The following is a 60,948-nucleotide window of genomic DNA, read 5'->3' on the forward strand; positions in this document are numbered from 1 at the left end:
ACTGCCTTTTTGTACAAAATATTCCCATTAGAAGAAATAGTTCTGACTAACCCTTTAAAATATGAACAAAACAACATCTATTCTAGAATTCTGGCTGCTCTTTGAATAATAAATCTTCCTACAGTTCAAAATGAATAATTAAGGTCTGTTTTAGAGACTTGATTTCAGAGAAAGGAAGCTCAGTAATTAAAGAAAAAAATGAAAATGGAAACTGGTCAGAAGTGAATAACAATTTTTCATTTCCATTTTTAAATGGAATCTCTTAAGCACTAAGTTTTATTCAAATTACCCAGGAGGCTACTCTATTTATTTTTTTCCAAGTAATCCCTGAGTTTGAGTAAAGGAAATGTAAGCTATGCAATTTTGGTTCTATAAGATAAATACAAATGAAAAGCAATTCAAAAGTTCATGTTGCAGCAGGGGTTGTGAAAGAAGGAATAATAGTAAGGATGGGTTAATCTGAGGCAACTGGCCGAGCCCCTCTACCCCCTCCTCACAGTGGCTTCTTCCTGGGGGATCCTGGCTAGGGAAGATCACTATATGATGCAGATTTATGACTGCTATGCCTTCAAAGCTCATCTATCCCTCAACCTCTCCAAGCCAACAAGGAACTGCTGGTCATTAAAGAGCTGCTGCAACTCTCCAGGATAGGCCAAGGACCTCAGATATAACTAACCTCAACCAAGGCCCTCTAACCATTCTTATCATGTGGCAGGCAGATGCATTCAAAATCATGGTGGCTTTCAGCTCAGCCTCATCAGCAAGAGAGATGCATAGAACACCACAGATCCAGGAGAGAACCCAAAAGACCCCAACCCTCCTCTCCGGCAAAATCTCAGCATTTCATGGAAACCCACAGGAGAGGACCACAAGAGGAAAATAAATTTCACTTCTCTTTTCTAGACTAATAATCTTTACTTTCTAATTACAATTTATGGCATACAAAATGATTAATTATCTCATTTGTCACCTTCATAAAATTTTAAGTTGTACTCAAGATGACTAAAAAACAGCTTAGCAAAGATCAAACAAACCAAAACCACTAATTGCTTATTATTGGTTGAAAGAGCTTCATTTTTAACGTAGCATCTATTGCCAAAACTCTGTTTAATGAAGAAACTAAAGTATTAAAGACATTGATCTTCATAGGCAAGGCTTCAAACCTGATGAAAAGTTTAGAGATCATTAAGAAAGCCTATCATTCAAGGTTATATGTGGGACAGTAACAGGGGTTTTGTCGGTGGTGTGCATTACAGTAGGTTCCAAATAGCATTTGGCTAGATATCTTTGAAAGTGTTTATTCTGTTTGTTGATCTTAGATGCCCTGTCTTTATTAACCACTGTATTTATATTAACATTCTTGTTTATTTTTTTTCAGATAGCTTTGTGTCATGTGCTGAAGTATGGCTATCTTTCCAAATTATTTATGTGTAATGTAATAGAAAGTTTGTACCAAAATGTTAGTTTACTTTTATTCCACTATTTTCACCAAATACGCCCAAACTCAATTGGATTAACATACTTGAAACTTTTCAAAATAATAACTCATTCAAGGTGTACTTTTTAATGTTTTAGTATTGCATATTATTGAATGAGATAGTGTGATAAGTAGAAGGCACAATTTTTTACCTGGAGAAAGTTTCATTGGGATAGACAACCAATCTTAAGCAAAGCAAACAATTAGGAATTATATACTTTTTGTTGTTGTTGTTGTTATTGTTGTTGTTTGAGACAGAGTCTTGCTCTGTTGCCTAGGCTGGAGTGCAGTGGTGCAATCTCAGCTCATTGCAACCTCCACCTCTCGAGTTCAAGCAATTCTTATGCCTCAGCCTCCCAGGTAGCTGGGATTATAGGTGTGCACCACCATACCAGGTTAACTTTTGTATTTTTAATAGAGACAGGATTTCACCATGTGGGCCAGGCTGGCCTCAAGTGATTCACCCACCAAGGCCTCCCAAAATGCTGGGATTACAGGCATAAGCCACCACACCCAGCTGGGAATTACGTAAGATTTAATACAAGCAAATACATTATGACTTAGTATGAATTAAGTCATGGCCATGTTTTGTTTGATTTTTTTTCTAATTCTCAATATTTTGTTGCTATTTTAACATGTTTAACAACATTTTCTACATATTTGTTGTGTACAGAATGGGATTGATTTTTATATTAAATGTGTTCATTATATATATGTATCTAGTACATTTGCTGATTTCTTTCAAAAATTATAATAATGTCCTTATTTTCTTTTTTTTAAATTTTTATTTTAGGTTCAAGGGTACATATGCAGGTTTTTTATATAGTTAAACTCATGTCATGGGGGCTTGCTATACAGATTATTTCATTATCCAGGTACTAAGCATAGTACCAAACAGTTCTTCTTTCTGCTTTTCTCCCTCCACCCACTCTCCTCCCTCGGGTAGGCCCCAGTGTCTGTTGTTCCCCTCTGTATCCGTGTGTTCTCGTCATTTAGCTCCCACTTTTAAGTGAGAACCTGCAGTATTTGGTTTTCTGTTCCTGCATTAGTTTGTTAGGGATAATGGCCTCCAGCTTCATCCATGTTCCTGCAAAGGACATGATCTCACTCTTTTTTTTTTTAAATATATATTTTATTGCATTTTAGGTTTGGGGGTACATAGCTTCTGCATTTCTATATTTCAGTTGTATCAGATGAAGAAAATAAACTGGGTTTCTTTTTATCTAATTTAACACTCTTTCTTTGAGAGTGGCAAGTTTGGTTCATTTACATCTATTTTTATTGCTGATATACTTGAAAATATTTCTATTATACCATTTTGTGTTTTCTATTTGTCCTATTCCTTTATGCTTTTCTCTTCCTTTCTGTCTTTTGATTGATTCTATTTTCTAAACTTTTAATTTCAAAATTTTGAAAGTTATTCATTCTGTTCTTCAGGAATAACTGTTAGTAAGCTAATATTCATATATAACTAAAAATTAATCAACATCTCTAAGAAAGAAAAGCTCTACCCAAGAAATAAAATATCTCTATCTAAGAAATAAAGGTTCTTAGAAAGCTTTACCTAAAATCGCCTAGCTCACAGAGATTTTCACCACATTTCTAATACTAATTTCATTTTTTCACCTGCAAAAGTAAATACTAAATAGGCTCAACATTTTAGATTTACTCACATATTAACCTTTGCTCATCAATCCTTGTTGAATATGACACGTTCTTTGTTTATTTCTTCTTCTTCCTAAAGTAAGTCCTTTAGAAGTTCCTTTCTGAGAATATGTTTGTAATAAACCCTTAATACTTACTTGTCCAAAAATATATTATTTTACTCTCCTTCTTAAATGCAATTTTAGCCAAGTATAGTTTACCAATTAGATAATTATTTTCTTTCAGCATTTCGAAAATATTATTTTCCATCTTAGGGCCTCTATTGCTGATGTTGAGAAATCTGCTCTTACACTCATTGAGTGCCACTCTAAAGTGTGGCCCATGGAGTTGGTTAGCAATGTAGCTCTTAGACCTCACCCTAGATCAACCAAATCAGAATCTTTAAGTGGTAGGACCCAGGAATCTACACGTTTGTTTACTCGCTTTCTGGATAGTTTACTACAAGTTGAGAACCTTAGAGTATGTGTAGGCAACTTGCTTTTATCTTTTCCTTAAGATCTTTAAGACACTATGATGTTGTAGATGTAGATTTGTTTTATTTATTGTGCTTTGGGATTATGATTATTCTTATATCTGAGGATTCATACTTTTTAATAATTCTGGGAAATCATCAGGCATTATTTCATCAAATATTGCCTTTCTTACATTTTTCTCCACCTTAACCCCAATAACATGTATTTAAAACATTTTCATTTTTTTCTGTTTTTTAATGTAGATCCCTATGCACTAAGGTCCCTAATGCTGTTTTTAATAGGAAGAAAAGATTTTGAGTAGGAATATCTGTAAGGGAATATACCTGCAGAAAATTAATTCAATTTAAGAATGTATCCAACAGATACTCAGTGACCCACACACATTACTAATCCCAGAAATGGGACAGAACTTTTCACAAAAATAGTACAACATTTTTACTGTTACTATAATGCTTTTAAGTCTTACTATAAGAGCATCACCAGAGATATGCTGTAACATGGAATGACTCAGACTCTCTCAGTCTATTTGTTAAGTAAAATTTCTTGGACAATGTTCAAGACAAGTTTATATTCTCTAGATTTTCAGATTGCAATGTGTTTTTCTATAGAAAGGTTCACACGTGTCATGTTTCTGTCGATGTGCAATGCTTTATGTTTTTAAATGCTTGTCAGTAAACAAGTAACCCATGCTGGAAAAAAATCCAAAAATGTTCCCCTTGACTTTAAAGTATATCCACAGACACCCACAGAAACCCACAGAAAACCTATTACCTGATATTTGGGGAGCCTTTCATCAAATTTGGTGATTCAGTTATCTTCATAGAAAAGAACATCAAAAGTTTTAGAATGCTGACAGAGTAGCTTCATAGGACTCCTTCAGTGCCTCGTTTCCTGGAAAATATGAAATGGACAAAGGGCTTGAGCAGAAATAAAGTTAGACCCAGAACCTAATGAGGGGAGGGGGCATATTTCTTAACATGCTGATGGATGAATGGGAAATTTAAAACTTGAGTGTTGTAAAAACTAAAGCTTTTAAGGCTAATTATCCATAATGACAATATGTCTGTGTGCTATGTAAATAAGAACTCAAAATGAGACACATCTGTCATAATGAAACATGACACGGGAGACCAGACTAAAGTCTTTCTTATAGTGAGTTTTTGGATAAACTTTCTCTTTGATTAATAAAATGTTCAATTGTTTGAAATGCTTGCACTGAAACTTGGATGGAAATAAGATCAGACTTTTGCAGAAATTTTTATGGATGAGTTATGCAGATTCAACCTGACTAGTTCATTGATCCTCAGCAGAGGCAACAGATGATCCACTGGAGTCAGCCATTGCCACGATTTGTGTAGAGGCACAAGACCATCTGGGAGCTGAAGACTAGTACCTAACATTCATGCACTGGTTTATTTTCATCAAGAAGGCAATTTAGAAGAGATTCTTTTTTTTTCTTCTCTCTCTCCATCTAAAAACCCTCACAAAAAGACAGAAATTATCTTGACCCAAGCCTTACCTTCACGTCACTCTCTTCTCTCTCCTGTAGCTTCAGCCTCTCCCTTTTTGCTGGCTCTTGTCCGTTAGCCTGTAACATGTACAGGTCTCTACCATCTTTAAAAAGTAATTAGCAGAAAACAAAGAAAGCCCTTTTTGAATTCTGCCTATCCATTGGCGACAAGTTTCTCAGTTTCTCACTCTCTTCCTTCACGCTCAACTCACAGAAAAAGTAGTGCCTTCCCACGGCTGTCTTCACTTTTATACTTCACTTTCATTCTCCAACCCATTATAATCTGGCTTCTGCTCCAATTTGCCTCTGATATTCCTCGTGCTAAGATCACTAACAGCTACATAGTGGCTTTACTTAAGCTTTTACCTTGTTTGACCTCTTTGTTGCACCCAACACCACTGATAACTCCCTCTCTTCTTGAAGTTCTTTATTCCCTTGGTCTCTACACCTCAGTTCTCCTGCCGCATCTCAGAACCAGTCTCTTCCTCTATCTCCCCTTGCTCTGTTCTCCTTAAACATTGGTGAGCCCCAGACTTCCAGCATGAGGCAGCTCCACTTCATGCCCTGCCTGGATGATTTCATCCTTAATCACAATTCCAAAATCTATATCTGGTCTTTAAACTGTCTCCTCAGCTTTAGAACCGCACATCCTACAGCTCACACGGAAGTTCCAATGATACCTCAAATTCATATGCTTATTGTCTCTTGCCTGACATTTATTTCCTAAAAAGTCTCCCTGTCGTATTTTCTCCCTCCCAGTTCATTTATTTTACTTCTGCCAGCATCATCTGACTGAAGTTGTAAGTGTCAATCTGTCATTGAATCCTCTCCATATTGAGCATTTCATACGCACCTCCTCACACTCTTTCAGCCTCTGTCTCCTAGGCCTCTGCCACTTGCTCTGTCTCAGCCATTAGCACTTCAAACATCCCGATGCACACCTGTAGAGACCTGCCAGAAGCCAAGGCCTGGAGCTTCTGGCTCCTGTCCACCACTTCCAGACTCAAATGAACCACCATGTCTAGGCCCTCGGAGAAGCAAATGCCAAGGTGAAATTGGACATGCCAGACCGTGATGCAGATCTGACCCCGATTAAAGGAAAAAGAGAAAAAGAAAGAAGGGAGGGTGAGTGGAAGCATCTTAGACTGTGGTGTAGTTCTAAGGGAAGTTTGGTGGGGCCACTGGAAAGTTCTCAAGTTAAAGTCTCCCATCTCTTAGGAACAGACCTGCCTTAGTATCTCTGCTCTGTGCAGTCACTGAGAGCAGAAGAAGGAAGTGTGGTCTCTATAATGTTGAATGTTTTCAGATCACCAAGTCAGACTGTTACCCAGACATGGCAGCAATCCACCAGATGACACCCTTAAAAGAACTGGAACTGGCACCCTTAAAAGGGAGCTAGACCAGGTCCAAAATTATGAGTAAATTACCATTAACTGCTGACTCAGACTCATGCAACTACTTCTACGGCATCAGTGCCTCACCTTCAACCCATGGGTCTGTTAACAATGACAGAGGAAGAAAAGATAAGCCTGGCTCACAGATACAGAGTGCTCTGCTGGTGTGCTAAAACTTGACAGTTGTTGTATTACAGCCCCAATTGTAGGAGGCCCTGAAAGATGGTCTGATGAGATGACCCTGAATGGTCTCCTTAGCCAGCCCAGTGCTTGCGCAGTGGGCCCATGAGCAGAGTGGCCAAGATGGAAGGAATGAAGACCAGGTCTGGGCCTAATAACAAGGGCTTCTTGTCATTATGGCCAATCTAGCTGTGGCCACTGCTAAGTGGCCAGTGTGCCCACAGCAGAGACTGAAGCTGTGCCCTCAACCTCACACTATTCTTTGAAGTATCTGCCAACTACCTACCTAGTTGCAAGTCAATTATATCAGGCCACTTACACACTGGAAGGAACAGTGAGTGTTAATTCATACTGAAATTGATACATACTCTGAATGTGGGATTGCCTTTCCTAGCTGCAGTGTCTCTGTTAACAGCCCCAGCTAACGGATAAATCATAAAATGCTTTATCATTCAACACGTTTTCCACACAATGTTCCCTTCAACAGTGCAATTTTCCACAGCAAAAGTGGTGCAAAAATGGACTTCAGACCAAGGAACTCCCTGAAAATACCATGTATGCCATCATCTGGAAGCAGCCAGCCCATAAAATGATGAACAGCCTATTGAAGGCTCAGCTGTGGGTCTGACACCTTGCAGGGTTTGATTGCTGTCTTTGAGGGGTGACATATGGACTAAATCAACAGCTGATATATAGTACTTTACCTCCAATACTGAGTATTGTGACCAGGAAGCAAGGGAAGTAGAAGTGACCCCATCTCACCATCAAGCACAAGAGCCCAGTTATAGCAATTATGTTTCACCTCCCTACAATCTAAGATCCTGCCCAGTTAGAGGTCCTAGTTCTCAGGGAAAGAACATGTCTGCCAGTGTATCTAAGAGTTGCATTGAACTTAAAGTCGTGACTACCACCTGATCACTTTGGGCTTTCATGATAATAGTTCAACTGGCAAGGAAATAATTTACTGTTTCCCTGAAATAATTAAGGAGTTGGTGTTGCCACCACAGAATGGGGTCGTGATGCCTGAAACCACATAGGGGAATCATCAGGTCTCTCTCAGTACTTCCTTGCTCCCTGATAATGATGAATAGAAAAATGCAGCAACCACAACCTAAAATATACAGGGCAAATAAAGCATCAGACCACTTGAAGTTCTGAATCACTGCACCAGGAAAGCAAGTTAGACCACCTGAGAATTGTTTGATGAGGGAAATATAGAATGGGTGATAGAGGAGAGAAGTTATAAATGCCAAGTAGAGTTTCAGGACCAGCCCCAGTGCAGAAATTGTAGCTTACTTCACTATCTTACCTTAAGTGTTTTAGGAAATCACAACTAGTAACTATCTTGAGGGGACTCTGACCAACTGACTTGTACATCCCCTCTTTGAGAAGCAATGAGACTGATGTGATCTTTACAAATTATATGAATGCATAAAATTATTATAAGTACCCCCAAAACTATGTACTCTACTATGCATCAATTTAAAAAATATAGTAGGCTCTCTCTCTTTTTTTTTTTTTAAGATGGACTCTGGCCATGTTGCCCAGGCTGGAGTGCAGTGGCGGGATCTCTGCTCACTGCAACCTCTACCTCCCAGGTTCAATCAATTGTTCTGCCTCAGCCTCCCAAGTAGCTGGGATTACAGGCGCACACCACTACATGCAGCTAATTTTTGTATTTTTAGTAGAGATGGGGTTTCACCATGCTGGCCAGGCTGGTCTCAAACGCTGGACCTCAGGTGATCAGCCCATCTCAACCTGCCAAAGTGCTGAGATTACAGGCATAAGCCACCACACTCAGCCAAAAAAATACAGTAGACTCTTTTATGATACTTTGAAACAGCATAGAGAATAACCATGGTAATCTTTTGAATGACATAGGTCTTTTTTGGCTATTTTTGGCAATATATGTTGAATATTTGCTTAGTATAAAGGCATTATACGTATTTATTGTATAAAACACCATGCTCAAATTTGCTGTCTTTGTCTGTGATGACAGTATTTGGAAGATATTTTTAAATACATAAACACCCTTAATCACTTCCTTCAGGGTAAAGCCACCATTTTAATAATAAATAAGAAAATAACTACTTCTTGGAAGAAACAAACTATGGGAGAGTATTTTGAAAACTGGATGTGTGAAATTATTTCCATCGTTATATGATCATACAACTGAAAATAAGGTATGCCACCTGTAACAATCCTCCTATGTAATCACTTCTTAAAAGTTAAAAATAAATGTTTCAACCCAATTTTTAAATCTTCCACATGTAGATTTCAGTGAGTCTGGACCCATTTGTAAAAATATATCAAATGCTGGTCCTTTTGATGACTTTGTACAAACAACTGATGGATATCAGGGAAGATGAACACCAGCCAGATATTCTGCTAGACCCTGGAGATTTTTCTTAACATCTATCCTGTTCTTCTCAAGCTTTCCTAATTCTGTCCTAATTCTGTCTTCTCTGTAGAATAGATAGCAATATAATGGACAGTCTACACTCTTCTTATAAGCACAAGTAATTTTAGTACAAATTCCAGAGGACAGAAATGAAGAGATTAGTCTAAGTTTAAACTCTGCTACTAATTAACCATGTGCCAAGCAAGTCATTCTGGTGAGAGGGGGTTTGAGTTCTGTCACAAAACAATTGTGACATTGTATGACTTCACAGCAGCTGCCAAATTTGCAAATGCTAGATGGGACTCCTGCCAACTGGATAAGCCTGCTTCAGAGACGGCAGTAGGAGAACCCATGCCACCTTTCCTAAGAATACAAAAGGAGCTACAGTTACATGAGCCTTCCTTGACATTTGAGGGTAGAAGAAAAGGTGTGTCATATCACTCAGGAGTGACAGTCAGGCTCAAGGAAGTATCTTTGGATTTGCTGACAATCCAAAGCCTAATTATGTTGAATTACGATAATCAAACTCTTTTGTGCCTGTTTGATTCTCTTCCCCAAGTCTCTATGTTTAGGATCTTATTTTAATTGAAATCTTTGGAATTAAATGTTATGAATAGTGATACATACAATATGGGATAGTACGTGTAAAATATAATAAAATATAAAACCTTGTCATGCTTTCAGCTTAAACTATTATTCTATGCCAGGGCAAATGTCAAAGACAATTATCTCCTTTATTAAGCATTATCTGGAAGATGGATAATATTTAATATGTATGATGATATATCTACAAAGAAAAAGAAACATCAAAAGGCTGCTGTCAGAATCTGTGATGCTCCACTGTTTAAACACACAGTTATCTGTGATATCACAATGTTTCAACAAAATAAAATGCCACTTCATATGTAAAGCAAGAATGCTAATCTCCAGATATAGAAGTTATAGGAATTCTTCCTTAAGAAGAAAAAAGGAAGATATTCCAAGAGTAAATTCTTATATTACTACTAATCCATTTTCTTTTAAAAAATCAATGTCAGCAGCTGTGCTTGCTAGGATACAAAATTTAAAACCACAGGGAGGAGATAAAATGTAATGAGAACAAGTGGGAAAACCCTTGTTTTGCCAATATTTTAAAATCTCCTCTCTAGAAAGTAACTTCTTGGAGATAGGAACTATACTGTTTTTACTCATGTTTGTATCCTCAGAATTTTTCAACCATGCCTGGGACATAATAGATATTTTATAAGTACTTATTCAATGAATAAATAAATGAACAAAGTTAGGCAGCCATTAAATTTATTTCAAAGGGAAATTACCAAAATCAGGCCACACAATTGTTTAGTGACAGAGCTTAAACTCCACTTCAATGGAATGACTTGCTTGGCATATAACTAGTTAGTAGCAGAGTTTAAATTTTGACTAATCTCTTCGTTTCAGTCCTCTGGAATTTGTACTAAAATTACCTGAGCTGGCCAGGTACAGCGGCTCATGCCTGTAATCTCAGCACTTTGGTAGGCCAAGGCAGATGGATCACTTGAGGTCAGGAGTTCATGACCAGCCTGTCCAACATGGCAAAACCCCATCTCTACTAAAAATAAAAATAAAAAAATTAGCTGGACGTAGTGGTACATGCCTGTAATCCCAGCTACGTGGGAGGCTGAGGCATGAGAATTGCTTGAAACTGGGAGGCAGAGGTTGCAGTGAGCCAAGATCATGCCAGCGCATTCCAGCCTGGGCAACAGAGCCAGATTGTCTCAAAACAAAAACAAACAAATAAACAAACAAAATTACCAGAGCTTACAAGTGCAGAGACCGTCCTTATATTGCTATGATGAGCTCTTCTCTAGCTACTTCCCAACAGCTGCAATAGGAAATAGGAAGCCAAGGTTGAACACCCCAGGCTTCTTCAGCCCATCAGGAAGAAAGGAGGAAGGCAAAGCTTAAATGGAAGAGGGAGATCTTGGAAGAGGAAGGAGGAAGAGGAGAGGGGTCCAAGAACAATCATCCTAATGTGATGAGAGGATTGGACACAAGTCTCACAGTTTGCTTCATTTCCGTTGAATTAATGTTCTCTGGGACCCTTCTCAGTACTAACTTTCAATACCAAAGAACTAAATAAAATCCTAAATGTCAACAAAAACCTAATTTTTTTTCTACAGAAAATGTCTATCGTATGATTGAGCCTAAAAGAGATGCACAGCTTAAATACCAAGCTGAAAATAACATCCCACATTAATTAGGTTGTTTTTTCCCCCCAACTACATACTTCTTGGCTAACAGATATAGTATATTCCACCACTTACTGAGAAGACTAGATGATTTTTATTTTACTGGAAAAAAAAATAACATTTCCATTTTTATTCAAAAGCGTGTGAGGGGAGAAGGAAAACCAATCGTAAAACACAGATAATATTTAAATCCTAAAGAATATTGGAACATTTTGTTTTTCAATAAATTATAAAAAGAGATGATTTAATGAGAAAGCAGTTGTTAGTACACATGGTAGAAAAGCAATGCCCTCTCCAACTTTAGTAGAGCTAATGATGTGATTGTCATTATCAGATTACCCCAACCCAGAGCTATAGGATTTCCTAGTTCAGTCATGAAAATAAGCAGGGTTCAGGCATCAAAGCAGAATGTAGGAGCATTGCCCTTTTATGTCACAGTTCTTTATTCTTCATAGTAATAGTTTTGGGTTGGGGGAGGTGGAAGGGCTGTAAGTTGTTGACAAAAAAGCCAAACTCTGTAAAATATGTAGAGAGATTTATTCTGAGCCAAATGTGAGCACTACGACCCATGATACAGCCTCAGGAGGTCCTGAAAACATGTGCCCAAGGTGATTGGCTTATAGCTTGGTTTTATGTGTTTTAGGGAGACATAGGGCATCAGTCAATGCATGTTCAGTCCAAGAAAGGCAGGACAGCTCAAAGTGGGGGCTTCCACGTCACAGGTGTTTCAAAGATTTTCTGATTAGCAATTGGTTGAAAGAGTTCAGTTATTGTCTAAAGACGTAATCAATAGAAAGAAGGGTCTGGTTTAAGATAAGGGATCGTGGAGACCAAAGTTCTTTTTAGGTAGATGAAATCTCATAGGTGGCCACCCTTAGAGGCAACAGACGGCAAATGTTTTCTATTCAGACCCTTAAAAGGTATTAGACTGTCAGCTACTCTCTTCAGGATCAGAAAAAGACCTATAAAGAAAAAAGGATTCTCTACAGAATGTAAATTCCCCACAAGAGACAGATTTGAAGGACCATTTCAAAATATGGCAAAGAATTATATTAGGGATAAAATATTTTGATTTCTTTTGGAGGCTGCTATCCGTCCTGTGATGCTATACTAGAATCAGGTTGGAATTTGGTATCTTATTGCTACAAAGACTCTGGTCAGTTTTAAGATCTTTTTTTTTTTTTTTCTTCTTGAGACGGAGTCTTGCTCTATTGCCCAGCCTAGAGTGCAGTGGCCAGTCTCGCCCCACTGAAACCTCCGCCTTCCATGTTCAAGTGATTCTCCTGCCTCAGCCTCCCGAGTAGCTAGGATTACAGGCACACGCCACCATGGCCAGCTAATTTTTTGTATTTTTAATAGAAATGGTTTCACCAAGCTGGCCAGGCTGGTATCCAACTCCTGACCCACCTCAGCCTCCCAAAGTGCTTGGATTACAGACAGCCTCTGCAGCCGGCCAAGATCTCTATTTTTATGTTCATGCTGGTCAGTTGTGCCTGAATTCCAAAGGGAGGAGGGCCTAGTGAGGCAAGTCCAACCTCATCTTTCTCTCATGGCCTGAACTAGATTTTCAGGTTTCTTTGGAATCCCCTTCGCCATAGTGAAGCAGCTTTGTTGTTTGGGGTAAATACCTGGGGTTCCTCGTTTCATGACAAGAAAATTTATGGCATGGACACACACACAAGAAGTTTAGCAGCAGAGTTGTAATAGGCAGAAGAAAGAGAAAGGAGAACAGCTCTCCCTCTAATGAGTGAGAGGCGCTTCGGGGAGGAAAGGTGGCGAGCTGGGGAGTTCACCTGATGTTATAGGCAGGCTTGAGGAGGCGGTGTCTGATTTACATAGGGCCTACACCTTGGTTCAATCAGGTGTGACATTTACATAGTACGTGGGGAAGGCTGGCCACTCCACCCTAATCTTATTATCCAAATGGGCTTTCCCCTGGCCAGTGCCATCTTGTCTGCAGGTTACTGTACACGTGGCTGACAAAGAGAAGGGAAGATGGAGCTGCCATTTTGAACATGATTGGCACAACTGCCAGCATCTGGGTCTGCAGCTCAATTTCACAGACTGCTCTTTGTTAGAAAGAAAAATGATTTGAGGCTGCTTTTCATTAAAAGGAAAACCTTACTGAGGACTTACCTACCCTCACTATCTGCCTAAGTAATTTCTTTTTAACTCCTATATCAATAGGAGGGGTCCATTCAGTTGGTTGGAGAACTTAGAATTTGTTTTTGGTTTATAAAGTGAAAATGAGAGTTACTTCCAGGGAAATGGCTTGTTGCATCCTCAACAGAAAATGCAGTGTCCCTCTTTCAACATCTATGCAACAATGCTTATTGGTGTTTTCCCCACCTGGGGTAGATGACTCTCTTTTTTTTTTTCTTTTAGAGACAGAGTCTCGCTCTGTCACCCAGGCTGGAGTGCAGTGGTGTGATCTCGGCTCACTGCAACCTCTCCCTCCTGAGTTCAAGTGATTCTCCTGCCTCGGTCTCCTGCCCAAGTAGCTGGGACTACAGGCGTGCACAGCACACCTAGCTAATTTTTGTAGTTTGAGTAGAGACAGAGTTTCACCATGTTGGCCAGAATGGACTCAAACTCCTGACCTCAGATGATCTGCCTGCCTCAGCCTCCCAAACTGCTGGGATTACAGATGTAATCTTACTCTCTTTTTACAGCAAAGACTGTTACACTGACCAATCATTTCCAAGTTCTATCCCTTCAGAATTACAAAGGATGTTAATAGATGCAACTAGAAAAACAAAACTTGTTATTAAAGAGCTTGAGAGTCTTATAAAGAAAAATGTAAAACACGTTAGGGTATTTGAAGGTTAGAACATGAAATCCTGATTTGGGTTTATAATCTGGCTGCTCCTTGAATCTGTAGCCTGTCCCTGAATTCCTCCCATGCAAACCTCCAGAACCTGTCAGCTCTCAGCACCGCTGAATGGTACCTCCCTGTGTGCTGGCCTGGTTGCTGTCACTCTGCCAAATCCCACCCAGGTTCCGCACGTTTGTGCTTCCACCATAGCGCAGTTCTCCTGACTCTTCACTTCTGTCCTTCACATGCCTCATGCTACTACTATAGAAATGTTTGTTGAAGAAATGGATGACTCGATGAAGCCTTTCAAGTAACAGAAGGATGGGGATGAGGAAGGCAGGGGCTTAATAGCAATGGAATTTTAAAGAAAAACTCTTTATGCCCTTCAGCTCTTGGTTTTTCATGTGATACATTATGCATCCTGATTAAATCACTAAGGAACAGGCCCAAACCCTACCTGCTTATGGTAAAGAGAAAATTCCACTTTTATTTTTAACGCTATTAGACATGTAAATAACCTACAGCATAAAATCTATACAAATATATTCTTCCTCCCACCCGTGACTCATTCTTCTATGAATCAACTTTTCCATTAGTACTAGATTCTCTTTCTTGACACATCAGCGCTCTAATTAATGAGAAGCTGATTTTTTTTTAGGTACCATAGAAATTTATTTTTTAAGGGTAAGGGGAAAAATATGATTCCAGCAAAATGTCAGCCCATGGTAGAGTGGAAGGCATATGCCTGCAAAGCAGGACATACAGGTCCAAATGGCTATTCTGCATTCAGGATTTAGGAAGTGGGAAACTGCTCTAGGCAAATGAACCCATATCACTAATAATCTGTGTCTCCATGCCTGCATAACGCTTTCAAATCCTCACAGGCTCCGTCACTTCACTTTATCCTGTACCACAATCCCACAGGGCTGCCATCACCAATACCAAACTGCTAATGAATTTTTCCTGCTCCTCTGCTCAAGTACAACTGAAAGACTGTGTGCTGAAATTTCTAATTAGTAGGAGGTGAGAAAAAAGGACTGCAATAATTTTCTGAAATCACACACTAGGAGGTCTACTTTTCACTTGTTCATCCAATTGCTTTTGTGTCCCCCTTGAGTTTAATATAATCCCAACTTTAAAGTTAAGACATGTCCTGACTTACTAGTTATATGAATTATACTCATGAGAATCAAGGCTGTGCATATGCACGGAGAATGTAACCATCTATCTTGTATGGCCACCTATATTTTGTGCTGTCCTTCTCAAAAAGATTACCACTCTCATCTAACCCAAAAAGTTGAGAAATAGAATCTAAGACTTGTCTTCTTGGAAAGTTCTATTGGGTTTTGACTTGTGCAATGTAATGCCTTTATATTAAAATTACATTTGACATAACTCCCCTATATGTACACAGAGTCACATATGTATGAAGCCACTAGGCATCTAAACAGTCGAATTATTTTGTAAGAAGAAGAAGAACGTGCTTTGCTCAAAACTTCATTTGGTTAGTGATAGAACTGCTTTGAATAATACAGATGTAAAATTTAGCCTTGAAATTATCTTGACTTAATGAAGTTCCAATCAATCAATACTAAAGAAATGTCTGAAGCCATTCATATTCATTTCTTGTGGCTGCTGTAACAAATTTCCACAAACTTGTTGGCTTAAAACAACAGAAATTTATTCTCTCACCATTCTGGAGGCCAGAGGTCTGAAGTCAAAACTTCACTAGGGCCGTGCTCCCTCTGCAGGCTCTTAGGAAGAATTCTCACTTGCCTCCTCTAGCTTTTAGTTGCAGTTGGCATTCCTTGGCTCATGGCTACATTCCTCCCAATCTCTGCCTGCATCTTCACATCATCGTCTCCTCCTGTGTCAGTCCGTAATCTCCATCTGCCGCGCTCTTACTAAGACACACGTGATTGCATTTAGGGCCCAATTGGATAATCCAGGATAACCTCCTCAACTTCAGATCATTCAATTAATCACACCTCCAAAGACCCTTTCTCCAAATAAGGTAACATTCACAGGTTCTGGAGATCAGGACATGAACATTTTGGGGAAGAGGGGGCATTTTTCAGCCTACTGTAACATCTTTCAGTGTTTCCTTAAGAATCATGAGTGATATTTTCAGTGAGGAATACTTCGTTTTGCCCCAGGTTTGACAATATAGAAAGAGAGAATTAGGGTTTAATCAACGCATACAAGGCAAAGATTATACCTAATTCAATATTCAGCTCAGTGACTAGTATGGAGATATGGTGTCTGACAAACCAGCCCCGAGCACTGTCTTTATGTTCAAAGCAAAATCAAATTCAATTTCTTTCAGTGCAATTTGTCTGCATTAACCCAGGATCAGGAATTACTCACTTTGTTACCCTCAGGTTATCTTCCTAAGACACAATCAACATTTTTGACACATTTAATTCCAATTAGTTCTACCTATTTTGCAGAAGAATATTTGATATAATATTTTAAAAAACATTGAGCTGTTTTTCACCAAACTTGTCATATAGTAACCCCAAAATTTCCTCCAGTTTACCTTCAGTGCCATATTATCATGCTCTGTGTGTACCATAAGATTTTTTTAAAAGATTGAGAAGTGCTGATATACAGAGATAAGTAGGCTGAAAATAGGTCCTTATGGAATATCTACCTTGCAAGAGAGGGGTTGATGAAGAAGAGACAGAGAGAGCAGCTATCTGGCATTTGGTAGACAGACTCCTCTTCGTAAGGTGGAAAATTCCCTGAAGGAAGCAATTTAGAGCTGAGCTGCCAAAATAGATGTCAACTGTCCACAATAGATCAACAATGTAAAATGCCACTGAAAAATGAAGTAAAGGCTGAAAAATATTCACTGAATTTGGTAATTAGAAAGCACCACAGGTCAAGTATGCTGGCACATGTCTATAAATCCAGCATTTTGAGAGGCCAAGGCCGGAGGATTGCTTGAGCCCAGGAGTTTAAGACCAGTCTGGGCGACATAGGGAGATCCTAGCTCTACAATAAATTTTAAAAAATTAGCTGGACATGGTGATGCATGCCTGTGGTCCCAGGTACTCAGGAGGCTGAGGTTGTAGGATTGCTTGAGTCCAGGAGGTCAAGACTGTAGTGAGTTATGATTACACCACTGCACTCCAGCCTGGGAAACTGAGAGACTCTGACAAAAAAAAAGAAAAAAAAAAAAAACCAACCAGCAAGATCAGTACCAGTGGACTGACAAGAATAGGCCACGAAGCAGGGAGTTGAGACTTACGTGGGGGGAGGGAAGGTGTACACAGAAAGATTATTTCTTTCAGAAGAAAGAAGTTTCTGTTCTTTTAGAAGATTATTGTTGACATTGATGAGAGGAAATAATGGAAGGCAAGAGGAGGCTTTTTGTGAGGTGTCAGACTTGTGTTTCTACCTTGAAGGTAAATAGCCATGTCCAGAAGGAGAGTTTAAAGATGCAGATACTGCTAAAGGCGGACAAAGGCATACACTAAATAAAGCTTTTAAAGAACCTAGAAGAAGAGAGATTGTGCTCAGGGAAAAGGGTTGGTCTTGGGCACATGTCCTCTGGCTAAAGAGAAAGCATGTAAAGATGTGACAAATAGGCCGGGTGCGGTGGCTCACGCCTGTAATTCCAGCATTTTGGGAGGCCGAGGCGGGTGGATCACAAGGTCAAGAGATCGAGACCATCCTGGTCAACATGGTGAAACCTCGTCTCTATTAAAAATACAAAAAATTAGCTGGGCATGGTGGTGCACGCCTGTAATCCCAGCTACTCAGGAGGCTGAGGCAGGAGAATTGCCTGAACCCAGGAGGCAGAGGTTGCGGTGAGCCAAGATCGCGCCATTTCACTCCAGCCTGGGTAACAAGAGCGAAACTCCGTCAAAAAAAAAAAAAGATGTGACAAGTAATTTTACCAATCAGAATTCAGAAAGTTAAATGTGGCTCTGCCTGGGATACCTCTTTTCTTTGTTTCCCAGGAATATAAACTGAGGAATATTAGAAATGAGAAAAGTTCACCAGATTTGGCAATTGGAAGGCCATTTGTGACCTTTGCAATGGCAGCTTTAGTGCTTCCTTCAGCCAACAAATATTTATCATCCTGGTGAATGGAGCACTAGACAAGACCTTGTTACAGGACCAACAGGCTCATATGTCTGCTGCACAGCAACATACCAATATATCAAGACAGCAGAGTTTGCAGCAGAGAAAGAGGTTAATGATTGCAGGGCAGCTGAATGAGGAGATGCGAGGAGACTCCTCCAAATCATCTCCTGAGAAGTTCTGGGTTGGAGTTTTTAAGGGGATTGCAAGGGACAACGGGCTGAAAAAATGGGGTCGTTGGTTTGTCAGGGTAAGAGGGATGAAATCGTCAGGATGTGGAAACTACATCCTTTAGTGAGTCAGTTTCTCACAGGGTCCTTCAGACCAGCTGGTGTCAATAGTTTCACTGGTAGGCAGGACCAGATAGAATATCTCAAAGGGAAAACTTCACATTTTACAACGTTCACGTTATCTATAGAGCAGTTAAGGGAGACTAGAATCTTGTAATAGGATCTACTGATTCTGGGGCAATAGGTAAACAACTATGAGGAAGCAGGTCAGAGAGCAAGCTGACCTAATGATAAATGCTGAATGCCTTGCAGCTTGGTTTATTTTAATTTCTGTCCCTCCCTTCTTCCTTGATTAATTTTATAAAGTTTATAGGGACGGTTTCAACCTCCCAAGACAGGAGACTTGAAGTCCAGATTTAACTCTTTACCAAATTAGCTCTTCATAACGAAGGCACCATTTAGGGCACTTATTCCCCCAAAATAAAGAAGTTGGATGAAATGACAGCTAAGGTCATGTCCAACATTTACACTATGTATCTATTATAATACTATGTTCAAGACATAAGGCTTGTCATGGTATGAAATTTAAAGATCCAATGAGAGGGAGGCATCTGGACTTTCAAGACATCAGAGACTCTAAAAACAAATAATTCCTAATAAAAAGTCATCCTGCAGTGTTCCTTCCTGAGTTAAAGCCTGCTGTCAGGGAGAAAACACTGAAATTTCTATTTCAGGAGAAAAAAATGTGACCAATTTCTAATATGATTTTTAAAAATTCCTCAGTGCCAAACAGCCTGAAAATGGCAAGACCTTTTGCAACCTGATAAAGTTATTTCTCAATATGAGATATATGAGAAAAGAATTAGCCATAAATTTAGGAGTTTTGCCCAGTGGGCAAATTTGGTGTTAATTTGAATATATTGCTTGGGCCCCTTGGGATGTTGAGCACAACACACTAGATGGAAAGTTGTGATTGCACATTACATATTTTGAGACAAAACACTTCTGCCAATTCTTGAGCTAAAGGAACAGAAATTATAAGCACACATAATGAAGACTGTAGAAATTTGATATTAAAAGACGTATTATGTTGTCTGATACATCTTCCTGTCAACATGTTCATTATAATGTGTTCTTTTATTCTGTCCTATTCAGAATTTCTAGTTGTCTGTACATTGATTTTACACCTCCCACCAAAAAGCTTAGAAACATTGACAAGCATCATCATATACTCTAAAACGATGCAGTATGAGGGGGAGGACATTTCTATTGCTTTGATCTTCATAAAAACGCTGCCAGGGTTAATTTGTTCAGCTCCAAGTCTTTAGTATCTTGTCACTCCTTTTGAATACTCCAAAGGAATGCTTAGCTCTGATTAGATTGAAGGTGCTCCCACAGCAACAGAGGTATGTTACAATGTGGATTATTCCAGAGGTGTGTCAATACCACTCCAATCCATTGTTACCAAAACCAAACCACCCACCATCAGTAACTAGTTGTCCACGGTGGTAAATTCGTAGGTGGCCATTTGTTTTCTTTCCTCCTAGAAGTCCCTACTTTTCCTCTAACAACTCGGAGCTGCCCCCCAAGAGGATAGAGTCACTTCCTTCTTTCATTTCCCACACATGATTGTGTTGTAGGAGAGGCAGTTGGGTAGCCAATGAACTGTGGGATCTAAGGTTCAGGAGACCTGGCTGCAAGTCCTTCTCTTTCCATCTATTGCTGTGTGATGTTTAGCTATTACCTCATCAGAAGTCAAATGTACTCCTCTGTAAAAGTTAATGAAACCTGAGTGATCATTGTATAATGTTGGGTTGCTGTGAAGAAGGAAAAGAAAGAGTTGACGGGAGAGCACTTTGCAAACCACTCGATGACATGCTGTGAGAGAGAAGACAAAGCTGAGCAACTTCAGTGCTGTCCTCTCAAAACAAACTTTTCCTATTTAATTCCCTAAAATAAATGATATTCCTACTGATTTTATTTCTCTGATCATATCCTGACTGGTACTGGAACTATCAAAGTAGACACTTTAATATGCCAAAAAAAAAAACAGTCAATTTAGAAAAATGTTTTATTATATTCCAAGCAAATTCTGAATTAATATAAATAGTATTCATACTAGGCATACCTTGTCAAAAATTAAAATTTCAAGTATAGGTATAAATTTCTGCAAATATCCAAATGGAGGGAAGAAAAACAACTTTCCTTAAAAAGGGCTAAAATTTTTTTTTTTTTTTAGAGACAGGGTCTTAATCTGTCACCCAGGTTGGAGTGCAGTGGTGCAATCACAGATCACTCCAGCCTTGACCTCCTGTGTTCAACCAATCCTCCCATCTCAGCCTTCCAAGTAGCTGGGACTACAGGCATGCACCATCACACCTGGCTGATTTTTCTCATAATTTGTAGAGACAGGGCCTTGCTATGTCGCCCAGGCTGGCCTCGAACTCCTGGGCTCAAGCAATCCTTCTGTCTCAGCCTCCCAAAGTGCTCCAATTTTAGGTGGGAGCCACCACACTTGGCCTGCTTCCTCTGACTTCTTTGCAACACTGAATTCCTAAAGATAATGAAAAATTTGTAAAGATTTTGAGAGGGGAAACATAATCAAGAATTTTATTTCCAGTCAAAGTGGTATTCATGTGTGAAGGCAAAGACTAAGAAAGGAAACTCCTCATGGATATTCAAAGTAAAGAAGTAAAGAGTAGGAAAACCAGAATAAATTAAGTATAGAAACTTACATATAAATAACTGCTATAAATACAATCACAAAACTCAATATAAAAACAAAACTATTGAACACAAGGGAATATAGGGTAAAGAAAATGAATAACTATATGTAAGCAACATGGGTCCACTCCTCTGTTTAACCACAGGAAGCCTGGGAAGTCAGGGAAGAAATTAATAGAAGTCAAAGCAGAAATCTGCCTCCTGCACAAGGTGGCATAAAAATTATATGTAAGCTAAGGCCTGAAAGAATAGTCAGAGTTGGCCAGGAGAATGGGAGATATTCCAGTGGCAACAGCAGAATCCCACTCTGGCTGAGGAAAATAGAAATCAGTTTATGGGAAAAATGTCAGAAGTTCACAGATGCAGTTAAAGGTCAGGAAGGTTGGATTCAGAACAAGACAGACACAGTGACACAGGAGATGTAATAAGCTTGTCAGAACACTGCCACCGAGATAATGATCCCTAACCATGTTTCTGACTGTGCGTCATTCCTCCTAAGACTCAAAGTCCCTGAAGAGAGAGCCAGATTGAACGAGCTCAGGCCTGTTACTGGCCAGAGGAAGGCAGGACTATCCGTGATGGCCCCACAGAGACAGCTCACAGTCCACAGGAGCCACAGGTAGGAAACTGACCTGCTGTTACAGGCAAATCCAAAAAAGTGAATGTTCACTCCAGGGGGACTGAGGCTGGGGAGGGCAGCAGAAACCTATCACAAAGAGCCTTTAAGTCATGCTAAGAAATGTGGATGTTTTTCCAAATGAAAATGGAGAATAAATGAAAGGTTTGGAGGAGAAAAGTAATAGATTTGATTTCCATTTTAGAACGATGACTCTGGCAGCAATGTGAGGAGGAAACGGGAGGGGGACTAACTAGAGAACGTGCAGTAATCCAGGTAGAACAGGATGTGGCCCAACTTATTAACTGTAGGCTGCAGAGAAACACGAGCAGTCTGTCTAGAGAAAGTAAAGCAACATAGAACGAATAGATTTTGGTAACCAAGTTACCAATCTTATTATGATTAGATTATTCATCATCATCATCATCATAAGCAGTAATAATGTAACGACAGTAAACAACAATTAAGAAACAATTTGATAATGGAAAATTTTGTTCCCCCCTCCAAATAATTGATGTGCTATGTGCAATCCATTAATGAGAACTACGTAACCCATCATTTGGCTCAGAACCAAATTTGCATCTGATTCACATCAGCAGTGTGAACTCTTGTCTTCTGGGATCTTCTTTTCCTTGATCCTGACTTTTTCCATCTGTATTTGTTCTACTGTTACACCATGTCCGTATCCTTTTTTGGCAAAATGCCCTAAAAGACCCCAAAATTACCAAACAAACAAAAACTCATGCCCATATCCTCAATCAAAACCATTTTCCAGTCTTCGTTAACTTGCTAATGGTTCCACCATTTCCCCTATACCCGGAGCTTGGAAACTTCATCAAGTATCAGAACCACTCTGTCTTGCCTGTCCTCCATTGCCCACATTCAGATCATCTGTACATGAAAAAGGTTTTTTTTATCCCTCCTTGCTTCGAGTGAAATCTTCCTTTTCCTCTTGCTTAAACCTTCCATCAGCTTCCTAACAGTCTCTCCTTGCCCTGTGACTAAGCACCACTGCCAAGTTAAATTCCAATTATATTACTTTTCTGCTTTAAAACTCTGATGATTCACCAGTGCTAATAAATTAGGCATTGGCTGGTGACTCACACCTGTAATCCCAGTACTTTGGGAGGCCAAGGTGGGTGGATCACCTGGGGTCAGGAGTTCGAGATCAGCCTGGCCAACATGGCAAAATCCTGTCTCTACTAAAAATACAAAAATTAGCTGGGTGTGGTGGTGTGCACCTGTAATCCCAGCTACTTAAGAAGCTGAGGCAGGAGAATCTTGAACCTGGGAGGCAGAGGTTGCAGTGAGCCAAGATTGTGCCACTGCACTCCAGCCGGGGTGACAAGAGTGAAATTCCATCTCTAAATAAATAAATAAATAAATAAGGCATAAACCCTTCCTTCTGTTCTTAAAGATTCCCTCTTAGAAGATTATAACATGAAAAAGCTAGGAACCCTTTTAGAATCCTCTAAATTGAGTACACATATCGGGTCTACTTTTCTTTGCTTCATAGTTTTTTCCAGGTCCCAGATACATCCCTGGGTGTCTCAGTCCATTTTCTGCTCCTTCACAAACTGGGGGAGTTATGAACAAAAGAAGTTTGTTTGGCTCACAGTTCTGGAGACTGAAAAGTCCACAATCTAGGGGCTACATCTGGCGAGGGCCTTCTTGCAGCATCATAACACTGGAAGGGCAAGAGAGTGCATGCAACAGAGAGAGCAAGAAAGTGAATGTGCCTTTATAACTAACCTACTGCTGTGACAGTGGCATTAATCCACCCATGAGGATAGAGCCCCTGTGACCTAATCACTTTTTAAAGCCCCCACCCCCTCACCACTGCTGCACTGGGGATTAAGTTTCCAACACATACACTTTGAAGGGCTTATTCAAGCCGTGACCCTTGCTTCTCATTCATAGAGGAAGAGGAGTGAGATATCCAAGTGGCAGACTTGGGAGCTCTAGCCCATCCTATTCCCGTCCTCTTCTTTTTAGGGGTCAGCCTGCCTGCTTTGCACTGTAAGCCTGTCTTAGCCTTGCTGTTGGCTTAGTGCGGAAGCTCTGTTTCTGGGAGGAAAGAGGGTCAGGGGAGTGCTGGGCTTATTCCTGATGGACAAACTTATCTAGTTCTGGGGTTTACTATCAGGAATTCCATTGTTGCCACATACCTGAGTGAATTTGGGAACCAAAACTAGAACATATAGAGATTAGGCTTCTGGAAGCTAGAGGAATTGATTGATGTAATATAAGCTTGAGGGGACCTATACCAAGCTCAGGCCATGCAGGAATTTTAAACATTGAGTTTTTCTGCAGCCAATATTGCACCTTGTGCTTGACTTTTGTGAAGTTGGCTTTAGCTGCTTCAGCCTGGACAAGTGAGTTTAAGTCTCAGGCTCCTGAAAGAGACTGACCTGGTGGCTGAATACACAAACAAGAGGCTCTTTCTATATTGCCTGGGCTACAGGCACTGATCACTTCAATGATCTCAGTGGCATTAGCAAAACTAGCCACAAAGGCTTTAGCAAACAAGCTTGGATTTAAATAGAAAAATAATTTAGTCTGTGGGCAGCTGCAGATGACCTTGAATAACACATGCATAAATAGGCCTGTGATTGCAGCCAGGACTAACAGACGGAATAAACAAATCTGGAGAGCACCTTTAGAGTCCCATTGAGGTTTTGCCGTGAAAGAGGCAGAGTGTTAGCATATTGTTTGGCTTTTACTGGGATTTTCACCCAGGTCTGTAAAGAAATTGGGTTCCACATGAGTCACAGAGCAATAGCATGTGAATTTCTAGCTTTAAATTATTAGTGTTAGGTTCAAATAGGTAATACATGATCTCATTTTAAGTAGACTCAAATTCTAGTCTACATTTAGAGTCAAGGAGGAAACTTTAGAGGAATAAATCTTCAATTGATGTGACTGATAAACAGTCTTGAGTCACCCTCAACCATATAAACTCAAGTTGGCCCTGAATTTGTTAATTTCATGAATTCAAAACAAGGCTTTGGATTTCAGACTAAAATTATGCATTTAATCTAAAAGGGAAGTACATTTTATTAATAAAACAGTAAGAACAAAGGGGCACCCTCATTGAAAAATATGCTATCTTCTTAGATAACACTAGAGAAATAACTGAAAGAGATTATTGCTGTCCCAATAAAAAGACAGATACTTTTTAAATACTGTCTCTGAGGAACATTACTGCTTAAAAATGTCACAGAAAAACTGGAGTCATATGAAAAACATGTCAGTCTTAATATCAGAACATAAGCAGAGGAAAATTGAAAATAAAGAGACAGATTAAGTTAGAGGAAAGTTTCCTTAGGAATAAGGTTGAAATATTAGAGAACATATTAAAGAGAAATTAAGCTAAAATGAGATCTCAAAAGTCAATATATATAAAAGGGAAAGGAAAATGCACCATGGTCTAACTTGTATGAAGGAGAGTGTTAGGTGCAGGGAAGGTGTGTAGTTATTACTAGAACAGAAACAGTGATTCCTAAAGTTTCAGAGGTTTTTTTTTTTTAAAGGAGAGTAAAAACAAGAGTACACTAAAATGGCATTCAAGAGGGCTAAGCACCTGGACACTATTAAATGGTAGATTCTTAAAATTATTACTGGAAAGTCTATAGTAAAAGCAACTGATTTTCTTGCCTTCCATCCTGCAGCCTGGTGATCCACTCATTTCTAAGAAGCAAACCTGATCATGTCAGTCCCTTGCCATAAACTACACATGCACACTCACACACACAGACACACACACACACACACACACACACACAGAGCGCATGCACCTTTGCACCTTAGCATAGAAGACAATCTTCCCCTGACCTGGATTCTGTGTACCTCCCTGGATTGTTTCCTGATAAACTCTACCTCTGCATTCTAGATTCCAGTTGTACCGAACGATTTGCAAGTCTTGAGTATTATAAACTTTATAACGTATTCATTCTGCCTGCCATGTCTTTTTATCCTAGTACACATGCATTTTACAAGACTCAGCTTACATATCACCTCTCCTAGGAGCCTGTCTACAGAATTACCAGTGAATTCTGAGCACTTATAATGTTTCATTTTTCTTGTATATTTGTTGACTCTTTTTCAACTCTAAGTCAGTGGTTCTCAAAAGAGGTGATATAGCTCCCAGGAGGCATTTTGAAAATATAAGGGGCATTTTTAATTGTCATAAGTTTAGGGGTTGGGAGAACACAGCAGATATTCAGTGGACAAGGCAGGGAGCTAAATACCTTCCAATGTGCATACAGTTCAGTAGAAAAAAGAACTATATGCATCACATTCAACTTTTAAATGTTCCAGTGGACTTTCTTAGGTGAAAAACTTGTATATAATTATCTTAGTTAAGATTAAAACTCTGGGACAGGTGTGGTGGCTCAGGCCTGTAATCCCAGCACTTTGGGAGGCTGAGGCAGGCAGATCACCTGAGGTCAGGAGTTTGAGACCAGCCTGGCCAACATGGTGAAACCCTGTCTCTACTAAAAATACAAAAAAAAAAAATTAGCCAGGCGTGGTGGCACATGTCTGTAATCCCACCTACTCAGGCAGCTGAGGCAAGAGTATTGCTTGAACCCAGGAGTTGGAGCTTGCAGTGAGCCAAGATCACGCCACTGCACTCCAGCCTGGGCAACAAGAGCGAAAACTCTGTCTCAAAAAAAAAAAAAAAAAAAGATTCAAACTTTTTTTTTTTTGCATAGTGTTATATATTGAATTTCACAGGAATATAACTACCATAAACTGAGGAAAGAATGTACTTGGTTCATGTTCAGAACTTTATCAGGAGTTGTTTCTCATTTCAAAAATCACATCACTATGGGTACCACTGAGAGTGGTATTTGAGTCACCAACACAACACTCATGTATCCATCTGCATTTGTCGATGAGGCATTCATAGTGACTGTTAAGTAGATGTACAAGTTTCCTCATTTAGCTCTTATTTCAAAATGTCAAATATAAATTTTAAATGTGGGCAAATATTCAGTCAAATATATTAAATTGGGTTTTACAGCTTTTATGCACAAATGAACAGTCACCAATGTGTCTATTCCACCAACACACTTTTTTCTAATTAAGCCAATGAACCTATGAAGAGTAAGTGAACATTTTACAAAGGAACATGTTGATCACACTGGCAAAGATATGTATATATATTTCTGATATTTAAGGAAAACTGAAAATTGCAATACTGTCACTGGAATATTCAAGAACATTCTCTGCAAAAGGAAGTGGATCTCATTGGTTCTTACAGAACAACATAAAATATCATACAATATGGTACATCATACAATATTCTAAGAAAATTCATCTTACAAGCTATATAAAAGATTAGTACAAAGAGGCTAAAACGAAATCCAAACCAAATAATTTCTCTATCCTATCGTAATACTGCTTTAAGAAGATGGTAACAGTTACTGAAATCAATTGCATAATGCAAATATTCTTGATTATGACTGGGCAAAAGTAACCAGCATAAATATAAGACTTTAATATTTTCATCTATAAAGTGTGCAAGAACAGAAAAATTCTGTAGAAAAGATTAATTTCAAAATTACTAACAATGAATACAAAAACTGTCAATATTTGAAACCCTAAAATTAATTAAAGGGAAAAAATTTCCTTTTCCAGCATCATTGCTTATTTAACAGATAGAGCACCAATAATGTAAGTTTGGAGCCAACTTTAAAAGAGGTACCGGGTGTTTTAACAAGTCATTTTATTGTTCATCAACAACTTAATTACCAAGTTTCAGAGAAGGAGATAATCATCAATGAATGTTTAAAAATAATCCCTTCACTAACAGATTATTCATAATCTTGCAAATGTCAATGAAGTGTTTGAATGTCATGTCCAAAGAAGATGGTTCACCAAGCAAGTATTTTTAAAAGGTTTGGCTCATATTACGGACCTTTATGGATCTTTAACATGATCAATAAAAAACATATATATAATTGGAAATACTGCAAATTGATTAAGTATAGCTTTAAAGCATATTTGAAAAGGTCTTCTTTATTCAAATTATAATTTTTTAATTTATATTTTGTATATCAGTATATTTATTTTCAAATATAGAGAAAAATTGAAAAACTAGGGCAAGCTTGTCCAACCGACAATCCATGGGCCACATGTGGACCAGGATGGCTTTGAATACGGCCCAACACAAATTCATAAACTTTCTTAAAATATTATGAGTTTTTTTGTGATTTTCTTTTTAGCTTATCAGCTATAGTTAATGTTAGTGTATTTTGTGTGTGGTCCAAGGCAGTTCTTCCAAAGTGGCCCAGGGAAGTCAAAAGATTGGACACCCTTGGATTAGGGCAAGGAACACCCATATGCCTGCCACCTATATTCAGCAATTGCAAGTATTTTGCTGTAATTGCTTCCTACATGTTTGTATATTTAGCTAAAACATTTCAAAGTAAAATACAGTGACCATGCTATTTCACCTCTGAGTTCTTAATCATGAATCTCCTAAATATAACGATATTCTCTTGCATAACCACAATGTTATTACTATACCTTAAAAAATTCAGGAGTGGGCTGCATCCTGGGCAACAAGGCCTCCCCCAGCTGTCCTCTGTGCCTTAGATACCGTAGGGACCCAAAGGGCCAGCTCACTTGGGTAGGTGCGGTGGCATCAACCATGGACACCTTAGAAGAAAGCTTCACGGTGCCCTTCTCTGACTCTGATGCACATTTTGATGCTGTGGTTGGATATTTAGAAGACATTATCATGGATGAAGACTTCTAGTTATTACAGAGAAATTTCATGGACAACTACTACCAGGATTTTGAGGATACTGAAAAGATAAACTCGCCTACACACCTATTTTTAATGAATATATTTCTTTGGCAGAAAAGTATATAGAAGAACAGTTGCAAGAGCAAATTCTTAGCTTTAACATGGCAGCTTTCACAACATTACAGCATCACAAAGATGAAGTGATTGGTGACATTCTCCAAACGCTGCTCATATTTACAGATTTTCTGGCTTTTAAAGAAATGTTTCTGGGCTACAGAGCAGAAAAAGAAGGCCAGGGACTGGACTTAAGCTGTGGTTTAGTGGAGACTTCATTGTGCAAATCATCTTCTATGTCAGCTTCCCAGAATAATCTGTGGTACTAGGTCCTACCTCCAGACAATGAATAGGATCATTCTCAATGTCACTGGTTCAGTAGGCCAATAAGCTCAGCTCATGATGACAGGAAAATGTATCCCGGAAAAACTGATTCTGTTCTGCAACCCTTCATTCACGTTAAGTATTGATGGGTAAAAACCAAAATGACCAAACCCTCCTGGACCTATTTATCCTGAAACATCTTTTTTTTTTTTTTTTTTTTTTTTTTTTTTTGAGACAAAGTCTCACTCAGTCGCCCAGGCTGGACTGTAGTGGTCCAATCTTGGCTCACTGCAACCTGCGCCTCCCCGGTTCAAGTGATTCTCCTGCCTTAGCCTCCCAAGTAGCTGGGATTACAGGCACCCACCGCCACACCCAGCTAATTTTTTGGTAGTTTTAGTAGAGATGGGGTTTCACCATGTTGGCCAGGCTGGTTTTGAACTCCTGACCTCAAGTGAGCCTCCTTCTCTGGCCTCACAAAGTGCTAGGATTACAAGTGTGAGCCACCGCTCCTAGCCAAAACGCCTTCTTGTATTCATTAACCCTAATACTCCTCTCCTCCCCAAGTAGGTACCTCTCTCAGGTGCTTCTGACTCAGACACCTTAGGAGCAAGCCCATGTCAAGCATTCCACCCTTCCTCACCCCAGTATTCATGTTTGTGTATCAAAACTCACCATCATGATCTCTATCCCAGCAGGCTTTGTATACATTTTTTGTGCATTTGCATCACTTTTTTGACATGGGTCAGAGTTTCAGTTCTTTAGCCTTACTGGGTTTTTCAATATTTATCTGGGGTGTTACTCCAGCCTGCTGTCCATCTTGAGATTTTTGAATCTCCTGTGATCACAGCTTGTCCTGGCTGGAGGAGTCAACTGAAAGAGATGTCCTGTACCTAAAAGCTACATGTGAAAAACAACTCCTGGTCTTAACATTTGCAGTCCTTGTATGACTATGTCTTCTGCCAGTCCTGATGTAGTCCCACTATTTTCAGAAGTCTCTTTGAAGTGTTATTTTTGACAAATATTTGTATAGATGAATTCTCAGGCTAACCTAGTGGATACGATTTTGGAACTTCCATGATTACCTTCCATGATTACCCACTTAAAGATTAAAGTATTATATGCCATGCGCTTTTTAGTCAATGTCATGAAGGCAAAAATGCTTCCTACATTGGCATTCATTCCTATTTTACTGGGCACCTATGAATACATGCCGTATACTAGAAATACACTAAAAGGTATCCTGTACTTATAGCATGTTGGTGTGTTTGCATGTTTACTGAAAATCCTTTCTGTATAAACAAGTTTCCTGGGTTCTCAGGGTTAGGTAGGGACTCTGCTATTTCTTCCTGTCAAAATCTCTCCTATGGAGACCATGTTCCACTGCCAATCTAGCTCAGCAGGAGGAGGAGATGTAAACATTCTTACTAGTCATCTGTCTGCTTTGGTTTAGTGCAAGTGTGTGGTAGAATATTACTTATCAGAGAACATGTATGTCATCTCTGGAAAAAAGAAAACCATAGCAGCTCAGTTCTCAACGTGTTCCTTTGATTTTTTTAAATAAAAATAAGAATCTGTACTGACTTTTCACTTGGCTATCTTGCTTTTAAAAGACAAGCTACAAGTGATGTGTTTTTCTATACTGATGTGTCATTTATTAAATGCTTTTGTACCATGAGTAAAACAAAATTCAGAATCACTAATGTCATCTAATAGTTCATTTTCAAATGTCTCCAACTGTCCCCAAAATACCTTTTATTACTTTTGTGCATCATGACTCTGTTTTAAGCTAGAAAATTTCTTGACTCTATTTTTTTAATGTAATTTTTTAAAAATTGACCTTTTTCTACTAAGCCAGTTGTCCTTTAGAATTCCCACATTCTAGATTTTTCTGACTGTCTCTTCATGGTGCCATTTAACTTATTCCTCCCTCTCTTCCCTATAAATACGAAATGAGCTCTATAGACTTTATTAGGTTCACATCAAAAATTTTTGGCAAGAATCACATGTGATGCTTATACTTTATATTTGCTCACATAAGGAGGTAGCAGATGTTAGGTTTTCTCCCACAATTAATGCTAAGGAGGGCACAGTCCTGTCTCTCCAGTGCAAAGGAGATACAGTGCAAATGAAGTCCTTCTTACATTTTAAGGAAAGGACCTCAATCTCATTATAGTATAGGGAATTCTCGTGACTTAATCAACAGATATAATATTTTTAAAATAACCCTGCCAGATTAGTCTTTTCAGGCTACTAGAACAGAATACCACAGACTAGGCAACTCATAAAAACAACAATATTTATTTCTCACTGTTCTAGAGAGTAGGAAGTCCAAGATCAAGAGGCCAGCAGATTCTGTGTCTGGTGAGGGCCCTATTCCAGATTCATAGATAGTCGCCTTTTTGCTGTGTCCCCTCATGGCAGAAGGGGTGAAGAATCTCCCTGGAGTCTCTTTTATAAGGGCACTGATCACATTCATGAGGGCTCTGCCCTCATGGTCTAATCACTCCCAAAGGACCCACCTCCTAATACTATCACCAGGGGTGTTAAGATTTTAACCTTTAAATTTTAGGGGCACATAAACATTCAATCCATTACACTTGCTCAATGAGAATTTTTATAGTTTTCAGCTTTGCCACATAATCTATTTAACATAAGGGTAGGTTAAAAGATACTGACTCAGAAATGTATTGCTCTCATTTGGATGCTGTGATGATTAGGTTTAAAGATCCATTAACATTTTACAATACCAGATTGGGTGGTTTTAAACAGACGTGTAATATCTTTGCCAGCATTTTCAAGAAAAGTTAATTGATTTCAGTATGGTGCCTCTCATATAAACAGAAAAAAAAAACTTAATTGGACTTTGAGGACAATGTATGATTTAATCAGTTGTAATAAAAAGATCTGGGATCCACCTAAGACTTTCTCACCCACTTGTTTGAAAATAATCTAAATTATGGTAGCATTCCTACTACACATATAGCTGAGGATGGTTTCAAAATGCTTACTGCAAATGTCTTAAAAATCAATTGCAAACCAGTAACAGGAGATTTGACGCTAACTTTCATAGACTCTGCACAATATTGAAGCATAGACCTAGGAAACAGACATCTCGTTAAATTTTAATACGAGATATTGTTTTCATATATTTCATATTATTAGCATAGATTTGTTTAAGTTGAAAGTACTACAATAAGATATATATGCTATAATAATTTTGAAACTGTTATTAGTCTGTTCTTGTGCTACTAATAAAGATATACCTGAGACTGGGTAATTTCTAAAGGAAAGAGGTTTAATGGACTCACAGTTCCACGTGGCTGGGGAGGCCTCACAATCATGGCGGAAGGTGAAAGTCACATCTTACATGGCAGCAGAAAAGAGAAAATGAGAGCCAAGCAAAAGGGGAAACCCTTATAAAATCATCAGATCTCATGAGACTTATTCACCACCAAGAGGACAGTATCTGGGAAACTGCCTCCATGATTCAATTATTTACTTACAATAAAGTAAGTTATTAAGAGAATCACAATGAATAAAAAATTTATTTACTATTTGTTAAGCAGATCTTCATAAAGGTTTTCATCCTTCTTGTCTCCACATTCAGTAGGCTGAAGAGAGTAAAGAGAAGAGGTTGGTCTTGCTATCTCAGGAGTGGCAGAATCAGAAGAAAATCCATGTGTAAGTGGACCTGCATAGTTCAAACCCCTGTTTTTCAAGGATCAGCTGTAGTTAATAAAAAAGCAGTGATAAGTATACATAAAAGAGAGGGTATCCTATTTTTTACCTCGTTTGAAAAATCACATCAAGGCCAGGCATATTGGCTCATGCCTGTAATCCTAGCACTTTGGGAGGCTGAGGTGGGTGGATCATCTGAGGTCAGGAGTCCAAGACGAGGCACCACTGCACTCCAGCCTGGGTGACAGAGCAAGAGTCCATTTCAAAAAAATTTACATATATACAAAAAATTAGCTGGGCATGATGGCATGTTCTTGTGGTCCCAGCTACTTGGAAGGCTGAGGTAGAGGATCACTTGAGCTAGAGGTCAAGGCTGCAGTTAGCAGAGATTACGCCACTGCACTCCAGCCTGGGCAACAGAGCTAGACCCTGTCTCAAAAAAAAAAGAAAATTATTCTAGTCATTGAATGTGTAAAATTGCAAGTACAAGATTTGTTTCTCATCAATGCTTACTCAAAAAGAAGTCCTCTCCTGTTAGGAATATAGGACATACAATAAAAATACATAAATATATAATGTACCATGTATTTCTTTCCTCTTTTGATGGAAATTGTGCAAAATAGAATTTACCAGCATATTTATGCTTTTAAACACAAATATAGCAGTACTACAAGCAGGAAGCACATCTGTAGGTAAACTGCATGTTTTATGTTTCATGTGGTTATGCATCTTTCCCTGGCGCCCTGTTCTATATCTTTGCCCTTTGAAATCTTCTCAGATTCCCTTGATGAAGGTATAATGGTAAGACTGGTCTAAAATATAGTTAGGTCACAGGTCTCCCAGATTGGGATGGCCCAGAACAAATACTACTTTATATATTGGGCTATCAAAGTTATCATCTTTACTCTTTCACTAGAGGCCTTTTTTGCCTAACTAGAATGGACCTTTGGTAAAGTAACCTACTCACATTTCTGTTAATCTCCCATGTTTGGAAAAATTAATGTTGCTATAAACTGATGGAGTTTAATGCCTCATTACAATTAATCTTAATCAAAACAAGAGCATCTTACTAAATAAGCAACTTATTTAAACCAACAATTTAACAAGTTTTATAAAAAAAAAAAAAATGCTATCCCCCACCATCTCTACATATAGCAAGAAGGATGAGAGGAAGGATGAGAGGGTCACCTGTTTCTCAGCCAGACCCAGACTTTTGCTGCCACGGCAAATGGATCAAGTTTCCAGCTCTATGTTTATACGTGAATCAAGGACTGCTTCTCATTGCCCTTCCAGTCACACTATTTGTTTGGGACAAGACTTATCTAGATTACTAAAAAATAGTTTTTAAAATAAATTTCCCTACTCATGTTCAAATGAGGAGTCAGCTTGGTGTGTGAGTATCTGATAACATCACAACTATTAGGAACATATGCCATATTGCTATGGCTTGGAGATGGTTTGTCCCCATCAAGACTCGTGGAAATTTGAGCCCCAGTGTGGCAATGTTGGATGATGGGGATTAGTGGGAAGTGTTTGGGTCATGGGAGCAGATCCTTCATGAATGGCTCGGTGCCATTCTCAAGGCAGTAAGTTTTGCTCTGTCAAGACTGGAATAGTTCTCTTAGGAATAGATTAGTTCCCATGAAAGTTGGCTGTTGTAACGTGAGGTTCCTCCTCCTGTTTGGTTCTCTCTTTATATGTGACCACTTTCCCTGTGACCTTCTCCACTATATTTTGACCTCCACCATGTCTGGCCTTCGCCTGAAGCCAAGCAGATGCTGGTGGCATGCTTCTTGGGAGCTAAATAAATCTCTTTTCTTTATAAATCAGCCAGCCTCAGGTATTCTATTATAGCATCACAAAACAGACTAACACACATGTGTTGATAAAAGAACTATTCTTGGAAAGGAACTGAAGAAGGTCATGCTTGGGGATATTTCTCTGCTATCCTATGTTGTATTAACATATGGGCGATACATCTTGTGACATCTGTGTTAGGCCAGATTCAAGGATGATTTGGGATATAAAATACCAAAAAATAGGCACTCAGCCGCTGACTGAAGTGAACATATGAGGCATGACTATCTAGGAATATGTAAGCCCCTAAAATTACTTCACTCTTACAGGATCAAATAAATATAAAAGTGTTATATAACCAACAATTCTTTGGAATCTTCTTTCAAAGGAGGTCATCTCCTGGCTGTTCTAAACAAAATCAGAACAGTATTTCTGAAAATCTGAGCACAGTCTCTTTTTTGTTCATGCATTATCTATGAACTGAAGAATGCAAGAAATATAAATAGAGGCTCAAAAATGTTCATTTTTATTTTGCTAATATTCTCAATTTTCTGGAAGCAAAAGATGAGTTGGGTTTTTTTTTTTTATTGCATTTTAGGTTTTGGGGTACATGTGAAAAACATGCAAGGTTGTTGCAAGGTACATACGTGGCAGTGTGATTTGCTGCCTTCCTCCCCTTCACCTATATCTGGCATTTCTCCCCATGCTATCCCTCTCCAACTCCCCACCCCCCCGCTGTCCCCCCCCACTCCTCCCCAACAGACCCCAGTGTATAGTGCTCCTCTCCCTGTGTCCATGTGTTCTCATTGTTCAACACCCGCCTATGAGTGAGAACATGTGGTGTTTGATTTTGTGTTCTTGTGTCAGTTTGCTGAGAACGATGGTTTCCAGATTCATCCACGTCCCTACAAAGGACGCAAACTCATTGTTTTTGATGGCTGCATAATATTCCATGGTGTATATGTGCCACATTTTTCCTGTCCAGTCTATCATCGATGGGCATTTGGGTTGGTTCCACGTCTTTGCTATTGTAAACTGTGCTGCAATGAACATTCGTGTGCATGTGTCCTTATAGTAGAACGATTTATAATCCTTTGGATATATACCCACTAATGGGATTGCTGGGTCAAATGGAATTTCTATTTCTAGGTCCTTGAGGAATCACCACACTGTCTTCCACAATGGTTGAACTAATTTACACTCCCACCAACAGTGTAAAAGTGTTCCTATTTCTCCACATCCTCTCCAGCATCTGTTTTCTCCAGATTTTTTAATGATCGCCATTCTAACTGGCGTGAGATGGTATCTCAATGTAGTTTTGATTTGCATTTCTCTAATGACCAGTGATGATGAGCATTTTTTCATATGTTTGTTGGCCTCATGTATGTCTTCTTTTGTAAAGTATCTGTTCATATCCTTCGCCCATTTTTGAATGGGCTTGTTTGTTTTTTTCTTGTAAATCTTTTTTAGTTCATTGTAAATTCTGGATATCAGCCCTTTGTCAGGCGGGTAGGCTGCAAAGATTTTTTCCCATTCTGTTGGTTGCCAATTCACTCTATTGACTGTTTCTTTCGCCGTGCAGAAGCTGTGGAGTTTGATTAGGTCCCATTTGTCTATTTTGGCTTTTGTTGCCAATGCTTTTGGTGTTTTGGTCATAAAGTCCTTGTCTACGCCTATGTCCTGAATGGTTTTGCCTAGGTTTTCTTCTAGTGTTTTTATGGTGTTAGGTCTTATGTTTAAGTCTTTAATCCATCTGGAGTCAATTTTAGTGTAAGGTGTCAGGAAGGGGTCCAGTTTCTGCTTTCTGCATATGGCTAGCCAGTTTTCCCAACACCACTTATTGAACATGGATTCCTTTCCCCATTGCTTGTTTTTGTCAGGTTTGTCAAAGATCGGGTGGTTGTAGATATGTTGTATCACCTCCAACGCCTCTGTTCTGTTCCATTGGTCTGTATCTCTGTTTTGGTATCAGTACCATGCTGTTTTGATTACTGTAGCCTTGTAGTATAGTTTGATGTCTGGTACTGTGATGCCTCCCACTTTGTTCTTTTTTCTTAGAATTGACTTGGCTATGCGGGCTCTCTTTTGGTTCCAGAGTTGGGTTTTTTAAAATAAATTTTAATTAAATAAAATATGAATATATGATATAATGTGTAATACAGATTGTCATAAACAAATTTCTTATATCAGAATTCTTCATTGTGATTCCTATGCTGTAATCACAATGGTAAAGTTCTGTTTTGGTGAGAATTGTTACTCTGTGGACACTAAGTTTCATAAGTGATTGGAAAAGGATTGAAAAAAAGGTGATTGGCAAAAGAAAATTAGAATGAATGGTTACTTTCCTCAGCCCCCAACTCACAGCATAAATTATCTCTCAGGAAAGCGTAACGCTGTTTTATGAAGACAAAAACAAAACAAAACAAAATAAGCTAGAAAAGGGAAAATGGAGTATAGAGTTGGAAATAGAAAAGATATAGCCCTTTGGTTCTAGAAAATAATTCTTAACTTTAATTAACATTAAATAAAAATTCACCATATATCATTTTCTTTACCAAAGGCAGAAGCTCAAGTCAGCGTTAAATTACATGAATGTTGAAAAAGCAGAATTAAAACAGTAGATTGAAATTGATTGGTCCCTACCAGACTGCCTCGCCCTTTAAGGTGAAACTGGACTGCTGCAACCCCTGTAGCAACCATGTTCTATACAAAAGGTTTCCTCCTCCAACCACTGACTGAATCAAAAATGGGCACCTTACCCAGGTGTAGACCATCCATAGCTTTCCCATGAGCTCCAACCAACCCAGCAATAAGAAGAACAAGTGAGGCAAAACAAAGTCTCAATATCTGGAATCTGAAATGGAAACCATGGAGAAATGGCACCAGTGAGCAGTGAGAATTAAGAAGGAAAGGTCCTAAGGAACTGAAGAACATGAATCCCATTGATGGCCACTATATTTTAAAGTCCCAGGAGGAAACAGAAGACACAGATGGTTCAAAGAAAGAGACTTTAACCAAGACTATTTGCAGAACTGTAAGCAGGGTTAAGAGAACACACAAAGGATGGTAAAGCCATCTAGAAAGTAGCAGCAGCAAGAAGCCATTACTACCTGGGCGTGAAGGAACAGGGGCAGAAATAGGGTTATTGGAGCTCAGTGAGATCTAGAAATGTGGAATAGGGCCCCACAGCAGGAGCTGCAGCCTTAGAGGGATATAGAGACTGCCAGAGAGGCAAATGGAGCAGAGAAGCAGAGGGAAGGAAATATCCTAATCTCTCTTTCCCCTTGCTCTAGTGGCCCACTCATTAGTCAAACCCAATCGGCATCCAGAGACCATGGGAGTTCTGGTATGGTTCAGTCCTGCCTGCCTCAACTCCTAGCACAGAAAAGAACAGGGGAAGGCAAGCAAAGTTCATCTGCAGATCAAACAGGGACCAACCAGAAAGCCACATACAAGCCCAAGTTATGAAGGATCTGAAGAAAGCTGGTAGACAGAGGAAAATTGTTCAGAAAAAAGTAGGTGATTTGAGAGAAAGAGAGCTAGGGAGACCAGCTGGTCCCTAGACCTGCCTCGTTTCTGATGCCATTCTGTCCACTCACTGCAATGCCCCATCCTGACACATAGAGCTTAAAGCCCCTTTAATAGGTCTTGCTTACTTGTCATGAAAAAAGCCCAAATAAGTCAGATTATCAAAAGAGAATATGCACTTTTTCATCTCACTGTTTTCCACTTGAGACTACTCTTGGCCAGGCACGGTGGCTCATGTCTGTAATCCCAACACTTTGGGAGGCCAAAGCAGGTGGATCACCAGGTCAAGAGATCAAGACCATCCTGGCCAACATGGTGAAACCCCATCTCTACTAAAAATTAAAAATTAGCTGGGTATAGTGGTGCATGCCTGTAGTCCCAGCTACTCGGGAGGCTGAGGCGGGAGAATTGTTTGAACCCCGGAAGTGGAGTTTGCAGTGAGCCGAGATTGTCCCACTGCACGCCAGCCTGGCAACAGAGCAAGACTCTGTCTCAAAAAAAAAAAAAAAAAAAAAAAAAAAAAATACTACTTTGGTAATTGATAAGCATCATTTTCAAAAACAAAATAAGGAATGTGCATGGCTATAGGGAAATATGAGGATTAGTGAGAAGATGAGGAACCCCATTCAGAATTCACACAATGCCTGTCTTTAGTAGTAGGTCTTTAAATTTGGTTTTGACAATAATCTGAGTTTCTACTACTTAAAATACACTATATGTGCAAAATCTTACTGGTTGGTGACAAATACACTATGTTTATGAATCCCTGAGCTAGGATATCTGTTTGTACATCTAAGTCTACTAGATTACTTCTTAGTATATTATAGATAATTCAGTGATTCTCAACTCTGGTTGCATATTAGAATTACCTGGAGAGCTTTTTAATAATATGGATGCCTTGGCCCCACACCAGACCAATTAAATCAAAATCCCAAGTGACAGGCACATAAAAAGTCATTAAAATATATTACATTCTAAACTTAGGAAAGAGCTTACAGATCCTTCAGACCAACTTCATCATTAAGGAGGTTCAGGAAAGGCCACCCCATGTTACCTAGGTATACTGACTACTTTGAAATGAGGCTACTCAGGGGACATCGGGTATAGACAGAAGCATTCTCTGAGCCTCCCTTATCTCCCTAAGAGAGATCCACCAAAAGGAACTCACTTGTCACCAATCCCATCACTGGGAGGTTTATCAACTAGGGAAGATTAACTCTTATCACAGGAGGGGAAGACTAGAAGTCAGCACCATATCCAGACAACATTTGTCACAAACTGTTATCTATTCTTCTAAGAGCCCATTTTTTCCCCAGAAATTATTTACTCTCCCCTGAGTTACCTACATCCCCACTTCACTCTCCCCTGTGAAGAAGGTATATAAGCTTCTAGATCTCACTGAGTTTGGGGGTATTCACTTTTCTGTTATGCCCCTGTGCAAGTAACAGATGTGTATACCTTTCTCCTGTTTATCTGTGTGCAGTCAGCTTATTTCCTAGACTCCTTATCAAACCCTCAGAGGGTAGAGGGAAAGTCTTAAGCTCAGAGATTCCTGGTCCCTGCCTGATCAGTTTCACTGACACTTAGGATCAAAGCCAGGCTTAGAACCCAAAAGTCCTGCATTCACTCAAGCTCCTTCCCTTAACCTGACTCTTTATTTGTTAATAGATTCATTCAGAAAATACTTTTGAGGCCTATGATGTGCTAAGCACCAAATCTATTGCTATGATTTGTGATAGCCAAAAATCGTAAAACAATCCAAATGTCCATGGTCTGGTAGATGGATCAGCAATATAATGAAATAATAGTCAGCAATAGAAAGGAACAAACTACTGATATAAGAAACAAAGTAAATGAATTTCAGAAACATTTTGCTAAGTAAAAGAAGCCAGGTGCAAAAGACCATATATGATTACATTGATATAAAACTGTTACAATAGGTACTTAGTCAGACATGAACAGGGCAGGAGAGTGTTCCCCTTAAGAGGAATGTTAGGCAACCATCAGATCATGGTCAGGCAGTTGTTAAACTGCCTCTCTAAAATAGTAATTTGTCACAGCCAGCACCAGGGAAAAGAAGTCTCCCAGTAGACAGAAACACCTAAAACTGGTGATTATCAGCTTCCCAACAAGATCTCAGGAGTTGGGTGAGTGGCTCAAGCATGCACACTAAGAGGGAAAATGGCAGAGTTCAACTGGAATATGACCTTCCTCTAGAAACACTTAACTGGTAAGGGAAGAACACCTCAAGTGAACATGTGCACAATTTCGGTAAACACACTGCATATGCAGCCCCTTCCCAAGCGCTGGCAGGCCACTGTGTATGCGGACAGCCCACCCCAAGGGAAGAATCAGGGAAGAAGGGTCACAACTCTCTGGAAGCATGCCTGCAAATAAAACCCCAAGTCAAAGGTCAAACCACGCACTAGATCTCTCAAGTCACCGGTTGGGCCTTCTTCCAAGTGTTCTTCACTTCTTTTTGTTCCTGCTCTAAAGCTTTTAAATAAACTTTCACTCCTGCTCAAAAACTTTTCACTCTTGTCTCTCACTCTGCCTTAGGCTCCTCAGTCAAATTCTTTCTTGTGAGGAGGCAAGAACTGAGGCTGCTGTAGATCCGTATGGGTTCATTGCTCCCAACAAAATGTCTAGAAAAGGCAAATCTATAGAAACAAAGATTAGTGGATTCCTGGGGCTGGAAGTAGGAGCAGGGATTGACTGAGAATGGATAAGAAGTGTCTTTTGTGGAGAGATGGAAATGTTCTAAAACTTTTTTGTAAAAATGATTGCAACTCTACAAATTTACTAAAAATATTTAAATTGTATACTTGACATAGGTGGTATATACTTACAACAGAATACCACACACTGGGTAATTTACAAAGAACAGAAGTTTATGTGGCTCACAGCTCTGGTGGCTGTAAAATCCAAGAGCAGAGCCCTGGCATCTGATCAGGGTAATACCATAGTGGAAGGGCAGAGGGCAGAAGGCAGAAGCAAGCATAGAGAGAATAAAAGAGGCTGAATTTATCTGTTTAGCAGGAGCCCACTCCTGTGATAACTAAGCCATTCACTTGATAATGGCATTAATCCATTCATGAGGGCCAAGCACCTCTTAAAGGCCCCACTTCTTAATTACAATGGCAATGGCAACTGTAACAGTATTAAGAAGTGAGGACTTTAAGAGGTGCTTAGCCCTCATGAACTTTTGAGAGACATGTTCAAACCACAGCAAAATCATACCTCAAAAAAGATAGGTGTTTTTTTTTTAAGCTTACTGTCACTTATTGAACACCATAACAGAAGTTTGTATTAAGACTTAAATAATACTGCTCTGAGTAGTATGCTGGTTAAAATTTTTTTAACCAGTTAACTGATGGCTGGAAATAAAACTTTTCTTCTACCTGTTTAGGTTTCTTGCCTGGGAACCTGTAAATTGAACTTAAAAAGATAGATTAGGAAAATAAACGAGTTTATTTACAAGAACTACATGTAGTTCTCAGAGATGAGTTGCTCAAACAGATGGTTAGAATTTGAGGCTTATATACCTAAATTAGTAAGTAAAAGGAAGAGGCAGTAAAAGTTTCCATAGGATAAACAAATAGGTTCCTTTAGGAAAAACAAATGTGTTTTTAGGAGAACAAATGAGAAATAAGACATTTTGTCATAATATATGTTTATGTAGGTTTTCTGAATTCAGGTCATGAAATTCTCTTGGAGCGGGGTATTTACAGTAGAGATACTCTTGGTCTCTCTCCTGGGAGTAGAACCTTTCCTCAAGAGGGGATTTATGATAGTCTTCATTTATCAGAAGTTTCAGCTTTTAGTCAGATAAGGGAAGCTCTGAGAAGGCTTCTTTCTATATCAATTGAATCTCAATGTCTTTGGCTTAAAATAATCTTTATGCCAATTCTGGGGTTCTGTGTGTGTCTCTACCTGAGATAAAGAATGTTAGCACACAATTCACATGATTGATAAAATATACAATACTCAATATTGTAAATCTATACATCATAACTTCAATATGACTATTTCTTACAAAAATCACTATCAGTTTTCATGAATTCACCAAAAATAATGTCCCAAATTCAAAATAAGAATAAATGCAGCTGGGTGAGGTGGCTCACGCCTGCAATCCCAGCACTTTGGGAGGCTGAGGTGGGCAGATTGCTTGAAGTCAGGAGTTCAAGACCAGCCTGGCCAACATGGTGAAACCCTGTCTCTACTAAAAATTCAAAAATTAGCTGGGCGTGGTGGCAGACACCTGTAATCCCAGCTACTCAGGAGGTTGAGGCAAGAGAATCGCTTGAACCTGGGAGGCAGAGGTTGCAGTAAGCCAAGACCATGCAGCTCGGGTGGCTGCATTTCAGTCTGGGCAACAAGAGTGAAACTCCATCTCAAAAAAAAAAGGATAAATGCTTGACTATTCACAATAGCAAAGACATGGAATCAACCTAAATGCCCATTAATAATAGACTGGATAAAGAAAATATGATACATATACACCATGGAATACTATGCAGCCATAAAAAGGAATGATATCATGCCTTTGCAGTGACATGGATGAAGTTGGAAGCCATTATCCTCAGCCAGCTAACACAGAAACAGAAAAACAAATGCCCCATGTTCTCACTGATAAGTGGTAGCTGAATGATAAGAACACATGGACACAATGGGGAACAACACACACTAGGGCCTGTTGAAGGGGGTTATGTGAGAGGGAGAGCATCAGGAAGAATAGCTGATGAATGCTGGGCTTAATACTTAAGAGATGGGATGATCTGTGTAGTAAACTACTATGGCATACGTTTATCTATTATCAAACCTGCATATCTTGAACATGTATCCCTGAGCTTAAAATAAAAGTTGAAACAAAAACTAAACAGAGCTTAAAATAAAAGTTGAAACAAAAAACTATTATTTGTGAATAAAGTTATAACTTTTTCATTAAAAAAATGAATAAACGCTTGGTTTCTGTCCAATTCAGTAAAGAAGTAAAGTTATTTTTTGTTCTTTTTATTTTTTTTTGTTGACCACAGCAAGGACATAAAGTGCACTTATGGCATAACGTTGGCAGTTATTTTTGTTTATATTTAAAAAAAAACAAAAGTGAAACAATGAAGATGTATGTAGGATCTTTACTTGTTCAATGATATAGGCAACTTCTTTGCTGAATCATATGATAGTTTTTAGTTTTCAAATATTAAAATAATATTTCCCCAATGGGAGGGGGTTGGATATTCACAATGTGACAGTTGCAGATAGAATATATTTTAAATTTAATCTTTTTTTTTTTTTTTTTTAAATGGAGTCTTACTCTGTTGCCCAAGCTGGAGTGCAGTGGCACAGTCTCAGCTCACTTCAATATCTTCCTGCTGGGTTCGAGCGATTCTCATGCCTCAGCCTACTGATTAGCTGAGATTACAGGTCTGCCCACCACACCTGGATGATTTTGTATTTTTAGTAGAGACAGGGTTTCACCATGTTGGTCAGGCTGGTCTCAAAACTCCTGACCTCGTGATCCGCCCGCCTCAGCCTCCTAAACTGCTGGAATTACAGGGGTGAGCCACCAAGCACAGCCTTAAATTTAATCTTCATTAACATTTTCACTGTCACTTTCTTAAGTACAGACAATCAACAATAAGTGTAAACTTGCTTTGTCGCATTTGATAATTTCCCTGATGTAAATACTCTAATCGTGGCTGATTTCAAGCAATCAACATGACATAACTGAGGTCAGAGTTGGTAAAATCTGCAGTAAAACACCACTAAATAATATTTACACATACAGATACAATAGACATAAATAACCTTAAGAGCATAGATTATGGTAAAACATAATAAATTATAAAATGAAGAGTTTTGAGGTTTGTAACCTTTGTTTTTAATATAATCCTATCGTAAGTTTATGTAGTATGACTTTTAATAATAGCAGTGTTTAATTTTTCTGGTAATTATATTCCTGAAATTTTAGCAACCAGGTATCATCAGTTGGCCCTAGCACACCACCACTGACTGCCAGGTTTTACTAATGAGGAAACTGAGGCTGGAGAGGCTGTTACAAACTTGCTGTGGTCACACGGGACACAGCACTACCCAGGTTGCTCTAATTCCACGTGCCTCTCTTTAAAACATAACTGACCAGGCCAGGCGCGGTGGCTCACGCCCCTAATCCCAGCACTTCGGGAGGCTGAGGCAGGTGGATCATGAGGTCAAGAGATCGAGACTATCCTGGCCAACACGGTGAAACCCCGTCTATACTAAAAATAGAAAAATTAGCTGGGCGTGGTGGCACAAGCCTGTAATCCCAACTACTCAGGAGGCTGAGGCAGGAGAAACATTTGGACCTGGGAGGCAGAGGTTGCAGTGAACCGAGATCGCACCAGTGCACTCCAACTTGGCAACAGAGACTCCTCTCAAAAAAAAACAAAAACATCTTACTGTGAATGGATTTATAGTTTGTTTAATAAAGTCACTGCTTTCCAGTAGGTGGGATGGGAAATCTGACCAGGCAAAAGACTAAAATGAAGGGAAAAAGAACATCTACTTAACAGTTCAGGGTACCGCAGGATATTTTCTCTCCTGGGATTTGGGCAAGCCGAGATTTAACAACCAGCTATTGCCCAGCAACTGGTAGAACTGATAGAACATTCACTGTTTTTTTAAACGTTTGCTGTTCAATATTCCTTTTCACACATTTTCACTGTGTTTAAGGAAAACGTTAACTTATCTCAGCGCCCACAGCAAAGAGCAAGTATTAAAAATCAAATGAGTTTCCAAAAGAAAAAAACAAAGTTATCCCTCAATACAAATAAAACTTGGCAAAGGTGTGGCCCACCCCTCTCTGCTCCACTATTTTCTTTCTTTTTTTTTTTTTGAGACGGAGTTTCGCTCTTGTTACCCAGGCTGGAGTGCAATGGCGCGATCTCGGCTCACCGCAACCTCCGCCTCCTGGGTTCAGGCAATTCTCCTGCCTCAGCCTCTTGAGTAGCTGGGATTACAGGCACGCGCCACCATGCCCAGCTAAATTTTTGTATTTTTAGTAGAGACAGGGTTTCACCATGTTGACCAGGATGGTCTCGATCTCTTGACCTCGTGATCCACACGCCTCAGTCTCCCAAAGTGCTGGGATTACAGGCGTGAGCCACCGCGCCCAGCCCTGCTCCACTATTTTCAAATAAGCCACCTCTGCCTTCATGGACTGCGAGCTAGTGGCTCCGGGTGGTGACACCACTACATCCCAGCTTCAAATCTCCCCTTGTAGGCCGTTTGGGGGCAAATAATAAAATTAGCATCCTAAACTACAAGTCGTGAGACTGCTCAGGAACAATCTTAATTTGCATACTGGAATTCCAGTAGAAAATACTTTCAACCGTTTTAGACACAATAGGTTCTAGTAAAACGGCGCTGCCTTGCCAACAACTGCCAAGGTTTCACCTTGACACAAACACCCGGACGCCATCTAAGAATCCCGCGGCTGGCGGAAGTGGACAGAGCCGCACCTGCGCAGTCAGTCCCGCCGGCTGTGCGTTCAGCCCCGCCCCCAGAGGCGCCGCGCTCCCTGACAGGCCGCGGGCGTACACACGCTGACGCGCAGGCTGCGGACGCGCAGGCGCAGTTGGGGCGCATTCGCAGCTTGGCGCCTTTTACCCTCGTGTGTTCTGAGTCTTTGGTTTGCCAAGTGCATTTAGGCCTGGCAGGTGCTGAAAGCCCGGGGTCGTGGACCCCAGCCGGGTCTCAGCAGCACGGAGGCTCAAGATGTCTCGGAGGGCGCGGGGTCGGGGACCGCCAGCGGTATGCCCCACCCCGCGGCCCTAGCCCCGGCTGCGGCTCCGGCTCCCACCCTGGCGCCAGCCCCGGTGGCGACCGCGGCCTCGCAGTTCACCCTGCTGGTGATGCAGCCCTGTGCTGGGCAGGACGAGGCCGCGGCCCCCGGGGGCGGCGTCGGGTCGGGCAAGCCCGTTAGGTACCTGTGCGAAGGGGCCGGGGATGGCGAGGAGGAGGCAGGGGAGGACGAGGCGGACCTGCTGGACACCTCGGACCCTCCGGGGGGAGGCGAGAGCGCGGCTAGTTTGGAGGATCTGGAGGACGAAGAGACCCACTCGGGGGGCGAGGGCAGCAGCGGGGGCGCCCGGAGGCGGGGCAGCGGCGGGGGCAGCATGAGCAAGACCTGCACCTACGAAGGCTGCAGCGAGACCACAAGCCAGGTGGCCAAGCAGCGCAAGCCGTGGATGTGTAAGAAACACCGAAACAAGATGTACAAGGACAAGTATAAAAAGAAGAAGAGCGACCAGGCCCTGAACTGCAGTGGGACCGCTTCGACTAGCAGCGCGGGAAACGTCAAACTCGAGGTATCACACTTAGCTGAGGCCTGGGCGTGGGAGGTGGAAGAAGAAACCCAATCTTAACCCAAACCCTATCTCCAGGGCCTGCCCACCCGCTTCCAAATGGGTCAGGTTGCAGTGACTGGGTAAGTGGTTGGGAATTAGAGTGTTTGCCCTAAATTAAAGTTTATACCAACATGTGCAAAGTAGTAACAATTCTGTTGCACCCATGTGATAGGTGCAGAAATTTCAGTAAAAATAACATGACAGCGGCAAAGCTGTCATAGATCTCGGATATGCCTGGAAGGACATAGAGTAAATGATCAGTATGGTTCATCGCTAAAGGAGACTTAGGAACCTAGATGAAGTTGGTACTTCTGCAAAAGTAATCTCTTTTCAGTACTCTGTTCTCAGTATCCAGTTCTCAGTACTCTGTTCTCAGTATTCGGTTCTCCGTACCTCTATTCATAATACTCCTGTGCTTAGTACTTTGTTTTTAGTGTCCTGTTCTGTTAACCCTTTTCTTAGTACCCTATTTTAGTACTGCTATTCTCAGTCCCCTGTCTGCAGTATCCCTGTACTAAGTACCCTTTTCTTACAACTCTGTTCCCATTACCCCTGTGTTTAGTCCCTTGTTCTCATGTTCTCATTACCTCAATACTGAATATACCTTGTTCTCAGTATCTTTGTTCTTAGTACCCTGTTCTCACTACCCCTTTTCTTAGTACCCCTGAGAGGGGGGTAAAAAAAAAAGGACGATAATGGGGTATAAGTATCAAAAAACTTTTGAATTGTTTGATTTGAACTGAGTCGAAGGTAAAACCAGTGTTCTGGAGTTGGACTTCTGAGTGCAAATCCCTGTTCCATCATTTGCTGGCTGTGTGGCTTGAATAGGTTATTAAACTCTGTAAAATGGGCATTAAAATAGTGTGTCATTCATAGTGTTGCTGTGAATATGTGAGCTATTCCATAGTGTTCACACAGTGTCCAGCAACTGGTAAAAGTGTATAAACCGTAGCCATTATTATTGTCTTGTTACTGGTATACTTTTGAGGATGTTACAGATAAGCAGATATTTCTTCTTGTGTGAGCTATATAATCCCTCAGTGTAGAGAAAAATTTAATTTTGTTACAAGTGATTCAAGCCAGGCATGGTAGCAAATGCCTGTATACGCAACTCTACTTGGGAAGGTGAGGAGGCAGGATTGCTTGAGAACCAGGGGTTTGAGGCTGCTGTGAGCCTGTTAGCATCACTGCACTCCAGCCTGGGTGACATAGTGAGACCCTATCTCTTTTAAAAAAAAAAAAGTGATCAAAAGAAATTTTTTTTAACTGTAAGCTGTCTTAGGGTCCTAGGATGTATTCTAAGTCTTTAAATTTCTTAGTTTCAGGCTGAACTTGAAGTGCTCCATTACGAAAATATTAGACCTTGTAATTGTTTACAAATGTAATGTTCTAGGCCAGGCACAGTGGCTCATGCCTGTAATCCCAGAATTTGGGATGGCCAAGGAGGGAGGATCACCTGAGCCCAGAAGTTTGAGACCAACCTGGGTAACATAGGGAGACGCCATCGCAACAAAAAATTTTAAAAATTAGCCAGGTATGGTGGCACATGCTGGTGGTCCCAGCAACTTGGGAGGCTGAAGTGGAAGGATCACTGGAGCCCAGAGGTTGAGGCTGCAGTGAGCCATGATTGTGCCACTTCACTCCAGCCTGGGTGACAGAGCAAGGCTGTCTCAAAAACAAAAAGTAATATTCTAAATATATCTAAAATCTACTGTTGCCAGTGTGTCATAATTCACACTGGTTAGGACTGAGTGACTTCTCTTTTTATTAAGTTTTAATCTTTTGGAGTAAGAGGACGCCTTTGAATATCTAATGACTTAATGAACACTATTCCTAGAAAAATGCATTATGTAAGTTTAATTTTGCATACTAATTCATGGGCTCAGGACTTCTGTAATCATAATTTAAAAACCCCCTCAATCCATATTCTTGTAAAATAATATGTTTTACCAAATCTCTGATTAAAGGATTTAGGGAAATAAACATCTGAAAAAGAATGAAAGTTAGTAAAGGTGATCAAGTTTTTTCCTCAGTAAGTTCCACAGGTGCTCATTCACTTCAGAATTCTTTAGAGAGAGAGAGCAAAATAATGCTTTTTTTTTCTTGCTTTTTTTTTGAGACAGAGTCTCACTCTGTGTCGTCCAGGCTGGAGTGTAGTGTTGTAATCTCAGCTCACTACAATCTCTGCCTCCTGGGTTCAAGCAATTCTTGTGCCTCAGCCTCCCAAGTAGCTGGGACTACAGGCGCACACCACCACACCTGGCTAATTTTTGTAGTTTTGGTAGAAACGGGGTTTCACCATGTTGGCCAATCTGGTCTTGAACTCCTGGCCTGAAATTTTCCTCCCACCTCAGCCTCCCAAAGTGTTGGGATTACAGGCGTGAGCCACTGCACCCAGCCTATTAATACTTATTTTCAAGGAAGAAGTATACCTATGGCTGCTTACTTTTTTTTTTTAAACTATCTAGCATTTACATCTACAGTGAAGAAAATGTATAAAAGACAAATGGATACTGAATTAGAATCTCCCTCTGTATTTCCCACAAAAAGAGCCTTAATAATTTTACTATTTTGTTACTTACTTATCTGATTTTTAGAGATGGGTCTCACAGTGTTGCCCAGGCTGGCCTCAAATTCCGGGGCTCAAGTGATCCTCCTGCCTCAGCCTTCCAAGTAGCTGAGATTGCCACTCACCACTGCATCCAGCTTCACTATTTTAAAATAATTTGCATGACTTTTTAGGGAAGAGAATTAATTGCTATAAACAACAAATAATAGCTTACTATCCAATTTGTCTTATATTGTGGGATACTTTATCAGTTCTGAGGAGGCTGCAAGATCTGTAAGTCTTTATCTTTGTTAAAATAACAATGCCAGTCAGGATATAAGAAGAGCCAACTATATAGACCTTTTTCAGTAGTTCAGAGGAGGATAGATCATTGTAGGCTGAGATACTCCAGAAAGGCTTTGCAGAGGAACTGTGACTCAATATAAACCAGAAAGGAAGGGTAATAGTTTATGCTTAATAAGCTGAGTTTCTTATGTGCCAAGCACTGTGTTAAGCTATAAATGGAGTCTCACAACCCTTCAGCAATGGGATAGGTACTGTGTTTTACATATGTGGAAACTGAGGCACAGAGAGGTTAAAGAATTTGGCATAGGTCAAAAAGTCAGTGAATACTGTACTCAAACACAAACAGCCTTATTCTAGAGCCTTCACTTTTACCCCCTTACTCCACTGCTTCCCTAGAATTCTGATAGGTAAAAGGAAAGAGAAGCACATTTTGGTAAAGTGAAGCAGAAATACAGAAAACACTTTTGCAAAGATAGCAAGTGGACTGTTCTGGCTAAAATGTAATAGTGGAGTGGAAAATTCATGAGAGAGAAATTTGGAAAGATAAGTTGAAGCCAATTTTTTATAGGATTGAATGCCAGGCTATGAGATTTGGGTTTAGAGTCTTCAAATGAAGTGTTCTAATCAGGAAGTAGCAGAGGATCCTACCCTGATGGAGTGGGTTAAAATTGAGAGCCTATAAATTTTCAGACTCTTCTGCTATATTGTGAGGAGCAAGATTAGAAATTAAGGTGTCTAAAATTAGTATTTCTTACACAAGTCAAGGTTAAATAAGGAACAAGTGTGTATAATGTCTACCTCAAAAATCTAAGAAGTATGCTATATGAGAAATGCATAAAGGGACTAAAAATAAATGAATTGACCTCCGCTGGTGGGATTGTTGTTATTAAATATCTAAAAAGCTATCATGTAAGATAAGCAGTAGACTTATATGGCATAGTTCTGAGGTAACTAGAACTCTTAGGCATAAATCACAAGGAATATATATTTCAGCTCAGCTTAAGTAAAGCACATTCTACCAAAACATTAGAGCTATTAAAAACCAAATGAAGTGCAGCAAAATTGGTAAACTCTGTAAGACAGAAAACGTTAAAAGTTTTTGAAAAAGAATTCCAACATCTGTACAAGTCTGTAGTAGATGACTAAAGATTATTTTCACTACAGGCTTCTCTGTCTAATTCAGTATCTAATATTTTGTGATATTAACCTTTTGAATCTCCATAGTGAGGTTATGAGGGCAGACGATACTGCACCATCAAGTCAATTTCAGCATTCCCTTATCATGCACATAAAAATGAAAGAATCCCATAAATAATATGAGCTCAGGGGTTGGTGGGGGAGGAAGAAATTATTTCTGTTTCCTCTGAGTATTAGAATTTTCTTTTTACAGTTTCTATATTTTGAGGCCTAAAATGTCTAGGGATGAAATATTTTTGTAATATTAGATTGGTTAAGTTCGTGTAAGGTATGGCTTTCTGATAAAATATTTATAGTTTTATATTTGTTTAGTAAGAATTTTGGATGTGGTATTGTAGCATAGTCTTATAAGAGTCAGAATATTTCAGTCAACTAAACAATATTTTGTTATGCCAGCAAAATTACAAGTATTTAAGATGCTGTAGGTAACTGGGGGTACATATTTGGTAATAAGTACTGCTGATTTTGTTTTGGGGTGTTGAAATCTCAGGGTAATGGTGTTATTTTAGGACTTACCTGTTTTGTCCATACAGATGGCAGGAGACTATTTATACTAGTGCTTTTTCAAGCAAGTTTATCTTTTTATTCTAGTGACTTCTAAATTTTGAAAGCTTTGGTTATCAATTACTTCCTTAAATGATATTTTACTACTTCCCCATTTGTTTTGGTTGTTAATTGGGTAAAAAGTTATCAATTAGGTATCTTATTGAGCAGTATATAATTTACCTCTGAGTTCATATATTTCATCCAAAGGCAAGCAGATTATGTTTTGGCCTGGAAAGCTTTATATGAAGAGAATGGTCAATTCACTTGGCATTTTTTGTAATATTGAAAATAGGTCACAAGCGACTCTGCCCCAATCTTAGTGGCCTACCTCTCACACACTATTAATTTTGAGACCTATCAAGAGACTAAAGAACCCAGGTTGAAGATCTGGGGGAAAAGGGAACGAGGAGGAATGTGCCATAAAATTAACTGCTGATACCTTGCCTATGATAATGAAGGACTTTCGGAAAGTTTCATAGAGACTGGGCAAGAGGATGGAAGAAATGCAAAGACCTGTTCATTACATCATTGAAATACTTGTAATCATGAATTATAACATTAACTGTTCATCTGTTTGCATTTTTATCATTTATCCCAGGAAAGTGCAGATAACATACTCTCCATTGTTAAACAAAGAACAGGATCTTTTGGGGATCGTCCTGCAAGACCTACTCTTTTAGAACAAGTGTTAAATCAAAAAAGACTGGTAAGTATCTGTTTGTAAATCAGTTATAAATGTGTTAACAAACGTTGTTTGTTATAAATGGAACTATTGAGATTTTTGAGATTTTAGCTCATGATACCACACTATACATCAAAATAAATTCCTAATAAGGAGTCAAAATTTTAAAAAAAGAATCAGAAATTTACCTCAAAAATCTGTAATGAAATTTTGTTTAGCTTATATAGATGGAATCTAGAGAAAAGATTATAAACTTGACTACATAAACATGAATGCTGCAGTTTAAAGAGCAAAAATATCTACAACAAATATAAAAGACTATGGTTAATGTGGCTGGTATTTTATCACATAAAATATTCCTGGTTGGACCTGGTGGTTCATGCCTGTAATCCTAACACTTTGGAAAGCTAGGTGGGAGGATCACTTGAGGCTGGGAATTTGAGACTATTCTGGGCAATATAGTAAAACCCCATCTCTACAAACAAATTTAAAAATCAGCAGAATGTGATGGTATATAACTGTAGTCCCAGCTACTCAAGAGGCTGAAACAGGAGGATGGCTTGAGCCCAGGAGTTTGAGGCTGCAATGAGTTATGATCATACCCCTATACTCCAGCCTATGCAACAAAGCACCCTATAAATCATTAAACATGATCTGTTTCCATATATATATTCCATATATATATAAAATATGCTTACCTCTGTGACAGCTTCACTCTTAACTGTAAAGAAAGATTATAAAAATTCCTATAATTTGATGCGGAAAAAACTTTGGCTTCAATACATTGCAAAAGAAACAAACAGAAAAAAAGGCAGAATACCATTAAATGAAATGGAAAGGTATTCAATATCAGTAAAAATAACAAACAAAAAATGAAAATTACTTAAATGATTACACACAATGATGCAGTGATGTTGAGGGTTTCATGAAATGGAGATTCTCATGCAGTTAATGGCATTATATATTGGTACAGCACTTTCAGAAAGCAGTTGGTCACTGTGTACTAGGAGTCATCCCTTTCGACTCAGACATCACATTTAATGTAAAGACATTTACAGAACATAAATCCTAAATATGAATAGAGTTAAACATAAAGATATTGCCGAGAATATATTTATCACAAATAAAATGGTATTTGTGATAAATATATTCCCGGCAATACCTTTAAGTTTACTATTTATCACAAATACCAGCAATACCTTTATGTTTACTATTTATCACAAATATATTTATCACACATAGTAAAATGTCTAACAGTGTCATAACAGCTAAGATAATTTTTAAACAAAACGAATAAATAGAAAATGTACTAAGACATAATTCATAAAATCTTCAAATCAGTATTTAATGATAGTATGTCCACATTATTCAGTTTATCTTTTCGCAACTTATATATAAGTATTTTATTTTACTTTATTTATTTATTTTTTTTGAGACGGAATTTCGCTCTTGTTACCCAGGCTGGAGTGCAATGGCGCGATCTCGGCTCACCGCAACCTCCGCCTCCTGGGATAAGTATTTTATTTTAAAAACATTTTACAGGAGACTGTGACTGGATGAATGCTTGAGCCTAGGAGTTCAAGACTGCAGTGAGCTATGCTCGTGCCACTGCACTCCAGCCTGGGCAGCAGAGTGAGACCCTGTCTCTAATAATAATATGTTAATCGTAGTCTGTTATATTTGTTGTATTATTACAACTATATTTTAAAATGATGAGTGTACAAAAAGGTATTGGATGTTTTAGAGCAGTTATATTAGGGGTTTTTTTCCCTGAAATTTTGGTATATACTGATATATATGTATATGCACACACACAATTTTTAATTTCTATGTGAAGACTTAGTTGGCTATGTTTTATGAATGAGAAACTTGACTTCTAGCACTAGTTTATACGTATGTACAAACTAGCATTTAGCTGCCATTTTCACATGTGGCCCCCTTTCATCTCCATTTTTTTCTTGCTATAATCCTGGGTCAGTGCTACTTTTAGCTCTTTGCTTTTACGTATTTCAAGAGAGTATATTTGCTGGCATATCACAGAAGGCGTTTGCTTTGTGCCCAAAGTCACCAATAACAGACTTCACCCATCATTTTTAAGTTTTAGTGTTTTGATATATGACATCACATTATTTTCCGTTTGCAGCTTAATTGCAGTGCATCAGACGTAAAAGTGATTTTGATTCAGGCATATTTTTGTAAACATTGTATCATGTGTAGGGACACATCAGAGTAATTTCATAGCATGAAAACAATGTAATCACATAAGAATAATGCTATTAATAACTTTTTTCTTATTTCTTTCTAAGTCGTTGCTAAGAAGTCCAGAAGTAGTGCAATTTTTACAGAAACAGCAACAACTATTAAATCAGCAAGTTTTGGAGCAAAGACAGCAGCAGTTTCCAGGAGCATCAATATGAGAGAACTTATCGAGAACATCTACATGGTTTTTATCTTATTGTAATAGATGAACATATTTTTTTACCAAAGATAAATGGGATAATAATACATGCCTGTAGAACATAAACATTTTCCTGTAAATGTATGTGTGCATTTGGGGATGAATAAGTATTGCACTTTGTGCATCTAATCTTTCAGATTACTATGAGTTTGAAGAAGTCAGCTTATCTTTCCAAAATAATATTTAATTACAATGTTTAAAAAAAATGTACCTCTTCAGTCATTGTTACTGAAGGTAATGATGCAGTTACTTTCTGTGGAAGTCATAAAGTTAATAGATATTAATCTTCAAGCTTCTAGCTCAGTGGTTCTCATCAAGGGTCAATTTGATTGTCATAGTGACCTTAAAAACCGCTGATTTTTAGTGAGTGGCCAAAAATGCTAAATGTTCTGCAGTGTCAGGGATAGTCCCACATACTAAGAGTTGTCTTATTCACAGTGCCAGTAATACTCCTAAGAAATGTTAATGGCTGTTTTGGGGTGCTAACATGTAGTTGGGGCACCTATAATAGGGTTCCCTAATAACCTTTCTTTGCAGTTAAGACTGAAGCTGTCAAAGAGGTAAGCACGTTTTATATAGATGTAAGGAAAGTGATTATTGTTTAATATCTGTGAATTTAGGACGTCTCTTTTCAGAGGTGTGCTAGTAAAACCTGAGGGATTAACTAAGCACACTGGGACGTCCCACAGCTGGCTTCTCTCTTTCATGTTACCTGTTAGAGTTGATCTCTTAAAGCAGACACTCTTGTGTATTGAAGTTGTGAGCACCATAGATCTCAGCCTGCCAATGCCAAGACAAAGTTATTTTTCATATACTTATTTTTTATTAAACAAAATGAAAAAAATCCTTTTCAAAAAAGAGATCCTGAAAATTAAATTCACACTTCAGCATTTTGTCATTGTTTTTCAAAATTGAGCTATCTCAAAATTGCTATTCCTGTAATGTTAAAAAATGGTAGGTTCTCTGGATACTTTTTTCTTATACTTTCTCCTAGGAAAACTTTAAAAAGGCAAACCTACCAATAGGAATAACAAATTAAATGTCAAGAGAATATATCCAATGTTAGGATAATAAGTTTATGTATCTCAAGTTTAACTGTACAAGAATTTGTTAGTCACTTGGTTTTTAAATTCTATATATTAAACTTAATCATGGCTATTCTAAGAAGTGCTTATGGAGAGCAAGAATGTTTTAGTTCATTTTTAATGTGTGTGTTTTTACTTGCATATCTGTTCAAAACACTTTTAACAAAATTAATTCATTAAAGTCCAGTTGTTGTTGACCTTTGAGTTGGCTGATTTCTTTATTCTGTTTTTTAGTTTATTCTTACTAGATGCAGAGGAATTCTACTATTTGTTGTTGTTAGTTTATTCTCATACTTAAGATGTCGAGAGTTGTTTTTGAAGCTTAAGTTATCATTTATGATGAAAACAGCTTATGCTTCTTCAGATGAGATAATGGGAAAGCAGGGAAATGGGAAACAGATGGAAATGGGAAAGGAGGGAAAAGAATAGTCTAATGAGAGCTGAATGAAAAAGGACTGAATTTAAATATTTGTAAGAATTTATGATGATGAGTAATGAGTAGAATTTTGGGTTGGGAACATAGCCATACAACCATATAGCTGATTCTCACATACCATGCCAAAGAATCTAGACACAAATGACGTGTGTATGATTCCATTTACATAAGTAGAAAAGCAGGTGAAAGTATGCTGTCGTCAGAACAGAGAAGCAGGATAAAATGCCCATGTGAGCAGGATACAGTCTAGAAGGCTTGAGGAGTCTTCTGGTGTTCGGGAGATCGCTTGCTTTTCCAGTTGCTAGTTAGGCATGTGTGTTCTATTAGTGAAAATTCAACAAGCTACACATTTATGACTTTTGTACTTTTCAGTATATATTTTACACATCAACTTTTTAAATACTGATTTTATTTTTTTAAGACTCTCAGCTACCCTTGCAGTTGAGTGTGGCCATATGAGTAAATTCTGGCCAGTGGGATGTGAGCACAGATGATAAGTGCAACTTCCAGATGGCACCCTTAAAAAAGGAGCAAGCAGCTCATTTCCTCTCTTCCTCCATCCTGCTGCCTGGGATGTGGACAAAGCAATGGACCATCTATGGGCCAAATGAGAGTCATTCACTGGGGAAGGTGGAATAACAAAATGGAAGGAATCTGTGTCCCTGGATGTCCTCAAGGAACTGAGCAATCACACTAGCATGGGATGCCCTGTTTTTCAACTACTATGGAAAAAAGAAATGGAGTATATTGTTTCTACCACAATTATGATGATGGCATAACCATGGTTGTTGTTATGACAGCCAACCAGTATTATTTATTTTCTAAGTAATACTGTAGGGAAAAGGATTGACAGGTGGCATACTGGAAGCCAGGAATTTGTAACGGCAATCTGCAGTTATGTGACAATGTTTCACTGGGCTCAGCCACCTCTAGGAGTTGGAAAGATAGATGATAGGCTTGATGTAGAGTTCATTTGATGGAAGGCAGTAAGGCATGAGGAAGTTAGGATGCTTCTGAAAGTACTTTCAGGAATAGGTTTGAGCTGAGCAGAGAAAAAATGAGGCTAATGGAAACTGGAGGGTCCTATGACATTGCAGTATAAGTGTGGGAAGAATGAGAGAGCACCAGATATCTCAGGTAGGACTCATTACAATCAATTAGTGACAACCCCAATTTTTGTTCTATAATAAATCTTTATCAATAAATTTGGCCCTTAGAAATGCTCAGCAGCTAGACCATTGCTAGGCTTCTCCTTGAAGAGTTGATTTGGAGCATTAAATAAACAAGCCTTTAGGATTTAATGGCAGGAAAGTCACTCAGGGAGGACTCACCTCAAGGAGAAGCTCAAAGCATTTTGCTTCAGCTCATCAAGCAGCAGATCTGGAGCATTGCAAAAACGGTTTTTTAAAATGGCAAGACAGAAAAAGTAGAGTGAAAACTATGGAATGATGTTTTGCTTCAGGTGTAGGTAATCCAACTACCACAAAGGAAAATTGGGACACTGGTGGTGTGGGATGGGAGGGTTCAGTAGTCAGGAGAAAATCTTTTATTGAAATTGTCTTTTTTTTTTTTTTCCTGGAGATGGAGTCTTGTTCTGTGGCCCAGGCTGGAGTGCAGTGATACAATCTTGTCTCACTGCAACCTCCGTCTCCCAGGTTCCAGCAATTCTCTTGCCTCAGCCTCCCAAGTAGCTGGGATTACAGGTGCCCACCACCATGCCTGGCTAATTTTTATATTATTTTTAGTAGAGACAAGGTTTCACCATGTTGGCCAGGCTGGTCTCAAACTCCTGACCTCAGGCAATCCGCCCACCTTGGCCTCGCAAAGTGCTGGGATTATAGGCTTGAGCCACTGCTCCCCACCGAAATGATCTTTAATACTGCTTGAATTCTTACCATGCATGTATGACCACTTCAGAAATGTTGTTCTTACTACAAACTTAAAAAAAATCTTGTTAAAAATTGATGACCAGGTGCGGTGACTCACGCCTATAATGTCAACCCTTTGGGACGCTGAGGCAGGTGGATCACGTGGGGTCAGGAATTCGAGACCAGCCTGGCCAACACAGTGAAACCCTGTCTCTACTAGTAATACCAAAAGAAATTAAAATAGCCAGGTAGCATGCACCTGTAGTGCCAGCTACTTGAGAGGCTGAAGCTTGAGAATCACTTGAACCTGGGAGGCAGAGGTTACAGTGAGCCGAGATTGTGCTATTGCACATCAGCCTGGTTGACAGAGTGAAAGTGTTTGAAAAAGGAAGGAAGAAATAAGCCTGGGTGACAAAGTGAAATTGTTTGAAGAGGGAGGGAGGGAGGGAGGGAAGGAAGGAAGGGGGGAAGAAAGGAAAGGAGGAAGGGAAGAAGGAAGGAAGGAAAAGGGAAGGGAGGAGGGAAGGAACTGAGATGTGTGGACAACTTATGCTGACAGTTATTGCCCCTTTGCTTTCTATTTTGGTTTATAGAAAAATTTTTTACTAGTGAATCTTTATTTACATACGTGTGACACTTATTTGTAGTGAGATTTCCCTTTGGAGTTTACAGGCCATCCTGGGGTCCAAAATACGTACTTCCCTGCTGGAGATATACAAAGAAAGTATAATCTAAAGACAATATGACAAAATCTGCCAATTTTCTAGCACTTTATAGTTCTCAAAACAATTCTGCATATTTACTAGCTTTCCACAACAATTTTATAATGCATGCACAATTACTAGTTTATAAACACAGAAGCAAAGTTGAAAAGGTTAAATCACTTGCTCAAGACTGCACAGCTATTGAACTACTTATATCCAGGCCCTCTGATTCCCAATGACTTACTGCATACTGTTGTAACCTTCAGTCATAGGCCGATGCAATCTGGACATGCCCCTTGCATTTTGGCAGTGGATACACCATCACTGGGCCATACGAATAAAGGCTTTGCACAAATTAAGCCTTGATTTTTGGAATGTGTTAAAAGACAAATTTTATGTTAACTAACCTTAAGTATATTATTTTAGGAAGTATTTTTGTATGTACTAATATAGTTGAACCTCAAAAGATTGCAAAGCAAGTAGTATTGTTCTTGTTTTGGGATGAGGAAAGGAACTCAGAGAAGTTAAAGTGACGTATAAAACAGGTTGTACTGTTAGAGGCAGAACCAAGATTTGAACCTAAAATTGTCTCTAGAAATGATGCTCTTTCCAGAATAGCATGCTGTTGCTAAAGTAAAAACTAATACTTTCAAAAGTGCCTAGTTTCTTTTTTCTTGAGATGGAGTTTCACTGTTGCTCAGGATGGAGTGCAGTGGTGCAATCTTAGCTCACTGCAACCTCTGGCTCCTAGGTTCAAGCAATTCTCCTGCTTCAGCCTCCTGAGTAGCTGGGATTACAAGTGTGCACCACCACACCTGGCTAATTTTGTATTCTTAGTAGAGAGAGGATTTCACCATGTTAGCCCGGCTGGTCTCAAACTCCTGACCTCAAGTGATCTACTCACCTTGACCTCCCAAGGTGCTGGGATTATAGGCGTTGAGTCACTGCGCCCGGCTGCAAGTGCCTATTCTAACACTGTAGGCCCTTCAATAAGTGCTAAACAATTAAATTTTTCAAAATGAAACTTTCTGTATGCTTACACATACAATTTTATATAAATACATTAATAATCATATTGTATATACTGAAGGAGTTTTGTTTAACTTTATACTCTCTTCTGTTCCTTTTTAAAATACTCTTACCCTCTGTCTTCCATGCACCACCCAACTTCCAGGTAACCTTTGTCAACTATCCAGTATGTAGTCTGTATTTTCTTCATGTTTATATAATTATATATGAACGCATATATGCATTTAGAATTGTCATTGTTACATAAAAGTGTGGGCATATTATACATGCTTGTCAGCATATTGCTTTTTTTTTAATGCATAGCTCTAAGTCATTCCTTTAGATGGCTGCAGAGCATCTCTTGATGGGAATGCACCATCATTTATTCAACCATTCCATGTTGACAGGCATTCACTTGGTGTCTTGTTTTCCACCACCATGAACACTGCTGCAGCAGACATCCTTGTAATGTGTCCTTACATACTGGTATACACTGGTGGTTTTATGGCCTTGGGATTGACTTCCAGAAGTGGGATTGCTGAGTAGAGGGTTATAAGTTTCATTTAAATAGATGTTATATTCCTTTCCCCAGGAAATCTGTAGCACTTAACATGTTTACCAGCAAATGAAAAAATTAATTTCTCTCACATCTATGCCAGTATTGTTACATGTATCAGCATTTCCTGAAATACTGATAAATTAAAGCATCTTTTTTTTCTTTTTCTTTTTCTTTTTGAGACAGGGTCTCACTCTGTTGCCCAGGCTAGAGTGCAGTGGTGCAGTCTCGGCTCACTGCAACCTCAACCTCCTGGGCTCAAGTGATCCTCCTACCTCAGCCTCTTAAGTAGCTGGGACCACAGGCACATACCACTACACCTGGCTAATTTTTTTATTTTTTGGAGAGATGAGTTTTTGCCACGTTGCCCAGGCTGGTCTTGAACCCCTGGGCTCAGGCAGTTTGCCCCCCTCAGCCTCCCAAAATGCTGGTACTACAGGTGTAAGCCACTGTGCCCAGCCTAAAGCCTCTTTTTATATGCTTGCTGCTTATTTAAAGTTGCTGTTCTGTGAATTGCTTAGTCATATCTTTTGCTTATTTTCTGTTAAGTTCCGTTTTTCAAGCTCAGTGTGTAAAACTCTGATTAATATCATGAAATTTAACACTTTGTCACTTTTATCTCTTTTTTAGTCCAAATCTAAAATGTGTTCATTTATTTTTTATGGTATCTTTTGCCATAGGAGCTTTTAATTTTTGTGTATTTCAATATGTCTGACATTTCTGGCTTCTGGGTTTCTAGTCTTAGTTTTAAAAGTCTCAAGTGGAATCTTTCAAATGATTACTGGTTTATAATAATTCCCATTTCTTTTTCTAGAATTAGAAAATATAATTAATATAAATATTGTCAAATAGTTCTAATTGCTTTTGTGAACTCATTGAAATGGAAATTTTAGTATTTTTTGAAATCATTATTACACCCCAGTTCCTAACTGTCTTTAGTTTCTAACTTCCTTAGCTAGAAAAAATGAATGTTATACTCATGACCACAGATACTGTTGAAGGTACATAGTTTAGGACCTGTGTTCAGATAGCAGTTTATTTGAAAATGGGCTGAACTATCATTTATCTAGCAGATTTGCCTCACTATAGAAAAAATAATCTGATTTTAATACTGCTTTTATTGAGTTTCAAGTTAACAGTTGTTTTAAAAACATTTTAATGAAAATACTTGACACGTTTAATAATTAGGTGAGTTGATCTCACCTTTCATGGAAAGATGAGCTA

The 60,948-nt window shown here is 39.1% G+C and overlaps 1 protein-coding gene and 1 pseudogene across 1 annotated transcript; both read left to right on the top strand.

Annotated features, from left to right (window-relative positions):
- Positions 1-28,463: 28,463 nt before the first annotated feature.
- On the top strand, positions 28,464-28,945 carry LOC105726187 (ADP-ribosylation factor-like protein 2-binding protein; annotated as a pseudogene).
- A 16,605-nt stretch (positions 28,946-45,550) lies between these two features.
- RFXAP (regulatory factor X associated protein) lies at positions 45,551-55,349 on the top strand. Its single transcript, XM_012465579.2, has 3 exons — positions 45,551-46,291; positions 51,526-51,633; positions 53,916-55,349. The coding sequence occupies exons 1-3, from the start codon at positions 45,737-45,739 to the stop codon at positions 54,024-54,026; spliced, it is 774 nt and encodes a 257-aa protein (XP_012321002.2). The 5' UTR covers positions 45,551-45,736; the 3' UTR covers positions 54,027-55,349.
- Positions 55,350-60,948: the final 5,599 nt, after the last annotated feature.

This window comes from Aotus nancymaae, unplaced genomic scaffold (genome assembly GCF_030222135.1).
Source record: "Aotus nancymaae isolate 86718 unplaced genomic scaffold, 86718_ANA_hifiasm-v0.15.2.pri h1tg000043l, whole genome shotgun sequence".
NCBI lineage: Eukaryota > Metazoa > Chordata > Mammalia > Primates > Aotidae > Aotus > Aotus nancymaae.

Bases quoted from the DNA above. Each gene is read 5' to 3' on its own strand.
- RFXAP (XM_012465579.2), top strand. From the start codon at position 45,737: ATGCCCCACCCCGCGGCCCTAGCCCCGGCTGCGGCTCCGGCTCCCACC. The intron at 46,292-51,525 runs GTATCACACTTA...CATTTATCCCAG, and splicing joins CGGGAAACGTCAAACTCGAG to GAAAGTGCAGATAACATACT. The intron at 51,634-53,915 runs GTAAGTATCTGT...TTTCTTTCTAAG, and splicing joins TGTTAAATCAAAAAAGACTG to TCGTTGCTAAGAAGTCCAGA.